The sequence below is a fragment of the Balaenoptera ricei genome, chromosome X, assembly GCF_028023285.1.
Source record: "Balaenoptera ricei isolate mBalRic1 chromosome X, mBalRic1.hap2, whole genome shotgun sequence".
Lineage (NCBI taxonomy): Eukaryota > Metazoa > Chordata > Mammalia > Artiodactyla > Balaenopteridae > Balaenoptera > Balaenoptera ricei.
The window spans coordinates 31,414,121-31,486,209 of record NC_082660.1 but is presented as its reverse complement, the minus strand read 5'-3'; positions in this window follow the sequence as shown (position 1 = coordinate 31,486,209).

The window sequence follows — 72,089 nt, the reverse complement described above, 5'->3', positions numbered from 1 at the left end:
GAGAAGAAAAAGAAATAAAAGGAATCCAAATTGGAAAAGAAGAAGTAAAATTGTCACTGTTTGCAGATGACATGATACTATACATAGAAAATCCTACAGAGGCCACTAGAAAACTACTAGAGCTTATCAATGAATTTGATAAAGTTGCAGGATACAAAATTAATACACAGAAATCTCTTGCATTCCTATACACTAACAATGAAAAATCAGAAAGAGAAATTAAGGAAACAATCCCGTTTACCATCGCAACAAAAAGAATAAAATACCTATGAATAAACCTACCTAAGGAGACAAAAGACATGTACTCAGAAAACTATAGGATACTGATATAAGAAAACAAATATGACACAAACAGATATACAGATATACCATGTTCTTGGATGGGAAGAATCAATATTGTGAAATGACTATACTACCCAAAGCAATCTACAGATTTAATGAAATCCCTATCAAATTACCAGTGGCATTTTTCACAGAATTAGAACAAAAAATTGTACAATTTTTATGGAAACACAAAACACCCCAAATAGCCAAAGCAACCTTGAAAAAGAAAAACAGAGCTGTAGGAATCAGGCTCCCTGACTTCAGACTATAATACAAAGCTACCATAATCAAGACAACATGGTCCTGGCACAAAAACAGAAATATAGATCAATGGAACAGGATAGAAAGCCCAGAGATAAACTCACACACGTATGGTCACCTAAACTATGACAAAGGAGGCAAGAATATACAATGGAGGAAAGACAGTTTCTTCAATAAGTGGTGCTGGGAAACCTGGACAGCTGCATGTCAAATAATGAAATTAGAACACTCCCTAACACCATACACAAAAATAAACTAAAAATGGATTAAAGACCCTAATGTAAGGCCAGAGACTATAAAACTCTTAGAGGAAAACTTAGGCAGAACACTCTTTGACATAAATTGCAGCAAGATCCTTTTTGACTCACCTCCTAGAATAATGAAAATAAAAACAAAAATGAACAAATGGGACCTAATTAAACTTAAAAGCTTTTGTACAGCAAAGGAAACCATAAACAAGACAAAAAGACAACCCTATCAATGGGAGAAAATATTTTCAAATGAAGCAACTGACAAAGGATTAATCTCCAGAATATACAAACAGCTCATGAAGCTCAATATCAAAAAAAAAAAATTTTTAAAAGCACCCAATGAAAAAATGAGTGGAAGAACTAAATGGACATTTCTCCAAAGAAGACATACAGATGGCCAACAAACACATGAAAATATGCTCAACATCATTAATTATTAGAGAAATGCAAATCAAAACTACAATGAGAAAAAAAAAAAAAAAAAACTACAATGAGGTATCACCTCACACTGGTCAGAATGGCCATCATCAAAAAATCTACAAACAAAAATGCTGGAGAGTATGTGGAGCAAAGGGTACCCTCCTACACTGTTGGTGGGAATGTAAATTGATACAGCCACTATGGAGAACAGTATGGAGGTTTCTCAAAAAACTAAAAATAAAACTACCATATGACCCAGCATTCCCACTCCTGTGCATATATCCAGAGAAAACCATAATTCAAAAAGATACATGCACCCCAATGTTCATTGCAGCACTATTTATAATAGCCAGGACATTGAAGCAACCTAAATGTTCATAAACAGAAGAATGGATAAAGATGTGTTACATATATACAATGGAATATTACTCGGCCCAAAAAAGGAGTGAAAGACATGGATAGACCTAGATACTGTCATAGAGAGTGAATTCAGAAAGAGAAAAACAAATATTGTAGAATATCATTTATATGTGGATTCTAGAAAACTGATACAGATGAACTGATTTGCAAATCAGAAATAGAGACACAGATGTAGAGAACAAACATTTGGACACCAAGGGGGGAGGCATGGTTGGATGAATTGGGAGATTGGGATTGACATATATGTAGTATTATGTATAAGATAGATAACTAATGGGAACCTACTGTATAGCACAGGAACCTCTTCTCAATGCTCTCTGGTGACTTGAATGGGAAGGAAATCTTAAAAAGAGGGGATATATGTATATCTATAACTGATTCACTTTGCCATACAGCAGAAACTAACAGAACATTGTAAAGGAACTATATTCCAATAAAAATTAATTAAAAGGAAAGAAAGTGTGGGAATGGAAAAAGATATTTCTTCCAAATGGAAATGATAAAAAAGCAGGAGTAGGTTTTATATCAGAGAAAATTGACTTTAAAACAAAGACCATAAAGAAAGACAAAGAAAAACACTGTAAAATGATAAAAGGATCAATACAATAAGAGGATATCACACTCATTAACATATATACACCTAATAAAGGAGCACCTAAATTTATAAAACAGATACTAACAGACATGAGGGAATAATTGCTGGGAATACAGTAATAGTAGGAGACTTTAACCCTCCACTGAAATCAATGGACAGATCTTCCAGACAGAAAATCATTAAGGCAATAGTGATCCTAAATGATAGAATAGAAAAGTTACACTTAGTTGATATCTACAGGACACTACATATAAATAAATAAACAAACAAGCAAGCAAACAAACAAACCAAAATATACACTCTTTTCAAGCACAAATGGAACATTCTCTAGGATAGACCACATACTAGGATGCAAAACAAGCCTCAACAAACTTAAAAGGGTAGACATTATTTCAATTATCTTTTTCTGACCACAAAGACATGAAACTTGGAATCAACCAGAGAAAGAAAAATGAGGAAAAACAACAACAACAAATAAACTGATTACATGGAGACTCAACAACATGCTACTGAAAAACCAATGGGTCAATGATGAAATCAAGAGGAAATAAAAAATATATATACCTGGAGACAAACGACAATGAAAACAAGACCATAAAAAAATCTATGGGATGCAGCAAAAGCAGTCATAAGATGGAAGTTCATAGCAACATAAACCTTTCTCAAAAAGCAATAAAAATCCCAAATAACCTAACATACCACCTAAAAGAATTAGAAAAAAACATATAAAACTTAAAGTCAGCAGAAGGAAGGAAATAATAAAGATCACAGAGGAAATAAATAAAATAGAGATTTAAAAAACAATTGAAAAAAATCAAGAAAACCAAGAGTTGGTTTTTTGAAAGGATAAACAAAATAGGCAAACCCCTATACAGGCTCACCAAGAAGAAAAGAGAGATGACCTAAATGAACAAAATAAAAAATGAAAGAGGAGAAATAACAACTGATACCACAGAAATACAAAAAATTATAAAATATTATGAACAGTTCTATGTCAACAAAATAGAAAACCTGCAAGAAGTAGACAAGTTCCTAGAAACTTACAGCCTGCCAAAACTGAATCAAGAAGAAAGAGATAATTTGAACAGACTGAACACTAAAAGTGAAACAGAATCTGTAATAATAATAATAACAATAACAATAATAAAACTCCCTGCAAACAAAAGTCCAGGACTTGATAGCTTCACTGGGGAATTCTACCAGACATACAAAGGAGAACTTATACCTATCCTTTTCAAACTCTTCCAAAAGATTGAAGAGGAGGGAACATTCCCAAAGTCTATGAAACCACCATCATGCTGATGCCAAAACCAGACAAAGACACTATCAAAAAAGAAAATTACAGAATCCAACAACACATAAAAAGGATCATACAGCATGATCAAGTTGGATTCATTCCAGGGTCCAAAGGATGGTTCAACACATGCAAATCAATCAATGTGCTACACCACATTAACAACAAAAAAAGACAAAAACCGCATGATCATCTCACTGGATGCAGAAAAAGCATTTGGTAAAATTCAACATCCATTCATGACAAAAACTCTTCTCAAAGTGGGTATGGAGGGAACATATCTCACCATAATAAAAGCCATTTATGACAAACCCACAGCCAACATAATACTCAATGGTGAAAAGCTGGAAGCCTTCCCACTAAATTCTGGAACAAGATAAGGATGTCCACTCTCACCATTTCTATTCAATATAGTATTGGAAGATGAACCCACAGTAATCAGACAAGAAAAATAAATAAAACATATTCAAATGGGAACAGAAGAGGTAAAGTTGTCATTATATGCAGATGATATGATACTGTATATAGAAAACCCTAAAGACTGCAAACAAAAACTATTAGAACTGATAAATTAATTCATTAAGGTAGTAGGATACAAATTTAATATACAGAAATCTATTGCATTTCTTTACATTAACAAATATCAGAAAGAGAAATTAAAACCATATTCCCATTTAAAATGACATCAAAAAATAAAATAACTTGGAATAAATCTAACCAAGGATGTGAAAGATTTATACATTGTGAACTGTAAAACATTTAAAAGCAAATTGATGATGACTCAAGGAAATGGAAAGATATCCCATGTTCTTGGATTGGAAGAATTAATATAGTTAAAATGACCATACTACCCAAAGCACTCTACAGATTTATTGCAACAACATACAGACATTGTATGACATTTTTCACAAAACTAGAACAAATAATCCTAAAATTTATATGGAACCACAAAATACCCATAATTGCCAAAGCAATCCTGAGGAAAAAGAACAAAGCTGGAGGTATAACCCTTCCAGACTTCAGAAAATACTACAAAGCTACAGTAATAAAACTAGCATGATATTTGCACAAAAAGAGATTTATGGATCAATGGAATGTAATAGAGAGCCCAGAAATAAACCCACACACCCACAGTCAATTAATCTTTGACAAAGGAGGCAAGAATACACTATGGAGAAAAGATAGTCTCTTCAGCAAGTGGCTTTGGGAAAGCTGGACAGCTGTATGTAAATCAAGAAAGTTAGAACACTCCCTAACACCATAGACAAAAATAAACTCAAAATGGCTTAAAGACTTAAACATAACATGACACCATAAAACTCCTAGAAGAGAAGAGAACATAGGCAAAACATTCTCTGACATCAATCATAGCAATGTTTTCTTTGGTCAGTCTCTAAAGGCAAAAGAGATAAAAGGAAAAATAAACAAACGGGACCTAATCAAACTTATAAGCTTTTGTACAGCAAAGGAAACCATAAGCAAAACAGAAAGATAGTCTATGGACTGGGACAAAATATTCACAAAGGATGCAACCAACAATGGCTTAATTTCTAAAATATACAAACAGCTCATACAACTCAATGTGAAAAACAAAAACAAACAAGCAAAGAACCCCCCAATAAAAAAAAATGGGCAGCTAAGACCTACATATACATTTCTCCAAAGAAGACATACAGATGGCCAACAGGCACATGAAAAGATGCTCAACATCACTACTTATTAGAGAAATGCAAAACTGCAATGAGGTATCACGTCACACTGGTCAGAATGGCCATCGTTAAAAAGTCTACAAATAACAAATGCTGCAGAGGGCATGGAGAAAAGGGAAGCCTCCTACACTGTTGGTGGGAATGTAAATTGGTGAAGCCACTGTGGACAACAGTATGGAGATTCCTTAAAAAACTAAAAATAGGGTTAACATATGATCCAGAAATCCCACTCCTGAGCATATATCCAAAAGAGACAAAAGATACATGCATCCCAAAGTTTATAGCAGCACTATTTACAATAGCCAAGACATGGAAGCAACCTAAGTGTTCATCAACAGATGAATGGATAAAGATGTAGTATGTATGTGTGTGTGTGTGTGTGTGTGTGTGTGTGTGTGTGTGTGTGTATATATATATATATATATACACACACACATATATATATGAATATTACCCATAAAAAAAGAATAATTCCATTTGCAGCAACATGGATGTTCCTAGAGATTATCATACTAAGTGAAATAAGTCAGACAGAAAGATAAATATCATGTGACATCATTTATATGTGGAATCTAAAAAATAGTATAAATGAACTTATTTACAAAGCTGAAAACAGACTCACAGACACAGGAAGCAAACTTATGGTTACAAAGGGGAAGGGGAGGAGGGATAAATTAGGAGTATGGGATTAACAGATACACACTACCATATATAAAATAAACAACAAGGATTTACTATAGAGCACAGGGAACTATATTCAATACCTTGTAATAGCCTATAATGGAAAAGAATTTTTAAAAGAATATATATATATATATCTCCAAATCACTTTGCTATACACCTGAAACTAACACAAATTGTAAATCAACTATACTTCAATAAAAAATTAAAAATAAAAGATGATCCTTGAAAACATTATGCTAAATGAAAGAAACCAGTAATAAAAAATCACATATTGTGTGATTTATTTTCTATAAACTGTCTAGAATATGCAAATCTATATAGACAGAAGGTAGATTAGCGGTCACCTAGGTCTGGGAGGGTCACTGAGAGGGAAATGGAGATTGACTGCTAATGGGGAACTGGCTTCTCTTAGAGGATGATAATGTTCTAAATTGACCACAGTGATTTTTAATTGCTGTGAACAAACTAAAAACTATCAAACTGTGCACTTTAAATGGGTGAATCAGATGTATATGGCAAACACAAAAGAAAGAAAAATAAACTTTAATTCCTTCTGGTACAAAAAGGAAAAGAAAAAAAAAAAAAGGAAAAGAGACTCTAGCCCTTCCCTTTTCTTAGAACATTTACTTAAAAAAATAAATAAATAATTGTGAATTCTCCCTCTGCCACTTAGACAGGTATGTGAATCTTTTTAAAAGCTAAATAATCTCCTCACTAGCTTTACAACCCAGAAGTATTTTTCTCAAAACTTGGCAGCCATAGCTTTGAAATGTAATCACTACAGAAGATAGCACCCATATCTCCTATTTTCCATGGGAAGATAAGAGCTTAACTTTAGCTGGTGCCTGGCTCCAAGTTAAGAATCTACCTCCTATCATAAAGATATGAGTAGTTTATTTTCCTTTTTAGTGGTAATTAATAAATACAGGTGGCTACCCCAATAACAAGGAGAGCTTAGAATAAATCGTGTGACAATTGGGGCCGCAATGTTCTTTTAATTGAGGAATAATTTATCATTTATCTGGAGAAAACGTATGCAATGGGATGTATCTGCTTGGCTATATAAAAGGATAAAAATTCTTTCTATCTTTGCAATCTTTTAGCAGATTGCCTGTAATATGCATCACATCATAGTTTAATGCTTATCCAATAATAAAACAGTTTTCTCTCTCTTCTATTTTTGTGGAGAAGTTTTTTGGGTTAACAGATTTTATTTTTAATTATATTTCCCCAACATATGGTATGTGAATCATATCTTAATAAAGCTGTTATTTTAAAAATGAAGGCTACAGTGCCTCATTTTGCTCTCTTTAATTTATAATATAATTGTCAAATATTTCCTCTACATACAGTGAGAGCCACATCAGACACTTATGATTTTTGCTTCACCCAAAACCATAATTTAGAAAACTCAATAGGAAAAAGAAAGTCTATTTAATTTTATTTAACCATATATTTTCTCTTTGTTTTTCCTTCTGATGTTCCAAGATTACTTTCACCATGTTGTTAGGCCCTATATTAGTTGTTTCAAGCTGCCATAAAAAATACTGTAGACTGGATGGCTTAAACAACAGAAATTTATTTTCTCACAGTTCTGAAGACTGGGAGTCAGTCTGAGGTTAGGGTGCCAGCATGGCCAAGTTCTTGTGAGAGATCTGTTCCTGGCTTACAAATGGCTGCCACCTTGCTATGTCTTCATGTGGCAGAGAGAGAGAGAAGGAGACAGTGATTGAGAGAGAGCAATCTTCTTCAGTCTTTTTATAAGGCCACAGTCCTATCAGATTAGAACCCCACCCTTATGACCTCATTTAACCTGAATAACCTCCTTAAAGATTTTTCACCAGATCAATTTTCATTGAGGGTTAGAGTTTAAACATACATATTTGGGAGAGACACAATTTAGTCCATAGCAGATTCCAAGGTCCCTGGCCAGTCTGCCTTCTTCTCTCAGCTATCAGTATTTTCTTATGTTTGTTTTATATGTAATGTCCAGGGATTTTAGTTGTGCTTAATGAGAATAAAAGGGAATAGTGTATCTACTGCATTTTTCCAGAAGCAGAAGTCCACCCAGGAATAATTTTGAGTTCCACACTACACTTGAACTAGTGAAATGTCAACACCAGGAGACTGAGGAAGAATATATTAATAATGTAATGACTATAGCAGTCACACACACAAAAGTCTATACAGATATATGCACTTTAAAAAAATGGATGAATAAAAATAGAATTCTAAAAAAAATGTTCAGCAAATCTGCAGGAGCCAGGAAAGAGAAAACAAACAGAAAATGAAAAATAAAATGGCAGATTTAAGCCCTACATGTCAATAATTACAGTAAATATAAATAATCTAATACACCTTTAAAAGACAGAGATTGTGAAAGTGGATTTGAAAAATGACCCAACCCTAATATGGACCTATTGTATAGCACAGGGAACTCTACTTAGTACTCTGTAATGTCCTATATGGGAAAAGAATCTAAAAAAGAGTGGATATATGTATATGTATAACTGATTCACTTTACTGTACACTTGAAACTAACACAACATTGTAAATCAACTATACTCCAATAAAAATTTTTTAAAAATGACCCAACCATTTCTTGACTTCAAGTATCTCATTATATATATATATATATATATATATATATATATATATGAATGGAATGCAAATAATCAAAAACAAGTGTGAGTGGGTATATTAATATCAGAAAAGTAGACTTAAGACAAAGAAAATATCAAAGATAGGGACGGAACATTACATAATGACAAAAAAATCAGTCCACCAAGAAGAAGATATAACAATTCTGAATGTGTATATGCCAAACAACAGAACCACAAAATATATGAATCAAAAACTAATAGAACAGAAAGGACAAATATACAAATCCAAAATTATAATTAGGGACTTCATTACCCCTGGATCAACAATCACTAGGTTGACAAAACATAAAATCAGCAATGATATAGAAGAATACAACAATACCATCAACTAAAAAGATCTAATTTATATTTATGGAGTATTTCACCCTGCAACATCAAAATACACATTCTTTTCAAGCATCCATGAAATATATACCAAAGTAGAAGATATCCTGGGTCACAGAGCGAACTTTAACAAAATTAAAGTAATTGAAATAATACAGAGTGTGTTCTCTGTCCACAATGGAATCAAACTAGATATCAAATAGAAATATAACAGGAAAAATTCCAAATACTTGGAAAATAACCAACATGCTTCTATGAGGAAGTCTTTTTTTTAATTGAAGAATAGTCGATTTACAATTTATATTAGTTTCAGTTGTAAAACATAATGATTCCATATTTTTATAAATAATACTCCATTTAAAGTTTTTATAAAACATTGGATATATTCCCTGTGCTGTAAATATATCCTTGTAGCTTATTTATTTTATACGTAGTAGTTTGTACCTCTTAATCCCCTACCAGTATCTTGTCCCTCCCCCCTTTCCTCTCCCCACTGGTAACCAGTAGGTTGTTCTCTATATCTGAGAGTCTGTTCCTGTTTTCTTATATTCATTCGTTTGTTTTATGTTTTAGATTCTACGTATAAGTAATAACATACAGTATTTGTCTTTCTCTGTCTGACTTATTTCAATAAGCATAATACCCTCCAAGTCCATCCATGTTGAGCAAATGGCAAAATTTTATTCTTTTGTAAGGGTGAGTATATATATATATATATATAATATTATAATGTTAAGATGTTATATATATATATAATATATAATATTATAATGTTAAGATGTTATATATATATAACACCTTCCTTATCCATTCATCTGTTGATGGACACTTGGGTTACTTCCATATCTTGGCTATTGTAAATAATGCTGCTATGAACATTAGGGTGTATATATCTTTTCGAATTATTATTTTTGTTTTCTTGGGATATATACCCAGGAGTGAAATTGCTGGGTCATATGGAAGTTCTATTTTTAGTTTTTTGAGGAACCTCCTCACTGTTTTCCATAGTGGCTGAACCAATTTATATTCCCACCAACAGTGTAGGAGGGTTCCCTTTTTCCACATCCTCCCCAACATTTGTTATTTGTAGGCTTTTTGATGATAGCCATTCTGACAGGTGTGAGGTGACATCTCATTGTGGTTTTAATTTGCATTTTTCTTGAGCATCTTTTCATGTGCCTGTTGTCCATCTGTATATCTTTTTTGGAAGACTGTCTCTTCAGGTCTTCTGCCCATTTTTATTTTTTTAAGTAATTTTTATTGGAGTATAGTTACTTTACAATGTTGTGTTAGTTTCTACTGTACAGCAAAGTGAATCAACTATACGTATACATGTATCCCCTTTTTTTTTGGATTTCCTTCCCATTTAGGTCACCACAGAACATAGAGCAGAGTTCCCTGAGCTATACAGTAGGTTCTCATTAGTTATCTATTTTATACATAATATCAATAGTGTATATATGTCAATCCCAATCTCCCAATTCATCCCACACCCCCTTTCCCCCCTTGGTGTCCATACGTTTGTTCTCTACATGTGTGTCTCTATTTCTGCTTTGCAAATAAGATCATCTATAACATTTTTCTAAATTCCATATATATGCGTTAATATATGATATTTGTTTTTCTCTTTCTGACTTACTTCACTGTATGACAGTCTCTAGGTCCATCCACGTCTCTACAAATGACCCAATTTCGTTCCCTTTTATGGCTGAGTAATATTCCATTGTATATATGTACCACATCTTTTTTATCCATTCCTCTGTTGATGGACATTTAGGTTGCCTCCACGTCCTGGCTATTGTAAATAGTGTTGTAATTATTAGAGAAATGCAACTACAATGAGGTATAACCTCACACTGGTCAGAATGGCCATCATTAAAAAATCTACAAACAATAAATGCTGGAGAGGGTGTGGAGAAAAGGGAACCCTCTTGCACTGTTGGTGGGAATGTAAATTGATACAGCCACTATGGAGAACAGTATGGAGGTTCCTTAAAAAACTAAAAATAGAACTACCATATGACCGAGCAATCCCACTACTGGGCATATACCCAGTGAAAACCATAATTCAAAAAGACACATGCATCCCAGTGTTCACTGCAGCACTATGTTCTGACCATTTTTAAATTAGGTTGTTTGTTTTTTGATATTGAATTGTATGAGCTGTTTATATATTTCATATATTAACCCCTTATCAATCATATCATTTTCAAATATTTTCTCCCATTCAGTAGGTTGTCATTTCATTTTGTCTATGGTTTCCTTTGCTGTGCAAAAGCTCTTAAGTTTAATTATGTCTCCATTATTTATTTCTGCTTTTGTTCCCTTTCCCTTAGGAGACAGGTCCAAAAAAACTATTGCTACAATTTATGTCAAAGAGTGTTCTGCCTTTGTTCTCTTCTAGGAGTTTTATGATTTCCACTCTTACATTTGGGTCTTTAATCCATTTTGAATTTATTTTTGTGTATGATGTGAGAAAATATTCTAATTTTATTCTTTTACATGTAGTTTTCCAGTTTGCCCAGCACCACTTATTGAAGAGACTTGTGTTTCTTTCTCTCTGTTTTTTGTGTATCTATTGTGGATTTTTTGATTAGTGTTTAACTTGGGGTTCATATATGTTGAACTAAAACTATATCTACTCATTTTAAAGTTTTAATTTATTGATTGATTGATTGCTATGTTGGGTCTTCGTTTCTGTGCTAGGGCTTTCTCTAGTTGCGGCAAGCGGGGGCCACTCTTCATCGCGGTGCGCGGGCCTCTCACTATCGTGGCCTTTCTTGTTGCGGAGCACAGGCTCCAGACACGCAGGCTCAGTAGTTGTGGCTCACAGGTCTAGTTGCTCCGTGGCATGTGGGATCTTCCCAGACCAGGGCTCGAACCCGTGTCCCCTGCATTAGCAGGCAGATTCTCAACCACTGTGCCACCAGGGAAGCCCCTATATCTACTCATTTTAAATTGATAGTCATTTAAGTTAAAACACATTCTAAAAGAGCTACATTTTTTTTACTCCTCCCCCACATTTTGTGTTTTTGATGTCATATTTTACATCTTCATGTTTATCCCTTAACTGTTTGTTGTAGTTATAATTGATTTTACAATTCTTCTCTTTGAATCTTCATACTATCTTATTTCAGTAGTTAATCCACAGCCTTTATTATATTTTGCCTTTACTAGCGGGATTTTTTCCATTCCTATAAATTCTTTTTTATTTATTTATTTATTGATTATTTATTTGTTTATTTATGGCTGCATTGGGTCTTTGTTGCTGTGAGCGGGCTTTCTCTAGTTGTGGCGAGTGAGGGCTACTCTTTGTTGTGGTGCATGGGCTTCTCATTGTGGTGGCTTCTTTTGTTGCAGAGCACAGGCTCTTGGTGCACGGACTTCAGTAGTTGTGGCATGCGGGCTCAGTAGTTGTGGCTCATGGGCTCTAGAGCTCAGGCTCAGTAGTTGTGGTGCATGGGCTTAGTTGCTCTGCGGCATGTGGGATCTTCCCAGACCAGGGCTTGAACCCATGTCCCCTGCGTTGGCAGGCAGATTCTTAACCACTGTACCACAAGAGAATCCCCATTCCTTATAAATTCTTACTTCGTGTTGTAGCTTTTACTTTTCCGCTTAGAGAAGACCTTTTAACATTTCTTTCAGGGTTGGTTTAGTATTGATGAACTCTTTTAGTTTTTGCTTATCTGAGAAGTTCTTTATCTCTCCTTCATTTCTGAATGATAATCTTGCTGGGTAGAGTGTCCTAAGTTGTAGGGTTTTTCTTTCAGCACTTCAGTTATATCATGCCACTCCCTTCTGGCCTGCAAATTTTCTGCAGAAATATCAGCTAATAACCTTATGGGGGTTGCCTTGTATGTGACTCTTTGTTATTCTCTTGCTGCCTTTAGAATTCTCTCTTTAATTTTTGCCATTTTAATTATGATATGTCTTTGTGTGGGTCTTTTTGGGTTCATCTTGTTTGGGACTCTGTGCTGTCTTTACCTGCATATCTGATTCCTTCTTCAGGTTCAGAATGTTTTCAGCCATAATTTCATCAAATACATTTTCCACCCCTTTTTCTCTCTCTTCTCCTTCTGGGACCCCTATAATGTGAATGTTAATACACTTGATATTGTTCCAGAGGTCTCTTATACTGTTCTCATTTTTTAAATTTGTTTTCCTTTTTACTGTTCTGATTGGGTGATTTCCATTATTCTATCTTCCAGAGATCACTTATGTGTTCTTCTGTATCAGCTAGTCTGCTGTTAATTCCTTCTAATGTGTTTTTCATTAAAGTTGTTTTATTCTTCAGCTGTGACTGGTTCTTTTTTATGTTTTCTAGTTCCTTGTTAAAATTTCCACTGTGTTCATCTATTCTTTTCTCTAGTTCAGTTAGCATTCTTATTACTAGTGCTTGAACTCTTTATTTGGTAAATTATTTACCTCTGTTTTATTAGTTATTTTTTTTCATGGTTTTTTTAATCGTTTTTCATTTTGAACAAATTCCTCTGTCGTCTCATTTTGCTTAAGTTTCTCTGTCTCTATGAAATTAGGTTAAACAGTTACCTATACAGGTCTTGAATGAGTGAGCTTGTGTGGGAATCTCTATATGCGGTCTGTGTGTGCCCAGTGGTTTGTTGGGAGAGATGGATCTGAAGTGAACATGGGTCATGTCTTCCCTCAGGGAGTTCTGGCAGTTATCACCTTGCTGGGAGGTGGGGCTGGAGATGGAGGGGCTAGATCCAGAGCCAGGTGTGAGCAGAGCTTCTCCTATGCTCAGTGGCTGTCACCACCCTATCAGGGGAGGGGTCATGTCCCAAGGTACTGAGGCAGAAGCCATGAGGGTCAAGTCTGAGCTGGTTTCTTTCCCTCCAAGTCTGAGCTCTTCTCCCTCCCAGCAATGGCATGTTTGCTCCAGAGAGGAGCAGCACTGGAGTAAGAGGAGCTGGAGCGAATGCCCAGTGCAGGCCAGGGAACTCGCTGATGTGAACCCCACACACCACTCAGAGCTTGAGACAGTTCCTGATCTGCAGCCTCCATGAGCACCAGTAAAGGCCTCCCTTGCCCCATTCAGATGCAGTACCAGGTCTGAGCTGGCTGTGCCCCACCCCCAGCTGTACACTCTCCTCAGCAGACACAGCCTTCACCCTAGTGGGGAGCTGCACCTGAGCTAGAGATGCCTGAGGCAGCGCTCAGTGTCAGTCAGCGTGTGTATTGGGACAGTGGTGGAAAACCAGTCAGATTCCTGGTAAGTTCCAATCTACTTCCTCCATCTTCTTCCCAGGAGTAAATAAGCATTTGCACACTCTTCACAAGCTGAGTCTAGATTTCTTATAGCCCTCCTCTGTTAGTTCCACTGGTTTTCAAACCAGCTAAAGAGATTCATCTTCCTGGTTTCGGACTCCAGAGCTGTGGTTTGAACCACTCACTCCCCAGAGAGGATCTCCAAGCCTATATAATCCCCCTTCTCCTCTGTGTCCCCTCCTAGAGGCATAGGTTCTGACCTGGTCACATCTCTTCCCTTACTACCCAACTCCGTATTGATCTTTCTTTACAGTCTTGGTTGTATAAGAGTCTTTCTGCCAGTCTCCAGTTCATTTTCAGTGAGAATTGCTCCACATGTAGATGTTTTTTTGATGTGTTGGTAGGGGGAGGTGAGCTTAGTGTTCTCCTACTCTGCCGTCTTCTAAGCACCTCCCCTATGAAGACGTCTTAAGGAAAATCAAAAAATACATTGAACTGAATAAAAGTAAAATACAACATGCCAAAATTTGTTGGACATAGTTAATGCTGTGCTGAGAGGGGAATTTATAACATTAAATGCTTACTTTGGAGAATATAAAGAGTCTCAAATCAATAATCTAAGCTCCCAGCTAAAGAAACTTTAAGCTTAAAGCAAGCAGAAAAAATTAAATGATAAAGATAATAGCAGAAATTAATGACGTGAAATACAATGCTGCTCCTTTGAATAGATCGATGGTTTTACAAACCTTTAGCTAGATTGACAAAGAAAAAAAGAAAGAAATCATAAATGACCAATATTAGGAATGAAGTGGAAATATCACTACAGACCCTCAAGACATCAAAAAGATAGGAAGGTATGAACAAATCTACAGATAAATCTGACAACATAAATGAATGGACCAGTTTTTTGAAAAGTACAGATTACCACAACCCACTCAATATGAAATAGATAATTGGAATGAATGCATGGTTATTAATAAAATTGAATTATTATTTTAAAAATCATAAATAAAAACCAAACATATTCAAACCAAGATGGTTTTACTTGAGAATTCTAAAACCATTAAAAAAAATTATCATCATTGAGGGCATTATGCTAAGTGAGATAAGTCAGAGAGATACAAATACTGTATGATATTACTTATATGTGGAATCTAAAGAAGCTAATCCCATAAAAACAGAGAGTAGAATGGCAGGTACCAAGGGCAAGGGAAAGGGGATTAGGGAATTTTTATTTAAGTGTACAAACTTGCAACTAGTAGATAAATAAGTTCTGGAGATCTAATGCCCAGCATAGTGATTATAGTCAATAATACTGTATTATAACTAAAAATTAGATCTTAATTGTTCTCACTACAAAAAGGAAATAAGTATGTGACATGATATAGTTGTTAGTTAACACTACAATATTAATCATATTGCAGTAAAGATCTCAAATCAACACACTGTATACCTTAAACTTACACAATGTTACATGTCAATTACATATCAACTATGCAATCATTAACACAAAATACAAGAGAAAAGAGCACTTCCCAACACATTTTATGACTCTGGTATTACCCTGATACCAAAACCTGATATGTATGTGTGTGTATATATATATATACACACACACACACACACACACATATATATATGTATATATCCCTCATGAATATCAATGCAAAAAAAACTAATAAAACATTATCAAATATAAATCAAAAATGTTTAAAAAAGGATAGAACATGACTAAGAGTATTTTGTTTCAGGGGTGCTGACTGGTCCAATATTTGAAAATCAATCAATGTAATTCATCATATTAACAGGCAAAAGATGAAAAATTTACATGATAATGTCAACTGATGCAGAAAAAGTATTTGACAAATTCAACTGTGTTCATAAATTTAAAAAATAGGAATACAGCGTACATTCCTCAACTTGGTAAAGAACATCTATGAAAATACTATAGCTAATATCACAGTTAATGGTGAAAGATTGAATCCATTTCCCCTGAGGCTGGGAAGAAGGCAAGTATGCTGTTCTCACCACTGCTTTTCAAATAGGACTAAAAATGTTAGGTAGTTTAATAAGGAAATAAAAGGCATACAGAATGAATAGAAAGAAAAAATATTGTCCTATTTGCAGATGACATGATCTTCTACATAGAAAATTCCAACTAATCAACACACAAAATAAACCTGTAGAACTCACTCTTAGAAGTGAATTTAGCACTGTTTCAGGATACAAGATCAACATATAAAAACCAATTTTTTTTGTATTTACTAGCAAGGAACATGTGATCACTAAAATTAAAATGACAATATAACTTATAGTCTCTAAAATAAACACTTAGATGTAAATGTCACATAACACATATAAAACTTGTATGTTGAAAACTACAAAACACTGACAAATCCAAGAACTAATTAAATGGAGAGACATACTGTGTACATGGATTGGAAGACTCAACACAGTAAAGATACTAATTCTCCTAGAAAATTTATCCATGTCTAATGCATTTCTATCAAAATCCCAGCAAGACATTTTTGACATGACAAAATTATTCTAATATTTCTATGTAAAGGCATAGGAACTAGAATGGGCAAAGAATTTTGTAAAAGAAGAATTAAAAGGGAGTAATAAGTCCACATGATTTCAAAATTTATTTTATAGCTACAGTAATCAAGACTGTGATATTGGCAGAGGGATAGACACAGAAATCAGTTGAACAGATCAGAAAACCCAAAAATAGTGCCCCCAATGTACAGCTCATTTATTTTTTGACAAAGACACAAAATCAATTCAATTGAGGATGAGTAATCTTTTCAACAAATGTTGCTGAAGCATTTGGGATATCTACAGTGGGAAAAATGTCTCATCCTAGACCTCACATCTTATACAAAAATTAACTCAAAATAGATAATAGATTTATAGGTAAAGTATAGAAGTATAGAATGTTTTGAAGATACCCTAGGAAAAAATTGGGAGATCTAGGCTTGGTGAAGAGTTCTTAAACATGACAGCAGAAGCACAATTCATTAAAAAGTAGCTAAATTGGAGTTCATTAAAATTTTAAACTTTTTCTCTGTGAAAGTCATATTTAAGAGAATGAAAAAACATATAACAGACTAGTAGAAAATACTTGCAAACCACATATCTGGTAAAGAACTCACATATAGAACATATGAAGAATCCTCAAAACTCAATAGTAAAAAATTAAATGTGATCAAAGAAAGTGAAGAGATATATCTTATTTATTGAATAAGATATGCAAGTAGCAAATAAGCTCATGTAAAGATGGCCAACATCACTCACCATTAAGGCAATGCAAATTAAGACCATAACAAGATAACACCATTCCCTACTAGAATCATTACAAAAAAAATTTTAGTAAAAAAGCCAAAGCCTTCAAGGATGTGGAGAAATTAAGTCTCTCTTTCATTGCTGGAGTGAATTTAAACTGGTAAAGCTACTCTGGAAAGTAGTTGAGTAGTTTCATTAAAAAAAAAAAAAAACTAAATGTAAAATTATGTGCACCAGCAAATGTACGCCTAGACATTTGTCCCAGAGAAGTAGAAGTAAAAGCTATGTCCACACAAATACCTATGCACAATTCAATTGTTTATGGAAGTTTTATTATAATAGCCAAAAAATGAAAGAAAATAAAACCCAAAATGTCCTTCGATTGGTTAATGGTTCAACAAACAGTGGTATGTCCATACCATGGAATACTACTAAAAAATAAAAAGTAACTACTATTGGTATATGCAACAACTTAGATGTATCGTAAGGAAATTATGAGGAGTGAAAAAGGCCAATCCCAATAGTTACATAGTGTACGATTCCATTTGAATAACATTCTTCAGAAGAAAAATATTATAGACAGCTTACTGGTTGCCCAGGGTCAATGAGAGAGAGAGGCTGTTATAAATATAAATTGAGAAACTGATTTTAAAATTTATATGAAAATTTAAAGAACTTATAATAGCCAAAACCGTATTTTAAAAGGGTAACAGTGATACAAGACTTTATAATATGTGGCATCAAAGCAACTATAATCAAGACAGTGCAATATTGTCATAAGGACATGTAAAGAGTTTAATTGCAACAGAAGAGTACAGAAATAAACCACTGTCATACTGACAATTCATTTTCAAGACAGGAAGTAAAACAATAGAATGGGGAATGCAAAGACTTGCCAATAAATATTTCTGGCAAAACTAGATAGTCATAGGGGGGCAAAAATGAAACCTCAAGTGCTACTATACAGAAAAATTAATTTGAGATGAATCATGACACCTAGATGTTAAAGTTAAAACTTTTAAAGAATTATAAGAGAATGTCTTTGTTACCTTGAGAGAGGTAAATATTTCTCAGGCAGGACAAAGAAAATAATAATCATAAAAGAAAAAAGAAATAAGCTTCATGAAATATTTTCTTATCAAAAGATATTATAGTATTAAAAGTGAGTAGGCAAGCCACATATTGAGAAAAAATACTAGCAAAACATGTATTTGACTAAGTTCTTGTAACAATAATACATAAAAATGGTTTAAACTACATAATTAAAAAACAAAGAAAGGAATAAAAATGTTCACAAAACCTATATATATGTATCACAAAGCTATTCAAATGGTAATTATGAAGCATATGAAAAAACTGCTCAAGATGCTAACATCTTTCACAAAAATTAATTGAAAATAGGTTATAGGCCTAAATATAAATGCAAAACTAGAAAGTTTCTAGAAGATAAAAGAGAAAATATAGGTGACCTTTTGTTTGGTGATGACTTTTTAGAAACAACACAAAAGCACAATCCATAAAAGAAAAGATTGATAAGTTGGACTTTATTAAAATTAGCATCTTCTGCTCTATGAAAGACACTGTCAAGGAGAAGACAGACACAGACAGGGAGAAAAGGTTTGTGAATCACATATCTGACAAAGTACCTGTATCTGGAATATACGATTAACACATAGAACTCAACAATAACAGACACTTCCCAATTTAAAAATAGGCAGAAGATCTGAACAGACACTTTAGTAATGAAGTTAAACAGATGGAGATGAAGCATATGAAAATATGCTGAACATCATATGGCATTAGGGAAATACAACTCAAGACAACAATGAAATACCACCACACATCTAAAACGGCTGAAGTTCAAAAAGCTGACAATGCAAAGTTCTGGTGAGGATGTAGAACAAGAAGAGCCCTCATTCATTGCTGGTAGGAAGGCAAAACAGTACAACCACTTTGGAATATGTTTTAGCAGTTTCTTACAAAACTAAACATATTCTTACGACATGATCCAGCAACCATGCTCCAAGGTATGTACTCATATCAGTTGAAAACTTACATCCACACAAAACTTACATCCACACAAAAACCTGCACATGAATGTTTATAGCAGCTTTATTCATAATTTCCAAAACTTGGAAGCAACTAATAGTTCCTTCAATAGGTGAATGAATAAACAAACTATTATGCATCCATACGAAGGAATATTATTCAGTGATAAAAAGAAATAAGCTCTCAAATCATGAAAAGACAAGGAGAAACCTTAAATGCATATTGCCAAGTGGAAGAAGCCAATCTCAAAAGGCTACATACTGGGTAATTACAATATTACATTCTGGAAAAGGCCAAACTCTGAAGATAGTGTAAACATCAGTGGTTTCCAGGGATGGAACCAGGGGAGGGAAAGAGGGATAAATAGTTGTATCACAGGGGAATTTTAGAGCAGGGAAATTATTCTGTATGATACTGTAATGGTGAATACATGTCATTACATTATACATTTGTCAAAACCCATAGTATGTACCTCCCGACAAAGAAAAGCTCAGGACCAGATAGCTTCACCAGAGAATTCTGCCACACATTTAAAGAATTAACACCAATCTTCCCAAGACTCTTTGAGACAATTGAAGAGGAGAGAACACTTCAAGCTCATTCTGTGAGGTCAGCACTACCGTGATACCAAAGCCAAAGACACTACTAGAAAAGAGAACTACAGAACTGCAATATTCCTGATCAATAATGATGCAAAAATCCTCAACAAAATAATAGCAAACTGATTTCAATAACATATTAAAATGATTATACAACCTTACCAAGTGGATTTATTTCTGGAATGAAAGGATGGTTCAGCATACAAAAATCAATAAATGTAATACACTATATGAAGAGAAGGAAGGACAAAAACACTATAATCTCAATGCAGAAAAAAATTTTGATAAAATTCAACAAACTTTCATAATAAAAACACTCAGCAATCTAGGAATAGAGAGAAACTTCCTCAAAATAATAATGATCATTTATGAAAAGCTCACAGCTAACAGCTTAATTTAAAAAAATAATCATACACTTAATGTTATGACTCCACAAATCTGCACCCTCGTATTTATCCAAGAGAACCCAAAATATATGTCCATAAAAAGAATTACACATAAATGTTCATAGCAACTTTATTCAAAGTGGTCAGAAACTGAAAGCAACCTATATGGCCACGAACAGGAAAATCCATAAACTAACTCTACTCAACATTTAAAGTTGAATGAACTATGTGTGTGTGTGTGTGTGTGTGTGTGTGTGTGTGTGTGTGTGTGTATATATATGTAAAACTGTACATGAAGCTAGCAGATATCATGCTGAGAAAATGAAGCTGGGCATAAAAAGTACATATTGTATTTTTCCAATTATGTGAAATTTTAGAATAATCTAAAGTAATCTATTATGACAAAAATCAGAAGACTCTTCTGGAGGTGGTCGCTGGAAGATGTATGGAGGAAGCTTTTGAGGATGGTAAATAACTGCATAAGTTTGTCAAAACTCATTAATTTGTATATTGAATATATGTGCATTGGACTGTGTAAATTTTACCTCAGAACTGTTAAAAATTATTATCATTGTCTAATTAGTAGTTGTAGGTGTACTTTTCACAGTTGTGTGAGTTACGTATTCTTTTTTTTTTTTTTGCTGTGAACATTTTAATATGTTAATGTACAACTTCGTAAACACATTCATGACTACACACTATTCCATCGTACCATTGTGATGGACACAGATTGTTTTTCATTTCTCCCCATTCTAAAACATTGTGATGATAATACATCTTTATGTGCTTTGTGATTATGGGATAAGTTCAAAAAATGAATTTAAAATTTTGATATATAATGGCTATTGCATTGATTCTGTAAAGCACTTTGGGTAGTATGAACATTTTAAGTGTTAAATCTTCTAATTCATGAACACAGGATGTATTTCCATTTATTTGTATCTAATTTCTTTCAATGTTTTGTAGGTTTCAGTGTACAAGAGTTTTACCTCATTAGTCAAGTTTATTCCTAAGAAGTTTTTTTTTTTTTTAATTATTTATTTATTTATGGCTTCGTTGAGTCTTCATTGTTGTGCACAGGTTTTCTCTAGTTGTGGCGAGCGGGGGCTACTCTTCATTGTGGTGCACGGGCTTCTCATTGCGGTGGCTTCTCTTGTTGCAGAGCATAGGCTCTAGGTGCGTGGGCTTCAGTAGTTGTGGCACGCGGGCTCAGTAGTTGTGGCTCACGGGCTCTACAGTGCAGGCTCAGTAGTTGTGGTGCATGGGCTTACTTGCTCCACAGCATGTGGGATCTTCTCGGACCAGGGATCGAAGCCATGCCCCCTGATTGTCAGGTGGATTCTTAACCACTACGCCACCAGGGAAGTCCCAAGAAGTTTATTCTTTTGATGATATGGGAAATGAAATTGTTTTCTCAATTTCCTTTTTGGATAGTTTGTTATTAGTGTATAGAAATACGACTAATTTTTATACGTTGATTTTGTACCCTGCAACTTTACTGAATTTATTAGTTCTAACAGTTTTTGTGGTGCCTTTAGCGTTTTCTACATATAAGATTGTATCATCTACAAAGAGAGAGAACTTCTCTTCCTTCCTGATTTGGATGACTTTTCTTCTTGTCTAATTGTTCTGGCTAGGACTTCCAGTAACATGTTGAATAGAAGTGGCAAGAGGGGGTCTCTTTGTCTTGTTTTTGATCTTAGAGAAAAAACTTTAGTTTTTCAACATTGAGTATGATGTTAGCTGTGAACTTTTCATGTATGACCTTTATTATGTTGAGGTAAATTCTGCCCCTCAGAAAGTATTTACTAATGTATGTTCCTTTTCATAGTGATGATGCACACCAAAGATACAAGTTCTGAAATATCTACTTCCAACTTCTTTTGTGTGAGTCAGAAATAAACTTCTGTCTTAACCCCCTGTTATTTCCAACATCTTTTACCACAATCTAAGGTAATTCCTTACTAATACACAACCTAAGCCAGCATATATGCCTTAGATCATTGCTATAACTCTTTCATCTGTTTTTTCCTTGTTAGTTTCTGATTTATAGCAAACTGAATCTGCTATACATATACATATATCCCCATATCTCCTCCCTCTTGCATCTCCCTCCGACCCACCATATCCCACCCTTCTAGGTGGTCACAAAGCACCGAACCGATCTCCCTGTCCTATGTGGCTGCTTCCCACTAGCTACCTATTTTACATTTGGTAGTGTATATATGTCCATGCCACTCTCTCACTTCGTCCCAGCTTACCATTCCCACTCCCTGTATCCTCAAGTCCGTTCTCTACATCTGTGTCTTTATTCCTGTCCTGTCCCTAGGTTCATCAAAACCATTTTTTTTTTCGTTTTAGATTCCACATATATATATTCGCATACGGCATTTGTTTTCCTCTTTCTGACTTAATTCTCTCTGTATGACAGACTCTAGGTCCATCCACCTCACTACAAATAACTCAGTTTCGCTTCTTTTTATGGCTGAGAAATATTCCATTGGATATATGTGCCACATCTTCTTTATCCATTCATCTGTCGATGGATACTTAGGTGGTTTCCATGTGCTGGCTATTGTAAATAGAGCTGCAATGAACATTGTGGTACATGACTCTTTTTGAATTATGGTTTTCACTGGGTATATGCCCAGTAGTGGGATTGCTGGGTCATATGGTAGTTCTATTTTTAGTTTTTTAAGGAACCTCCATACTGTTCTCCATAGTGGCTGTATCAATTTACATTCCCACCAACAGCGCAAGAGGGTTCCCTTTTCTCCACACCCTCTCCAGCATTTATTGTTTGTAGACTTTTTGATGCTGGCCATTCTGACTGGTGTGAGGTGATACCTCATTGTAGTTTTGATTTGCATTTCTCTAATGATTAGTGATGTTGAGCATCCTTTCATGTGTTTGTTGGCAATCTGTATATCTTCTTTGGAGAAATGTCTATTTAGGTTTTCTGCTCATTTTTGGATTAGGTTGCTTGTTTTTTTGATATTGACCTGTATGAGCTGCTTGTAAATTTTGGACATTAATCCTTTGTCAGTTGCTTCATTTGCAAATATTTTCTCCCATTCTGAGGGTTGTCATTTCGTCTTGCTTTTGGTTTCCTTTGCTGTGCAAAAGTTTTAAGTTTCATTAGGTCCCATTTGTTTTTGTTTTTATTTCCATTTCTCTAAGAGGTGGGTCAAAAAGGATCTTGCTGTGATTTATGTCATAGAGTGTTCTGCCTATGTTTTCCTCTAGGAATTTTATGATGTCTTGCCTTAAATTTAGGTCTTTAATCCATTTTGAGTTTATTTTTGTGTATAGTGTTAGGGAGTGTTCTAATTTCATTCTTTTACATGTAGCTGTCCAGTTTTCCCTGTACCACTTATTGAAGAGGTTGTATTTTCTCCCCTGTATATTCTTGCCTCCTTCATCAAAAATAAGGTGACCATATGTGGGTGGGTTTATCTCTGGGCTTTCTATCCTGTTCCATTGATCTATATTTCTGTTTTTGTGTCAGTACCATACTGTCTTGATTACTGTAGCTTTGTACTATAGTCTGAAGTCCAGGAGCCTGATTCCTCCAGCTCCATTTTTCTTTCTCAAGATTGCTTTGGCTATTCAGGGTCTTTTGTGTTTCCATACAAATTGTGAAACTTTTTGTTCTAGTTCTGTGAAAAATGCCATTGGTAGTTTGATAGGGATTGCATTGAATCTGCAGACTGCTTTGGGTAGTAGAGTCATTTTCACAATGTTGATTCTTCCAATCCAAGAACATGGTATATCTCTCAAAATGTTTGTATCATCTTTAATTTCTTCCATCAGTGTCTTATAGTTTTCTGCATACAGGTTTTTTGTCTCCTTAGGTAGGTTTATTCATAGGTATTTCATTCGTTTTGTTACAGTGGTAAATGGGAGTGTTTCCTTAATTTCTCTTTCAGATTTTTCTTCATTAGTGTATAGGAATTCAAGAGATTTCTGTGCATTAATTTTGTATCCTGCTACTTTACCCAATTCATTGATTAGTTCTAGTAGTTTCCTGGTAGCATGTTTAGGATTCTCTATGTATAGTATCATGTCATCTGCAAATAGTGACATCTTTACGTCTTCTTTTCCGATTTGGATTCCTTTTATTTCTTTTTCTTCTCTGATTGCTGTGGCTAATAGTTCCAAACTATGTTGAATAATAGTGGTGAAAGTGGACAATCTTGTCTTGTTCCTGATCTTAGAGGAAATGGTTTCAGTTTTTCACCATTGAGAATGATGTTGGCTGTGGGTTTGTCATATATGGCCTTCATTATGTTGAGGTAAGTTCCCTCTATGCCTACTTTCTGGAGGTTTTTACCATAAATGGGTGTTAAATTTTCTCGAAAGCTTTTTCTGCATCTATTGAGATGATCATATGGTTTTTCTCCTTCAATTTGTTAATATGGTTTATCACATTCATTGATTTGCATATATTGAAGAATCCTTGCATTCCTGGGATAAACCCCATTTGATCATGGGGTATGATCCTTTTAATGTGCTTTTGGATTCTGTTTGCTAGTATATAGTTGAGGATTTTTGCATCTATGTTCATCAGTGATATTGGCCTGTAGTTTTCTTTCTTTGTGACATCTTTGTCTGGTTTTGTTATCAGGGTGGTTGCGGCCTCGTAGAATGAATTTGGGAGTGCTCCTCCCTCTGCTATATTTTTGAAGAGTTTGAGAAGGATAGTTGTTAGCTCTTCTCTAAATGTTGGATAGAATTCGCCTGTGAAGGCATCTGGTCCTGGCCTTTTGTTTGTTGGAAGATTTTTAATCACCGTCTCAATTTCAGTGCTTGTGATTGGTCTGTTTATATTTTCTATTTCTTCCTGGTTCAGTCTCGGAAGGTTGTGCTTTTCTAAGAATGTGTCCATTTCTTCCAATTAGTCCATTTTATTGGCATATAGTTGCTTGCAGTAATCTCTCATGATCCTTTGTATTTCTGCAGTGTCAACTGTTACTTCTCCTATTTCATTTCTAATTCTATTGATTTGAGTCTTCTCCCTTTTTTTCTTGATGAGTCTGGCTAATGGTTTATCAATTTTGTTTATCTTCTCAAAGAACCAGCTTTTAGTTTTATTGATCTTTGCTTTCATTTCCTTCATTTCTTTTTCATTTATTTCTGATCTGATCTTTATGATTTCCTTCCTTCTGCTAATTTGGGGTTTGTGTTCTTCTTTCTCTAATTGCTTTAGGTGTAAGGTTAGGTTGTTTATTTGAGTTGTTTCTTGTTTCTTGAGGTAGGATTTTATTGCTATATACTTCCCTCTTAAAACTGTTTTTGCTGCATCCCATAGGTTTTGGGTCATCATGTTTTCATTGTCACTTGTTTCTAGGTATTTTTTGACTTCCTCTTTGATTTCTTCAGTGATCTCTTGGTTATTTAGTAGTGTATTGTTAGCCTCCATGTGTTTGTATTTTTTACAGATTTCTTCCTGTAATTGATATCTAGTCTCATAGCATTGTGGTCGGAAAAGATACTTGATATGATTTCAATTTTCTTAAATTTACCAAGGCTTGATTTGTGACCCAAGATATGATCTATCCTGGAGAATGTTCCATGAGCACTTGAGAAGAAAGTGTATTCTGTTGTTTTGGAACGGAATGTCCTATAAATATCAGTTAAGTCCATCTTGTTTAATGTATCATTTAAAGCTTTTATTTCCTTATGTATTTTCATCTTTGATGACCTGTCCATTGGTGAAAGTTGGGTGTGAACGTTCCCTACTATGATTGTGTTACTGTCCATTTCCCCTTTTATGGCTGTTAGCATTTGCCTTATTTATTGAGGTGCTCCTATGCTGGGTGCATAAATATTTATAATTGTTATATCTTCTTCTTGGATTGCTCCCTTGATCATTATGTAGTGTCCTTCTTTGTCTCTTGTAATCGTCTTTATTTTAAGTCTGTTTTGTCCCATATGAGAATTGCTACTCCAGCTTTCTTTTGATTTGCATTTGCATGGAATATCTTTTTCCATCCCCTCACTTTCAGTCTGTATGTGTCCCTAGGTCTGAAGTAGGTCTCTTGTAGACAGCATATATATGGGTCTTGTTTCTGTATCCATTCAGCCAGTCTATATCTTTTGGTTGGAGCATTTAATCTGTTTACATTTAAGGTAATTATCGATATGTATGTTCATATTACCATTTTTTAAATTGTTTTGGGTTTGTTTTTGTAGGTCTTTTCCTGCCTAGCGAAGTTCCTTTAGCATTTGTTGTAAAGCTGGTTTGGTGGTGCTGAATTCTCTTAGCTTTTGATTATCTGTATAGGTTTTAATATCTCCATCACATCTGTATGAGATCCTTGCTAGGTAAAGTAATCTTGGTTGTAGGTTTTTCCGTTTCATCACTTTACATATGTCCTGACACTCCCTTCTGGCTTGCAGAGTTTCTGCTGAAAGATCAGCTGTAAACCATATGGGGATTCCCTTGTATGTTATTTTTTGTTTTCCCTTGCTGCTTTTAATATTTTTTCTTTGTATTTAATTTTTGATAGTTTGATTATTGTGTGTCTTGGCATGTTTCTCTTTGGTTTTATCCTGTAGGGAACTCTCTGTGCTTCCTGGACTTGACTATTTCCTTTCCCATGTGAGGGAAGTTTTCAACTATAATCTCTTCAAATATTTTCTCAGTCCCTTTCTTTTCCTCTTCTTCTTCTGGGACCCCTATAATTCGAATGTTGGTGCATGTAATATTGTCCCAGAGGTCTCTGAGACTGTCCTCAATTCTTTTCATTCTTTTTTCTTTATTCTGCTCTGCGGTAGTTATTTCCACTATTTTATCTTCCAGGTCACTTATCCGTTCTTCTCCCACAGTTATTCTGCTATTGATTCCTTCTAGAGAATTTTTAGTTTCATGTATTGTGTTGTTCATCATTGTTTGTTTGCTCTTTAGTTCTTCTAGGTCCTTGTTAAATGTTTCTTGTATTTTTCCAATCTATTTCTAAGATTTTGACATCTTTACTCTCATTACTGTGAATTCTGTTTCAGGTAGACTGCCTATTTCCTCTTCATTTATTTGGTCTGGTGTGTTTTTACCTTGCTCCTTCATCTGCTGTGTGTTTCTCTGTCTTCTCATTTTGCTTATCTTACTGTGTTTGGGGTCTCCTTTTCACAGGCTACAGGTTCTTAGTTCCCGTTGTTTTTTGTATCTGCTCCCAGTGGGTAAAGTTGTTTCAGTTGCTTGTGTAGGCTTCCTGCTGGAGGGGACTGGTGCCTGTGTTCTGATGGATGAGGCTGGATCTTGTCTTTTTGGTGGGCAGGACCGTGTCCAGTCGTGTGTTTTGGGGTGCCTGTGACCTTATCATGATTTTAGGCAGCCTCTCTGCTAATGGGTGGGGTTGTGTTCCTGTCTTGCTAGTTGTTTGGCATAGGGTGTCCAGCACTGCAGCTTGCTGGTTGTTGAGTGGAGCTGGGTCTTAGCGTTGAGATGGAGATCTCTGGAAGAGCTTTTGTCATTTAATATTATGTGGAGCTGGGAGGTCTCTGGTGGACCAATGTCCTGAACTCGGCTCTCCCACCTCAGAAGCACAGGAGTTGCACCCAGCCGGAGCACCAAGACCCTGTCAGCCACATGTCTCAGAAGAAAAGGGAGAAAAAATAAATAAATAAATAAATAAAATAAAGTTATTAAAATAAAAAATTTAAAAAATATTAAAAATTAAAAAGTAATAAAAAAAAGAAGAGAGCAACCAAACCAAAAAACACATCCACCAATGAAAACAAGCACTAAAAACTATAGTTAAAAACAAAAACAAAAACAAAACGGACAGACAGAACTCTAGGACAAATGGTAAAAGCAAATGTATACAGAGAAAATCACACAAAGAAGCATACACATACACACTCACAAAAAGAGAAAAAGGAAATATATATATATATCTATATATTAAATAAAAGGAAGAGAGCAACCAAATCAGTAAACAAATCTACCAATGATAATAAACTCTAAATACTAAACTAAGTTAAATATAAAACCAGAAACAAATTAGATGCAGAAAGCAAACCCCAAGTGTGCAGTTGCTCCCAAAGTCCACTACCTCAATTTTGGGATGATTCGTTGTCTATTCAGGTATTCCAGAGATGCAGGGTACATCAAGTTGATTGGGGATATTTAACCCGCTGCTCCTGAGGCTGCTGGGAGAAATTTTCCTTTCTCTTCTTTGTTTCCACCGCTCCTTGGGTTCAGCTTTGGATTTGGCTCCACCTCTGCATGTAGGTCACCTGAGGGTGTCTGTTCCCCGCCCAGACAGGACAGGGTTAAAGGAGCAGCTGCTTCGGGGGCTCTGGCTCACTCAGGCTGGGGGGAGGATACGGGGTGCAGGTACGGAATGCAGGGCGAGCCTGCGGCGGCAGAGGCCGGCGTGATGTTGCACCAGCCTGAGGCACACCATGTGTTCTCCCGGGGAAGTTGTCCCTGGATCACGGGACCTTGGCAGTGGCGGGCTGCACAGGTTCCTAGGAGGGGAGGTGTGGATAGTGACCTGTGCTTGCACACAGGCTTCTTGGTGGCTGCAGCAGCAGCCTTAGCATTTCATGCCCGTCTCTGGTGTCTGCGCTGATAGCTGCAGCTCGCGCCCGTCTCTGGAGCTCATTTAAGCGGTGCTGTGAATCCCCTCTCCTAACACACCTCGAAACAATGGTCTCTCGCCTGTTCGGCAGGTCCAGACTTTTTCCCAGACTCCCTCCCAGCTAGCTGTGGCACACTAAGCCCCTTCAGGCTGTGTTCACGCAGCCAACCCTAGTCCCTCCCTGGGATCCGACCTCCGAAGCCCGAGCCTCAGCTCCCAGCCCCCGCCCACCCCGGCCGGTGAGTGGACAAGCCTCTCGGGCTGGTGCGTGCTGGTCAGCACCGATCCTCTGTGCGGGAATCTTTCCACTTTGCCCTCCGCACCCCTGTTGCTGTGCTCTCCTCTGTGGCTCTGAAGCTTCCCCCCTCCGCCACCCGCAGTCTCCACACGTGAAGGGGCTTCCTAGTGTGTGGAAACCTTTCCTCCTTCACAGCTCCCTCCAACTGGTGCAGGTCCCGTCCCTATTCTTTTGTCTCTGTTTTTTCTTTATACTTTTGCCCTACCCAGGTACGTGGGGAGTTTCTTGCCTTGTGGGAGGTCTGAGGTCTTCTGCCAGCGTTCAGTAGGTGTTCTGTAGGAGTTGTTCCACATGTAGATGTATTTCTGATGTATTTGTGGGGAGGAAGGTGATCTCCACGTCTTACTCCTCCACCATCTTGAAGGTCTCCTGAGTACCTATTCTTGAACTAATTTATGTATATTTTGTCCTTGAGGAATTCATCAATGTATAGAACATAATGAAAGCTAGTTTTCTCATTATTGGGAAAGTGATGTACATACATGGAAAGAGGGAAGACTTGAATATGCTCTGTGCTGTGAGATTAGATTTGGAGAGATCAGTATGTACTCATTTAATTATATAGAGTTGTGTAGATATATATACATATAGAGAGAGAGAAATATATATATATAGATTGAGAAATAGATGTAAATAACACATAGAAAGATATATAAATTTGTATTTCTTATCTGTTTACTGAGAGAGCATAGAAGCAATGACACATCATTAGCAATGAACATACTCAGCTCCCAGATCTTGATTTCTAAATTCCATGCTCCATATGTTACCAGGGTTACTTAAAGATATGCCTGATTCTATGGTTGGGACAGGAAAAGTATAAAATGAGCCCAGAATTTGTTTCTGTTTCAGAAAGTAAGAAATTGCTCAAATCTCATTGGAAACCACTTTAAGGTGATCCCAGTTCCCAAATCTGAAGCAAAACATACCTCAAAATTAATTATGATCTTAAAAGTGATAGCATGAATAAAATAAAAAATATACTGTTATATATACACATTACTGAATTAATGAATAATTAAATAAGTGAATTAATGAGTGAATAAATGAATGATAAGGGAAGTTCTTTACTAAATATAGCTCTTCAATTCTAAATATAGGAAAAAATATGAAGTTAGAAAATCATTAATGAATGCTGAAACTCATAGGTAAAATGATGATAAGCAAGAGGATATTTATGTAGTCTTAAAGTAACTCCACATAAATTTCTTATTAATTATAAGAGGCAATAGCAAATTTTCAGGGAGAAATCCCAGCAGTCATCACCTTAACCATATGTTTTAGACTACCATTATCAATTTTTTTCTAGGCTACCATTATCCTCATGTGTATCTTATAAATGATGTCCTGAAAAAGATAAAACAGCACATTTGTGGTATTCTTCCAAAAAGTGCACAGCCTAACCTAATCATGAGGAGACATTCGACAAACCCTAACTGAGTATATTCTACAAAATAACTACACTTTCCAAAATGTCAAGGTCAAAAACATAAAGAAAGGTTGAGGAAGTGTTCCAGAGTAAAACAGAGTAAAGAGGTATGGCAATAAATGCAATGTGTGATCCTGAATCAAACTTAAGACAGAGAAAAATAAATAGCTCCAAAGGACAATATGGGGAAAATTGACAAAATTTGAATATGGTCTCTGGGGTATTAGCAGTATGCTATTAAATGGAAACTCCGAAATAGAAGCCCTAAATCTTAGTGTTTGTCAATTTCCATGGACTATATATTGCCACCATGGCTGATTTCAAGCTACAAAGAGTTTAACAAAGAGCTTGAAAAATTCCTAAAAATGTAACAATCATCCAGCTCCATCACACCATTAGAATACTATTTTCTCAATTTAAAATTTATTGACTTTCATAACCATACTATCATTGTCTAAAAGAATGTCTTTTTTTCCTTAGAAAAACCTATTAACGTACTTATGAATAAAGGGAAAATGTCCCAAAGTTACTTTCAGGTGGCACAGAAAAAAAATAAGGTGTCTCTATGTGTGTTTTTACAGCAATAACAATAAAACAAATGGAGAAAATATAAATGATTTGTGACTCTGGGTATAGAATATCTGGAGGTTTCTTGTATTATTCTTATAATTTTTGTAAGTTTGAATATATATTTAACATATGTATACAAAATATATATACACATAACTGTGTATTATATAAATCATATACATTATATAATTGATAATTAAATATGTGTTTTAAAGTAGGTGATGTAAAAGAAACTGTCTGTAGATGGGGTGCTTCTTTAGAAAATATGGTCAAGGAAGAACTTTCTGATATAATGACATTTTAGTCAAAGTATGAACCATGAGAAAGCCAGTCACACCTAAATCTATGCTATATGCAAATTATATCTCAATAAAGCTGGGGAAAATTAATTTTAAAAATGAAAAAAATCTAGTGCAAGATTTTAGGCCAATAAAGCAAGTAAGAAAAAGGCATTGGAACTGTACAAAATGGAGAACACTGGAGGAAGCATGGGTTTGTGTATTGGGAAGAGAATCTCTTTATATGGTAGCTCAGGTAAAAATTAATAAGGAGATAGACGTTTTATATGTTTTCATGCATTTTAGATTTTTTTCGTTTTATGTATAGATTGTAAGCACATTGACAACATGGATTGAAAGCAAATATGTTTATCCTTTATCACCTATCTCAGTACCATGATGAGAAAAATAGATTTAATAAACAGCTGTTGGCTCATTGCTTGTTATTTTTAATTTCAGCTTAAATCGGGTCACCTGTCCATGAAAATGTTACATCTTTTGGAATATGGATAAAATAGGTCAAATTTCAGTTGGACTAATACTGTTTTTCAGCATTTCTTAATTCTGGTTAGTGTAAACAGTGTCTTCTGAGGTAAGTATGACATGTGAGTAAACTTAATTGCATTACTATATCATCTGATACTAGTTTATAGCTGAGTAGTCATTAGGTCAGAATAACAATGGCATTATGTGCCATCATGGGAAGTTTGCTCTTTATTTATAGTGAGAGGGAAAGAGAGTAGCCTTTGAAGCATCATCTTTGGATTGCGTAAACAACTTGCTTGAACTTTACTTGTGCTACATTTTAGTTATTTCGTAAAACAATTTTTCTGTTTGTAGTTATTGGTAGATGTTTCTTGTCTTTAAAATATTCATTACATTTGCTTTGACAAGAAAGAGTGAGTGAGAAATATAGTCTAATATTTCTAACAAGCTCACCTTAAGAATTAATAAGCCAATAAGCTTGAGCTCTCATTTTGGGGTCACAATCTTGGTGAAATGGACCAGTGTAGAACACGTTCCTGCTAGTCATGAAAGAAGCAGTGGAAAAAAAATCTGTAAGAAGGTTGGACACTGGCCACTGACTAGGGCAGCAGAAGTGGGCACCTCATTTTTCCTATGATATTTTGAAACATGGCTGCTCTCCAGAATGTCTTTTTAAATTAAATTCTTAAATCAGGATTCTTATAGTCAAGCCATGCTCTGGGGGCATTCAAAACTGCTGCAATCAACTGTAACTATTCTAAGGAAGGAATCCTAGACTTTGCAAAGAATGCCTGGAGACCAATTTGAAATACTCTGAGGAATGGGCAATTTCTGACACTACATTTTTTTGTCACTCACTGCACCCTAAAAAATACATCTTTCTTTTGAGCATTATATTAAGATTTTTTAAGCCGGTATCTCTACTGGAGTGTGGTGTGAAGAAATCCTACCCCTTAGTCTATGAACATACCCACTGGCTATTTGGAACAAATGTTGTAATACTCTTTCACATGTAAACTAACAGACAGAGGCCATATAAATGATTTTATTTGTAGAATTTCTCTTTCATTCTGTCAGTATATCACTACCAAATAAAGTGGTTGATTTTCAATTCACAAATATAATTATTCAAATCATGTTTTATTAAAATCCTAGATAAATGAAGCAAACATATTTTCCCCTTACTAAAGTGAGGCTCAATAAGTTGAAAATTTTCATAAGATTTCATAGTTGCTAACTTCAGAGTTAAAACTGCCTCAAATCTTTTGATATCTAGTCTTGTGTGCTTTTCAATAATTTAAAAATTGAGTTTTTCCTCTTTAAGTCATTAATACTTCTGGAATTTATTCTTGTGTGTAGTAGGAAGTAAAACCCTATTATTCCTTAACAGTCATGTTTACCATCATCATTGTTTGAAATATCCATAGTTTTCCAGTGATTTCCATGTGACTTTTGCCATATTTTGAATTCCCATGTTGCTATTGGATATGGCTTCCAGGCTATTTTTATTCTGTTCTTTTGACTAAGTGTTACAACCCCTGTGCTAATGGCACACGGTTTTAATTACTATAGCTTTATAGCAATACTTACTAATAGTAGGATAGTCTTAGTCCTTATTCATCAACAAGTTGACTGTGGCTACTCTTAGATATTTATTTTACCCTTATGCAGTTTAGAATCCATTAGGCAAGTTCCATAAACCTCTTGTTGAGTTTTTTTTAATGAAATTACATTAAACTTAGAGATTAACTTAGAAAGAGTTGGCTCTTACATTGGTGTCACAATGAACATGACATAGCATTTTCATTTAATAAGCACCTTCATTTTCCAAGTAAGTTTTCCATGATATGTAACAGACTGATCTCTCATTTCTACTTCAGTAATGGTAATGGTAGTAACAAATGCATAGGGGTTTTCTTGAAATAAACCCAACAGCTGTAATTTGGCTTTCTTAGAGAATAAACAGCTTACTTTCTCAAATTAATGAGAATCAATTGCTGTTCTTGGTTATTTGAACTTAGTTCCCCAATCTTTCTAAAACTTAGTAATAATTATTAAAATGGGACACACTTTTCCCTGAATATCTGGACTTTATCTTTTCCAAATTAAAATATATTTTATGGTATTGATATTTTAACTTCAAAATAGCCCACAGTTTTTATACACAAATGTGGGTGTAAATATGTACATACATATACACTTGCCATTACACATTTAAGAGCACTTATTACTTAGGAAAACACAAATTATTGAAAAAATGCAATCTATACTTCCAGAGAGTCCTTTGACATTAAAGTGATTGTCTGTTGTGCTCTATACCATCTTTTCTATAGATTTGTCACATAGATTGTATCATTATGATATTACCAACTTGAGACTCCTGTAGATAATTCTAGTTCCAAGCATTGCAAAAGGAAGCAAACCATCCTTCAATTACACTACACTCTTTTCTTTAAGGGATACTCTTAATTGTTTTTGAATTTTTTGTGTGTGTGCTTTTGATGTTTAGATTACTGTTATATTTATTATCTTCTTTAATCAATAAAAAATGATATGAGGCATTATTCCAATTGCACAAATAAAAAATTAGGGGCTTAAAGATTGAGTAATTAGCCCAAGGCAATACAGCTAATAAGTGGAAGAGACTAGAAAACTCTGTTATGCTTGACACCAAAATCAATATTATGAAGTTCTTTTGTATACCATTCCAAGAATAATGAGGGAAAAATAATCTGAAAAAACTAATGGTTGTATGCTGATTATGCACTTACTGATTTGAGAGACTATTTGAAGTTGAAATTGACATTTTTGTTGCTTGCATGAGCACATGTTCATTGACACTGAAAGACCTTGACAAAACTTGAGGCTCTCAGGGCCATCCATCACTATTCATGCATTTCTTAAGCCAAAGTTCACATGTGTGGGAGAGAGCAACTATCCCAGCAGACAAGTAAAAACTTATTAAACCAGAAATATTTAAAACTAATAACCTCAATATGAGTAATATACTTGAATGTTTGAGTTAAGTGTGCTTTGGAGCATTTTGATTATTATGTTTTTCTATAGAGAAGGAAGACTTGAAAAAGTATATTTCATTAGTTATGGAACATACTGTGAGTAGGTAGACTTAAAGGTCACAAGTTCTCACATAAGAAGAATCAATCAATTTAATTCTAGAGTGAAGTAAAGATGGAATAATTTCAATTATTCCTGAAGAACTAGAAGTAATTACCAAAACTAATTACATTGGTCTGGCCTGAGGTTAACAGCTGGCAAAGAGTGACACTTGGCTCTCTGCAAAAGACAAGCAATTATAAATGTTTGCTTGAACTCATTGTGAATGGATTTTATAAAAATCAAATTTAAGTTAATATGCACAGAGTTCTGAGTAAACACTTCAATGGATAATATGTGAAATTTTAGGATCAGGGTATTGGGTGTGTTATGGATCGGTAGCAAACAAAATCATACACTCACAGAGTAAAAGATTAACTTTCCAATTTAATTTTCTCAAGGTACAAGTTCTTATCAGATGTGAAGTGGCAGCTTAGGGTAGAAGCAGATGCAGCAATTTTCAGCACAACTTATCTTGGTCCCCAGAGTCCCTAACAGAAGGAACACGGATGCTGGTGACATGGATTGTGCAAGGTAAGATCAATTCTTGCTATCAAACTGCCCCTTTTGATTCAGGTCTTGAGTCACCAACAGAAATAACTTACACCAACAAGTGAAACGCTTCTGTTTAAGGAAATTTTTATTAACCTTGTGCTCTCTCTGTTCTCGGGTCAAATTCAGCATCAGAAAGGGAATGCACTTTCCTAAAGGAAGACCGTAGGCTTTCCTTGAGCAATATTTCTAATCCCAGCCTTCTGGTGTTTTGAAGAAGTCCATTCCCGCCCCCCCACTGGCTGATTTAATGGTCTTTTATCTTTTATCTGGAGATTGTCTGAAAGACAACTGGGTGACACATGGCACTGTTAGCTAAACAAAGCAGAAAAATTAAACATTTTTTAATTTCAAAAAGGCCTACTGATGTTTTAAATTGATATCTATGTTTACTTAGAATTTTTGTTGTGTTCTAATACGAATGCTTTTTAGTCTAATTGTTTGAGTGCCAGTTCTCTCTTTATCTACTAACTTTGATGGACCACATAGTTTCTGTGATAGATCTTAATGAAAAGTTCAAAGAATACAGGTACAGTGTTGAGACTGGCTGCTTCTAACTGTAATGAAGACCATAAAGAAAGAAAATTATAAGTTCACTGTTTTTTAAATTCCCAGCTCATGGCACCATTATCATTAGTCCTCAAAAGATTTTAACTCAAAGATTTCAGATTAGCACAAGCAAAAATCATGTACAAAGTCTATTTCTGTGGGTTATTGAATTACAATACAGATTGATTGCATAGCCTCACCATGTTTCTTAAGTGAAAGATATAGGGATAAAAATAGGACTCTGAAAAATAAGATGGTGCTATTTGGGAGGATTTGGAGGTACTCTGCCTTGCTTAGCCTCCCTTGCTAATGTTCCAGTTTTTTTAGCAGCTTTATTCAGATTTACTTCACACACTATACAGTCTACCTAATCAAAATATACAATTTGATGTGAATATTCAACAATGATATGTGCAAAATCACCACAGTCAGTGTTAGAACATTTCCATTTCCTCAAAAAGAAACCATGTATGAGATATCTGGAGTAGTCAAGCTATTAGAAAATAGACTTGTTTTGCCTGGGGCAGAGGAAGGGGGAAGAGACAGTTGTTTTCTAATGGATATCAATGGATATAGAATTTCAGTTTTACAAGATGAAAAAGTTTTAGAGATCTGTTGCACAACATTGTGCATATAGTTAACACCACTGTGCTATACATTTAAAATGGTTAAAGTGGTAAATTTTTGTGTTATATGTTTCTTACCACAGTAAAAAAAGAAACCATGTACCCTTTAGCTATTACCCCTCTATTCACCCATCTCCCCAAGCCTTAAGCAACCACTAGTCTACTTTCTGTGTCTATAGGTTTGTCTATTGTGGACATTTACTATAGAAGGAATCATATAATATGTGATATTTTGTAACTGGATTCTTTCAATTAGCATAATGTTTTGAAGGTTCATCTATGTGGTAGCATGTATCAATACTTAATTCCTTTTAATGACCGAGTAATATTTCATTGTATGGATATACCACTTTTGTTTATCCATTTATGAGTTTATGGATATTTGAGTTGTTTCCACCTTTTCACCAAGATAAATAATACTGCCATGAATGTTAATTTCTCTTGGATCTATAGCTAGGAGTGGAATTGCTGGGTCATATGGTAACTCTATATTTGACTGTTTGAGAAACTGTCAGATTTGTTACATTCTCACCTGCAGTGGATGATGGTTCCCATTTTTCCACATCCTAACCAACACATATTATTTTCCCCTTTTTGGATTATACCCATCATAGTGGGTGTGAAGTGGTATCACATTGTGATTTTGATTTGCGTTTCCCTGGTAACTAATAATGTTGAGCACCTTTCTGTATGTTTATTGGCCTCTCTTATGTCTTCTTTGGATAAATATTCATTCAGATTCTTTGCAATTATTTATTTATTTATATTTATTTTTTAACTATTTTTATTGAATGTAAGATTCTTTAAATTCTATAGTGCTTTAAAATTTTCAGAAGTTTCTGGGGTTGACATATATACATTAATATGTATAAAATGGATAACTTAATAAGAACCTGCTGTATAAAAAAATAAACAAAATAAAATTCAAAAATTCAAAAAAAAAATTCAAAAGTTTCATACACATCACTTCATATAATCCCATAAAAACCCTTTTTTCCCCCACCCTTGTATTGCCCCTCCCCACTTCCCTCTCCCCACTGGTAATGACTAGTTTGCTCTCTGTATCTGTGAGTCTGCTTCTTTTTTGTTTTATTCACAAGTTTGTTGCATTCTTTAGATTCCACATATAGGTGATATCATACAATATTTGTCTTTGTCTGACTTACTTCACTTAGCATAATGTCCCCCAAGACCATCCATATTGCTGCAAGTGGCAAAATTTCATTCTTTTTATGGTTGAGTAGTATTCTATTGTATATATATACCACATCTTCTTTATCCATTCCTCTACTGGTGGACACTTAGTTTGCTTCCATACCCTTGGCAATTGTAAATAATACTGCTATGAACATTAGGATGCATGTATCTTTTCAAATTAATGTTTTTGGTTTTGTTTTTTTGAGTTTTTTTGGATATAAACCTAAGAGTGGAATTGCTGAGTCATACGATAGTTCTATTTTTAGTTTTTTGAGAATCCTCCATACTGCTTTCCACAGTGGTTGCATCAATTTACGTTCCCACCAACAGTGTATGAGGGCTCCCTTTTCTCCACATCCTTGCCAACATTTGTTATTTGTGTTCTTTTGATGATAACCATTCTGACAGGTATAAGGTGATAACTCATTGTGGTTTTGATTTGCATTTCCCTGATGATTAGTGATATTGAGCATCTTTTCATGTGCCTGTAGGCCATCTGCATTTCCTCTTCGGAAAAATTTTTATTTAGTTCTTCTGCCCATTTTTTAATCTAGTTTGTTTTTCTTTTTTTGTATGTTGAGTTGTATGAGCTGTTTATATATGTTGGATATCAATCCTTTATCAGTCATATCATTTACAAATATCTTCTCCTATTTGGTTGGTTGTATTTTCATTTTGTGGATGGTTTCCTTTGTTGTGCAAAAGCTTTTATGTTTAATTAGATCCCATTTGTTTAGTTTTGCTTTTGTTTCCCTAATAGATTAAAGACCTTAATGTAAGACTGGATACTATAAAACTCCTAGAGGAAAACATAGGCAGAACACTCTTTGACATAAATAACAGTAATATTTTTTTGGATCTGTCTCTTTGCAATTTTTAAATTGTACAGTTTTTCTTTATTATTAATGAGCTGTATGAGGCTTTTATATATACTAGATAACTTGCTTATCAGATATGTGATTTGCAAATATATTTTTTTCCATTCTGTGGGTTGCCTTTTCGCTTTTTGATGGTGTTCTTTGAAGCACAAAAGTTTTTAACTTTGATGAAGCTCATTTTATTTATTTATACATATATATATGTATTTAATTTACTGTTTGTGCTTTTGGTGACATATCTAAGAATCCATTGCCAAATCCAAGGTCATGAGGGTTTACCCCTATGCTTTCTCCTAAGTGTTTTGTAGTTTTAGCTCTTACTTATATGTCTTTGACCTATTTTGAGTTAATTTTTGTATATGGTAGGAGGTAAGTGTTCAACTTCATTCATTTGTATGTGGCTGTCCAGTTGCCCCAGTACCATTTGTTGAAAACACTATTCTTTCTCCATTGAATGGTCTTGGTAAACTTGTTGAAAATCAGTTGAATATAGACATGTGAGTTTATCTCTGGACTATTAATTACATTCCATTGATCTACCTATATATCCTAATCCAGTACAACACTATCTTGATTACTGTTACTTTGTAATAAGCTTTGAAGTTTACAAGTGTGAGTGAACCTTTGTTATTCTTTTTCAAGTTTATTTTGGCTATTTTGGGTCCTGTGCAATTTGGTATAAACTTTAGAATCAATTTATTAATTTCTACAAAGAAGTCAGCTGGATTTTGATAGGGATTGCCTTGAAATCATATATAAATGTGGGGAGTATTGAAAATTAACAATATTAAGTCTTCTAATCTATGATCATGTTATACCATTTATTTAAATCTTTTAAAATTTCTACTCCCAATATTTTGTAGTTTAGAGGGTACAAGTTTTGCACTTCTTTTGTTAAAGTTATTCCTAAGCATTTTATTACTTTTGGTGCTATTATAAATGGAATTTTTTGTTAATTTCATTTTAAATTTTTCATTACAAATGTATAGAAATGTTATTGATTTTCATATATTGATATTTTATTCTGTAGCTTTAACTTGTTTATTAGTTCTGAAAGCCTTTTATTGTATTCCTTGGAATTTTTCTGTATACAAGATCATGTCATTTGCAAATAGAGATAGTTATATGTCTTTCTTTCCAATCTGGATATCTTTGTATTTATTTTTCTTGTCTAATTGCCCTGGCTTATACCTCTCATACAAGGTTAACTAGAAGTGGCAACTGTAGGTATCATTGTCTTGTTCTTATTTTCAGTGGGAAAGCTTTAACTGCTATATCATCAAGTATGATGCTAGCTGTGGATATTTTATAGGTACCCTTAAACAGGTTGAAGAAGTACCCTTCTATTCCTGACTTGTTGAGTTTCTGTTTTTAATCATGAAAGGGTTTTGGATTTTGTCAAATGCTTTTACTGCAGTAATTAAGCTGATAAGGTGTTTTTTTTGTTTATTCTATTGATAAAGTGTATTACTTTAGTTGATTTTTGTATGTTGAACCATCATTGCGTTTTGGGATAAATCCCATTATTTGTTAGGTATATTTGGATTATAGTGTTGTCCAAGTCTTTTATTTTATTGTTTATCTTCTATATAGTTGTTCCATCCATTATGGAACATGGGGTACTGAAGTTTCAACTATTGTTGCTGAATTGTCCATTTCTCCTTTCATTTCTGCCAGTTTTTTCTTCATCTATTTGGTATTGGGTTAGCAGATGCAGATGCATATATGTTTACAATGACTATATCTTTGTGATGGATTGACCCTTTTATCATTATAAAACAAGCCACTTTACCTTAAGTTATATTTTTTAATGCTATTTTATTTATTATTTGTATTACTACTACAGTTTTCTTGTGGTTGCTATTTGCATGTTATATGTTGGTTCCAGAACCCAAAGTAGCCTACGGGGCACTGTGCTACTTTGTTAGTAGTGGAATGTGTAAGATGAAAGCATTTGTTCTTCACGTTGGAGAAGAAGCCTCAACATGCCCCAAACGAATGGACCCTTTCAAACTTTACTGATATGCCAGGAACTTGAATACTCATGGAGTTTATCTTCTACCCTGTGGAGGGCATATGCCTTATAAGCACCTCCAAAGTACTTGCCACTTTTTTATAATCTAGTCCAATTAACATGATATTATTGATATAGGGGACCAATATGGTGTTTTGCAGCATGTCCAAATGGTCCAGTCCTACTTTGACCATTTTATAACAGCGGGTAGGAGAGCTTCGATTCCAAATAAAAGTGAACTCTTTCTGATAGGGATGAAAGAGAATGCATTCTCCAGATTAATGGCCACATGTACTGTGACTGTGTTAATCTGGTTTAGCAAGTATACCTGTATGAACAACTGCAATTAGGGCTGATACTTGGTTGAATTTGTTATAGTTCACTAACACATCATCTAGAATCTGTCTGGGTGTTGAGGATCCAGACTGTTGAATAAATTGAAATATGATGGGAACCACAACAACTGAAACCTTTATGTGTGTATATATATATATATATAGTATATATATGGTGCTTATCACTTGCATTCCCCCTGGATGTTTTATATATGCACTTATATGAGCATATATCTGTGTGTCTATATCTACGTATTTTACTATCTCAGCTGGCTGGTTGGGGGAGGTGGTGGAGGAAGTTTTATAGGCCCCTCAGTCTAATAGGTCCTACTCCTGAGGGAGGAAAAAAAAAAACTAATATGGGATTTATGCCAATGCCCAAGTACGTCCATTTATATCATACATTTGGGGAGTAAGAAAATGACTGTTAGGTGGGTCCTTGAACTTAGTGAACATTCTAAGCCTGAATGGGACAGAACTCCATTTATTACCTGGTCCCTATATACTCCTTCTTCAACAGAGGTTGTATGATGAAATATCAGGTCTCCAAGTATCAATAAAGACTCAGTCCTCATGTCCAAGAGTACGTGAATTATTTGAATGTTTCTTTTCCCAGTGCACAATTACCTAAGTAAAAGGACATAGGTCTTTTGGGGGCTGGACTAGGAGAATAATTACTGTATTCCCTTGTTACAGAAGCCTTTATTCTGGCAACCAGATTCTCCTTCAGTCAAGGGGTTTCTGTTCTAAAAACTGGTTCTGCTTCAGGAACTAGGCAAAGAATCATGACCTGTAGTGTGTCTGTCTCTTGATTATCCATCTTTTATTTATTGTAGTTTTATAAATTGGTCAATGACCTTATTTGCTGTTCATCTTTCTTGCCTCTAAGGATGTCACACTCCAATAACTATCTCTATAAATCTCTGTAGATCAGGCCACCCTTGCTGTCACTCTGACTTTGCTGTTTATTCAAATAATTGTCCCAACCTTGCCTCTGATGTTTAAGCACCATCACGTGGTCTCTTATTTTGGAAGCTGTCATCCTCATTGTTTCAGGTAGGTCATTTCAGTAACAGAATCTCCTGGCATCAGCCTTGGCTGATGAGGATAGCTACCACTGAGCTTCACAGTGATACAGTTGCCTATCTTACTAGAGCATTCCTTGCTGCTCTGATAAACAGAATATTATCTGAGCTCCTCATATAACAAGATTATCTGGTGACATTCCCATCCTTATATAGCACACCACTCTAGCATGTCCTCTTCTCAGAGACTTTGATACCTTCTTCCTCTCTCTGTCATGGCAGTTCTGGCGTTTCTACTTCACTTCTGTGACCCAAGTGAACTTTCCCAAACTTCTAAGAGTCATGTTAGCAGCAAGTTAGTATCTTTTCCAGGGTCCTCCATAGGATGTTAAATTATATACTCTGGGAAATATACTCTTTCTTATTCAAGTTTATGTCCAGCCCTCCTATACCCTTCATCTAGCACAATCAGGATATAGTTCAAGAAGTACCTTTCTGGCTCTTTCTGGTATATATTGCCTAGACCATGCAGCCATGCAGCTCCTTTGGGATATGTTCTTTCTTCTGCAGGAGACCCAGCATTTCTCTGGCCAGCTCGTAATAAAACTTAACTCCAGTTTTTGGTTTAGTGGCCAGCCTGAGTGGTAGAGATAAATTCTGAAGGGGACAACTGTTGCTTGCAAGGCAGAGGCCTCTGTATAATCATCAAGGAAAGTAGGAGTGATAGGCTTTAACAGGAAAGAGTGGGCCTCTTCTGCATGCCCAAAGGATTCAAGGGAATGTGGAGATTCAAGATTTTCAAGTGCATCAATTTAGATGTCTCCCATATCATACTTAGGGTCCAGCTCTTTTCAGTGAGGGGCTTGACCCTGGCACAGCAGACTTGTTTGGGTTGAGAAGTCAAATATACCTCAAGCTCTGCTACTCTTGGCTGTAGGTTCAGTGCTAAACTTGTTCTCCCCTCTTCTAGCAGGAAATGAAATACTTTTTTAATGCTGCCAGTAAGGCTCTTTTAGTTTCACACTTACCCTTCAATTGTGTTAATTACTCTCAGCCTTTTGTTGCATCTCTTTCAAGAATTCATTGCCCCCAGAAACAGCCATCTACTTCCACTATTCTTATAACTATTATTTCGTCTATACTTATCATATGCCTGATACATTACCCTAGTTAGGGCATGTCCTTCTATGGTACACCATTCCAGTTCACCATGAGTGCAAGTTGTAAACACTGGCATGCCTCCATGTGCTAGGTGCTATCGGTGTTCCATCTTCCACCAGTGATGTGCTCCTTGCTAGATGAGCTGCAGGTGATCCGTTCCAAAATACCACCTTAGTATCTGCTTTCTGGCAATAATCCAGGCACCAGGTGTTGCAATTCAGGTCCCCTAGAAAGGAGACTGTGAGATGGAGATTACCACTCAGGAATTACTCTTACTATTATTGTCTGTGGAGGGCTGAACTAAGTAGTATTTAGCAGAGGAAGAAGGTAGGCTGTGATGCGGTCACAACAAAGAACAAAGTCAATCCCAAAAGGAGCTCTGAGGGATGAGCCCTCCAGGGTAGACACAAACTGGGAAAGGAAACCAGGCCTTTATATTCTTGCCTTGACCAGTCATTGTATGTGAGCATGACTTCAGACAAGGCAACACTCCTCAGTTGAGGGTAATAATAAGATGATGGACTCACCTGAAAGCTGTTAGCTACTGATATTCCCAAGAGCTGGGTAATAAGTGTTTTGGTATGGAAGATGAAGGATCTGGTGGCATCATCTGGTATCTGCTGCAGTACGTATTCAGAATTGTTATAGTTTTTGACAATTTTATTATTAAATGTGATTGTATCTGTATACCTACACCAGCTTTTGGAGTTAGTAATATTTAATTATAGCTTTATTCTATCTTTATACATTCAAACATTCCATTTTCTTTGAGTTTGTTTCTCTTTAAACAACAAACCTTAAAAAATGATCTATATAATGGTTAAAAGCTGAGAATTTTCTCATTCTCTCGTGTCCTGGGGTCTCACCTACCTCTCATATTGCTACTATGTTAATATTTTATAAATTTTAAGGCTCGTTTATTATGCATATGCTGTCTTTCCTCTTAGGTATGTATGTATATTTTTATTTCTTTATTCTTAAATAGCCAATTTAATAAAGATATTTGTTCAAAATTACTGCCATCTGTCTTGCAGTAATAACTGGAGATTTTTTTCTCTTCTTATTTAAATAATTTACTGAAAATTTGTTTTATGTGGATTTTATGTGGCAAATTTTCTGTGGTCTTGTGATACCTAAAACTATTTTAATTATGATCTCACATTTTAATGATAATTTCATTGAGAATGACAAATTTCCTGTTTAAATTTTCTATTCTTTGAATCATTAAAAATCATCCATTATTTCATCTTGAAAATAGTTAAGGCCTCTAATGCTATCTATGGATCTATTCCTTCTCACTAAAAGATCTTTACAAATTTTTCTTTGTCTTGGGTATTCAGTTTTACTAAATTTTAGTAAAATTTTGTTTTTCTTTATTAATCTCTGTCACTCAATGGATTTTTCAATCTGGCATTGTTTATTGCTCCTTTTAAATCTATAGATATATTTCAGAATTATATTTCATGAAATATATGTGCAATATTTCTTCAAATATTTCTAACTTTTATTTGTCTTTATCCATGATTCCTATTATTTGGATTTTGGAATTTCTACATCTTTCTTTCATATGTTTTTACCTTTCCTTTTATAATTTTAATTCTTTTCTGTTTCCTGTCAGGAGAGTTTCTCAACCTGGTTTTTAAATTCACAAATGTTTTTTTAGTTGTGTACATCCTACTATTTATCTTGGGTCATCTACTGTTACATTTTTGTATTAATATTTCCCCTTTGTTCTTTTATTACTAGTTATTTTTCTCTTGTATTCCTAATATATTCCCTTATGTCTTTTACTACATTTATCTTGCTTATTTAGAAAGTTTAGTCCATCTGTACCCATTTTGCAGTTAATTTTTTTTTCTTTCATATAATTTTACTCCTCAAGTGTTTCATTGTTTGGATTGTGAACTAATATTTCTATGGGGTACAACAGCTACTGTTTCTGATAAATGATATAGGTGAAATGCTTAAGGACCTACAGCTGCAGAGAATTCAAGGGGAAGAGAAGGATGGAGAAGTCTGAGGCACCAGAAAATTCCACTTAATCACTCCTCACACTGTCAAGAAATTCATCATATCTGAACTTCAAACCCTTAAGGAGAAGTAGTATTGGGAGGATGCTGTTTCCCTATAGTACTGTATAATCCACTGAACCCTTAGAATAGAGAATTGTAGGTTAACATGAAAATTACAGATACTTACTTACTCTAAACATTAGCATAAATTTCTGGTTTATTTTACCAAAGATTCCAAATTTTTCTGGAAATACGATGGCCGCAGATGCAGGATATTTAGCAAAGCCACTTTTGGCTTCCAGGGGACTTTGAAAGGACACGCAGTTTCCAGTGACACAGTTGTGCAAAATATCTTCACACCAGATCTGTAAGTTGAATTATTATTTTTGTATTGCCATTTTATATTCAGCATGTGGATCTCCATTCAGGGAATATTCACATGAATAATACAGAATGTATGCTGATAATATTAAGTGCTGGGTTCCTTCAGTTTTGGATGAAAATCAACAAGGGAACATCCTTACGTGGGAAAACTATTGGTGTCTGTACTCACATGTCCCTGAGCGACATTTTGCATTCAGAATGCCATCACCTTTGAACAGTGTTTGCCCCTCAGTAGCAGTTACTAAAAATTTAAGGTGTTTCAGATATTCTTAAAGAAATAAGGTGTTTTTAAATTGATTTTTCAGAGTTTGTATTTAAAAATGGTAAATTGAATGCCATTATTGTTAGTAAAATATTTAAACAGTCTGATTCTCTTATTTATTGAAAAACATTTAAAAATCTTCTTTAAAAGCTACTCTTAATTGTAAGAAATCATGTTTCTCATGTGGAATGATAATCACTTACTGATGGAAATGGAAATGTTTACTCTTCAGCATTAAAATATGAAGTGTGGTTCATTTTAAAAATAATCAACTTCAAATATTAGAATAACTTTTTAGTATAGTAGGTATTGTTTTGTTAGTTTCTTTGTTAGCTTTTTTCTTTTAAATGAGTCTGTGAAAACTTTACATTTAAAGGCTTTAAAATGATCACATTGCAGAACTTTCCAGTTTGTCGAACAAAGATTCTAGTCTCAAAGTAATTTGTGAAATTTCTCTTTTGGACATATGGGGGGTGCACTGCAGGGGGAGTCAGTGATACATTCTTTGTAAGGTGCTCAGTGGTCTCCAACTCTCATTTTTTGAAATGAATCTGATTCACAGAAATAACCTAAGGTTGTGCAGAACTTTGCTTCCTGAAAATGTGAATGACAAAACTACACACATCACTGATTTAGAGGTTATTTCCAAGGAACTAAAAAAATATTTTGAACAAAGGAATTTTCTTTAGAAGGGGTACAGAGCCTTCAAAGATGGCCTCTTTTAAGTACAGAACTTATTTTATATATAAACATGGTATATATTTAAATATGTCTCATGTCTTTATGATTATATTTTGTATACAGTCAGAATGAAAAAAAGAGTTAAGGAAAAGTGTGAGCATGTCATACATTTCATTGAAGAGAAATCAGTTACTTTCAAAAATTTAAAATTTATTCAAGTATTTAAATTACTTGACATCCAGGAAGAGACTATTTATTTAAGTAAAAAAAAGTGACCTTTTTAAAAAATATTCTCAATAACATTGATTATTTAGGAAATAATACATGCCTTTTACAGAGTTTTTTAAAAATAAAGTGCTGAAAATATTTTTTTGCTTGTACAAAAAAGGATATATTATTTATCTTTTATTACAAAAAATATGTGATACTTCCAAGGCAATAAGGAAAACAACTCTTCAATGAACGAATTAAATCACTTTATATGCTGGAGATTGAGACCAGATGCCTTTTATGACCTTAAATTACACAATCATGATCCTGTGTTGCTATATATTGTGAGCAACAGACCTAAGGATTTCCTGAATTGAATGAATCTATTACCATATTAACATGGTAAAATCTCATTTTCAATTAGATGTTGTTGACTATATTATTCAGACTGCTTATACTGCTGTTTGATAAGGTATTAAAGTGTGGTTCAAAACAAAAAAAAGTTAAAGGCAATCCCAAAGAAATAGAAAATACATTGTTTTTCCTTAGTTTAAGATTCAGAAATATATGCTCTATTTTATCACTGTCTTTCACAAACAAGATCCCACACAACAGTGTTTGTTGCACCCTACCCTAAAATTTATGATGTAAATGTTGTTTTCAGTGTTCTGAATTTTGCTTTTATTTTCTTCTTTTTTCTTTCTAATTCAGTGTACTGACTTTTCAAGTTCCTTAGTTGTTCTAGCCCTCCTACTGTGTCATACTATAGGCCCTGAAGAATTGGAAGTGTTTTGCATAGCAATTGCTCTAAGGAATCACACCATAATGCCAATAAAAAAAAATCAACTGTCAAATAAATGCAGAAGTATTACTTTAATTCTGAATGACTTGCAGAATCTCCATGCAGGTAAAAATTATCTTACAATAGAAATTTCAATAAGAAATTTTATTGGAATAGAGTACATGATAGAAACAGTATTATTTTAAAAGTACAATTTTTTTAACAAAATAAATCAGCTCCCAAACCGTTTATTTTAATACACTAAAAGAAACTTAATAACTTTGTTATTGTTAGTTAAGATCAACAGAAGCAACAAAGATATTAGATCAATAAGTAAGGTGTTTTTTTTAAAAAACTGATGTTATCATCAAAGCAAACTTCACTTTTGTTCAAATCAACCACATGTCACATTTAGTTCTGTTTTAGATACACTTGTAGAAACAGAATAAACTGCTTTCCTGTGGCTTTCACATATGCCAGGACCCCACAAATATAGTGCTCTTCACAGGATGCTGAGCTTACTACTCAAAGCCATGTGTCAGTTGATGAAATATGCTAAAAAAATTTAAGAACTGAGCATCCCCTTGAAACATCCACTAGAGTAGTCACATTTCAGTATATAAAAATGAATAAACAAGCAAATAAATAAATAAAAAACATTAAGCTTATTCTATTTAGCAACAAACTAAATATATATGCTAATAAAATAGTAGTCTATTACAGAATCATTCTTGCTTTTGAACCCTGACAGAAGATAAATCTCAGCAATTTGAATAAATATTTACATTTACAGTAAGATGGATTAATCATTCCTTAAACTTCTTAACTTATTATCAAAGAAATGCAATAGGACATTTAACACAGAATTCCTCTTAATAATTAAATTGTTGAGTTACCAAAGCTTTATTTTTAAATGTTTTTTTTTTTGTAGAATACCAACAACCTTGGTAAAAAGGTAGGGAAAAATAAGTTAAGATAAATAGGTAGATCATAAAGGCCCCTTGTCTATTATCGCTGGGGTAAGTAACAAGAGGCAAGGTGTCCTCCAATTGTCCTGGTTGGAGGTATTAACTTATTTTGTCACGTTCAGAAGTTGAGAGGCACAGTCTTCAGGGGAAATCCTTCCAAGCAAGCCTTAAAGTCCAGGAAAAGTTTTATATTCAGAAAGTTGCACATTCAGGATGAATTATAAAGACTTGAGCTTTATACAGAGGCTACACCAATACTAGCTTTGCTACCTAGCAGAGAAGACACTGACAAGGTTTAAGTTATCAAGTAAGTCAGTCCCTCTTGTCTGGCATAAATGAGATTCCAAGTTGACAGTGATTTTCCCAGGCTATGGTAGATATAATACATAATACATATAATACATAAAGAACAAATTTTTAAAATTGAAGTATAGTTGATATACAGTATTACATGAGTTTCAGGTGTGCAATATAGTGATTCACAATTTTTAGAGGTTATACTTCATTTATAGTTATTATAAAATACTGGCTATATTCCCTGTGTTATACAATATATCCTTGTAGCTTATTTTATACATAGTAGTTTGTATCTATTAATCCCCTACCCCTATATTGCCCTTCCCCCTCCCTCTACCCACTAGTTTGAAGAACAAAATTTTTAAAGGTTCCAAATTGGTCTTGGTGATAGACAGCTCTTGGGTAGCTTAGTGTGGGAACAGATTGGAATATATGGCCCAAATATAGCAGTTGTCAACTCAGTCAAACAGGGTAGGGTGACCTACAGAGCCATACTGAAAACATTAATTTCAATATTGTAGAGACATGTGGAGTTTGAATAGGCTTGGATCAAAATTGACCCTTACAGTCACTGGTTCAAGTTTTCTAAGTACAATGTGGTCATGGGTTTTCAACCAGAAGAGTCTATGAATTACAGTAAATATTAATAATATTCAAAACAGTTTTTTTCACATATACGTGTTTATAGAGATTGATAGGCTTTGTTTTATAGATCAGTGGTCCTTCCAGTAGTGAGTGTCACTTGGCAATACCCATCCACACTGGAGAAGCCTTAAGCTAAGGAAGAATCCAGTTCTTCTAGACTAGGTCTGTCCACAAAGTGTCCTGATACCCAATTTCTCCATCTGAAGTCAGGACTCTGCTCCCAGGAGTGTCACTGGGACGTTGGAATACTCCTTCTATTATCCTTGGAATAGAAGGGATACTGCTTCCAAGGAAAGGCATTTAATGACTAAATTATCTGCCCTGTGGCAGAAGAGGCCAAGCATACCACCCTAGCAATATGACAGCTTCAGAGCCAGCAGATTAAGTTTACCCTGTTCACTGATAGTGCTTAGAAGATGAGAAGCAAACAGCAGCTGTAAAGAAGTATGGTTAAATACTACCTTCATAGAAATCTCTACTAAACCACAAAGATTGGCAGTATAATAGGTTGAGGACAGTTCCACAGAGTCAACCAGAAATGTATTTGAAATGCTAGATAATTTTATATTGAGTCTGGAGATTATGCATATACATGGTAGGTCAAGGGCTAAACCCAATCCCTACTGAAGTTTATGAATGACTTTTTTGTCCATTATTTTGCTGGACCACCAAAGATGTTTCCTAGGAGTGAAATGAATATTGTTGGTCATACGATTTATTATTAACAAGTAAGACACTTTTGAAAATGAATGGAGGCAATAAATTATCAACCAGAAAATCAGTTTTATTATGTCAATGGACACATTAAAAATTTATTCAAACAAATTTTCAAAGGTAAAATTATTTATAAAAATATGTGCTACTTATATAAACATTTTTTTAATTTTTTAATTTATTTTTTATTGAAGTATAGTTGATTTACAAGGTTGTATTAGTTTCAGGTGTACAGCAAAGTGATTCAGTTATATATATATATATATATATATATATATATATATATATATATATTCTTTTTCAGTTTCTTTTCCCTATAGATTATTACAAAATATTGAGTATAGTTCACTGTGCTATACAGTAGGTCCTTATTGGTTATCTATTTTATATATAGTAGTGTGTACATGTTAATCCCAAACACCTAATTTATCCCTCCCCTCTTATCCCCTTCAGTAACCATAAGTTTGTTTTCTGTCTGTGGGTCTATTTGTCTTTTGTATATAAGTTCATTTGTATCATTTTTTTAAGAGTCCACATATAAGCAGTATCATAGGATATTTGTCTTTGTCTGACTTAATTTACTTAGTATGATAATCTCTAGGTCCATCCATGTTGCTGCAAATGGAATTATTTCATTCTTTTTTTATGGTTGAGTAATATTCCATTGTGTGTGTGTGTGTGTTTGTGTGTGTGTGTGTGTTTGTGTGTGTGTGTGTGTGTGTGTGTGTGTGTGTATACACCACATTTTCTTTATCCATTCATCTGTCAATGGACATTTATTATTTGTAGTCTTTTTGATGACGGCCATTCTGACCAGTGTGAGGTGATACCTCATTGTAGTTTTGATTTGCTTTTCTCTGATAATTAGTGAAGTTGAGCACCTTTTCATCTGCCTTTTGACTATTAGTATATCTTCTTTGGAGAAATGTCCATTTAGATAGTCTGCCCATTTTTTGATTGGATTGTTTGTTTTTTTGATATTGAGCAGCATGAGCTGTTTGTAAAATATATTTTGGAGATCAATCCCTTGTTGGTTGCATCATTTGCAAATATTTTCTTCCATTCTGTAAGTTGTCTTTTTGTTTTGTTTATGGTTTCCTTTGTTGTGCAAAAGATTTTAATTTTAATTAGGTTCCATTTGTTTATTTTTGTTTTTATTTCCATTACTCTAGTAGATGGATGGAAAAAGATATTGCTGTGATTTATGTCAAAGAGTATTTTGCCTATATTTTCCTCTAAGAGTTTTATAGTATCCAGTTTTACATTTAGGCCTTTAATCCATTTTGAGTTTATTTTTGTGTATGGTGTTAGAGAATGTTCTAATTTCATTCTTTTACATGTAGCTGCCCAGTTTTCCCAGCACCACTTATGAAAAAAACACTGTCTTTTCTCCATTGTATATTCTGGCCTCCTTTACCGTAGATTAATTGAACACAGGTACATGGGTTTATTTCTGGGCTTTCTGTCCTGTTCCATTGACCTATATTTCTGTTTTTGTGCCATTGTACCTTAAGTGAAAATATTTTAAAAGTGTTTATATTGATTATTTAAATGTTACAATAATGCAATTAAATATATTAAAATAAAATATTATACCACTTTCTATTTCTGAAAACATTATTTATATGTGGTCTTATATTTTGATTTTTTCATATCATTTATTGTCATGTTCTTTAAAATTGTATTTATGGTTAGCAATTTAAAACATTTGATACTTTTAATAGAGTATTCTCTGTAGTCCACAATATTCACATCAAGTAAATATTCTTTTTTTTTTAAACATTTTTATTGGAGTAGAATTGCTTTACAATGGTGTGTTAGTTTCTGCTGTATAACAAAGTGAATCAGCTATATGTATACATATATCCCCATATCCCCTCCCTCTTGCATCTCCCTCCCACCCTCCCTATCCCACCCCTCTAGGTGGTCACAAAACACCGAGCTGATCTCCCCATGCGATGTGGCTGCTTCCACTAGCTATCTGTTTTACAGTTGGGAGTGTATATATGTCCACGCCACTCTCTCACTTCGTCCCAGCTTACCCTTCCCCCTCCCCGTGTCCTCAAGTCTATTCTCTAGGTCTGCATCTTTATTCCTGCCCTACCCCTAGGTTCGTCAGAACCATTTTTTTTTTTTTTAGATTCCATATATATGTGTTAGCATACTGTATTTGTTTTTCTCTTTCTGACTTACTTCACTCTGTATGACAGACTCTAGGTCCATCCATCACACTACAAATAACTCAATTTCCTTTCCTTATATGGCTGAGTAATATTCCATTGTATATATTTGCCACATCTTCTTTATCCATTCATCTGTCGATGGACACTTAGGTTGCTTCCATGTCCTGGCTATTGTAAATAGGGCTGCAATGAACATTGTGGTACATGACCCTTTTTGAACTATGGTTTTCTCAGGGTATATGCCCAGTAGTGGGATTGCTGGGTCATATGGTAGTTCTATTTTTAGTTTTTTAAGGAACCTCCATACTGTTCTCCATAGTGGCTGTCAATTTACATTCCCACCAACAGTGTAGGAGGGTTCCCTTCCATTTTCTCCACACCCTCTCCAGTATTTATTGTTTGTAGATGTTTTGATGATGGCCATTCTTACTGGTGTGAGGTGATACCTCATTGTAGTTTTGATTTGCATTTCTCTAATGATTAGTGATGTTGAGCATCCTTTCATGTGTTTGTTGACAATCTGTATATGTTCTTTGGAGAAATGTCTATTTAGATCTTCTGCCCATTTTTTGATTGGGTTGTTTGTTTTTTGATATTGAGCTGCATGAGCTGCTTGTATATTTTGGAGATTAATCCTTTGTCAGTTGCTTCATTTGCAAATATTTTCTGCCATTTGAGGGTTCTCTTTTCACCTTGTTTATGGTTTCCTTTGCTGTGCAAAAGCTTTTAAGTTTCATTAGGTCCCATTTGTTTATTTTTGTTTTTATTTTCATTGTTCTAGGAGATGGGTCAAAAAAGATCTTGCTGCAATTTATGTCAAAGAGTGTTCTTCCTCTGTTTTCCTCTAAGAGTTTTATAGTGTCTGGCCTTACATTTAGGTCTTTAATCCATTTTGAGTTTATTTTTGTGTATGGTGTTAGGGAGTGTTCTAATTTCATTCTTTTACATGCTGCTGTCCTATTTTCCCAGTACCTCTTATTGAAGAGATTATCTTTTCTCCATTATGTATTCTTGCCTCCTTTGTCATAGATTAGTTGACCATAGGCACATGGGTTTATCTCTGGGCTTTCTAATCTGTACCATTGATCTATATTTCTGTTTTTGTGCCAGTACAATGCTGTCTTGATTACTTTAGCTTTGTAGTATAGTCTGTAGCCAGGGAGCCTGATTTCTCCAGCTCCGTTTTTCTTTCTCATGATTGCTTTGGCTCTTTGTGGTCTTTTGTGTTTGCATAAAAATTGTAAAACTTTTTGTTGTAGTTCTGTGAAAACTGTCAGTGGTAATTTGATAGGGATTGCATTGAATCTGTAGATTGCTTTGGGTAGTATAGTATTTTTGACAATATTGGTTCTTCCAATCCAAGAACATGGTATATCTCTCCATCTGTTTGTGTCACTTTTGATTTCTTTCATCAGTACCTCATAGTTTTCTGCATATAGGTCTGTTGCCTCCTTAGGGAGGTTTATTCCTAGATATTTTATTCTTTTCTGTTGCAGTGGTAAATGGTATTGTTTCCTTAATTTCTCTTTCAGATTTTTCATTATTAGTGTATAGGAATGCTAGATATTTCTGTGTATTAATTTTGTACCCTGCAACTTTACAAAATTCATTGATTAGCTCTAGGAATTTTCTGGTGGCAACTTTAGGATTTTCTATGTATAGTACCATGCCATCTGCAACCAGTGACAGTTTTACTTCTTCTTTTCTAATTTGGATTCCTTTTATTTCTTTTTCTTCTCTGATTGCCTTGGCTAGGACTTCCAAAACTATGTTGAATAAAAGTGGTGGAGTGGACGCCCTTGTCTTGTTCCTGATCTTAGAGGAAATGCTTTCAGTATTTCACCATTGAGAATATCATTTGCTGTGTGTTTGTCATATGTGGCCTTTATTATGTTGAGGTAGGTTAACTGTATGCCCATGCTCTGGAGCATTTTTATTATAAATGGTTGTTGAATTTTGTTGAAAGCTTTTTCTGCATCTATTGAGATGATCATAGGATTTTTATTCTTCAGTTTGTTAATATGGTGTATCACATTGATTGATTTGCATATATTGAAGAATCCTTGTATCACTGGGATAAATCCCACGTGATCATGTTGTATGATCCTTTTAATGTGTTCTTGGATTCTGTTTGCTAGTATTTTGTTGAGGATTTTTGGGTCTGTGTACACCAGTGATATTGACATGTAATTTGCTTTTTTTGTGATATCTTTTTTGGTTTTGGTATCAGGGTGATGGTAGCCCTGTAGAATGAGTTTGGGAGTATTCCACCCTCTGGAAATTTTGGAAGAGTTTGAAGGGAATGGGTGTTAGCTCTTCTCTAAATGTTTGGTAGAATTTGCCAGTGAAGCCATTTGTCCTGGACTTTTGTTTATTGGAAGTTCACCATTTCAATTTAATTGCTTGTGATTGGTCTGTTCATATATTCTATTTCTTCCTGGTTCAGTGTTGGAAGGTTGTACTTTTCTAAGAATTTGTCCATTTCTTCCAGGTTGTCCATTTTATTGGCATACAGTTGCTTGTAGTACTCTCTTATGATCCTTTGTATTTCTGTGGTATCAGTTGTAACTTCTCCTTTTTCATTTCTATTTTTATTGATTTGAATCCTCTCCCTCTTTTTCTTGATGAGTCTGGCTAAAGGTTTATCAATTTTGTTTATCTTCTCAAGGAACCAGCTTTTAGTTTTATTGATCTTTGCTATTGTTTTCTTTGTTTCTATTTCGTTTATTTCTGCTCTGGTCTTTATGACTTCTTTCCTTCTACCAACTTTGGGTTTTCTTTGTTCTTCTTTCTCTAGTTGCTTTAGGTTTAAGGTTAGGTTGTTTGAGATTTTTCTTGTTTCCTGAGGTAGGATTGTTTTGCTATAACCTTCCCTCTTAGAACTGCTTTTGCTGCATCCCGTAGGTTTTGGGTCATCATGTTTTCATTGTCATTTGTTTCTAGGTATTTTTTGATTTCCTCTTTGACTTCTTCAGTGATCTCTTGGTTATTTAGTAGCATATTGTTTAGCCACTGTGTGTTTGTGTTTTTTACAGGTTTTTTTTTTTTTCCTGTAATTGATTTCTTATCTCATAGCGTTGTGGTCAGAAAAGACGCTTGATACAATTTCAGTTTTCTTTAATTTACCAAGGCTTGATTTGTGACCCAGGATGTGATCTATCCTGGAGAATGTTCCATGTGCACTTGAGAAGAAAGTGTATTCTGCTGCTTTCGGATGGAATGTTCTATAAATATCAAGTAAGTCTATCTGGTCTAATGTGTCATTTAACTTGTGTTTTCTTACTAATTTTCTGTTTGGATCATCTGTCCATTGGTGTAAGTGGGGTGTTAAAGTCCACCGCTATTATTGTGTTATTGTCAATTTCTGCTTTTATGGCTGTTAGCATTTGCCTCATGTATTGAGGTGCTCCTATGTTGGGTGCATAAATATTTACAATTGTTATAACTTCTTCTTGGATTGATCCCTTGATCATTATAAGTGTCCTTCTTTGTCTCTTGTAGTAGTCTTCATTTTATAGTCTATCATGTCTGATATGAATATTGCTACCCCAGCTTTCTTTTGACTTCCATTTGCATGGAATATCTTTTTCCATTCTCTCACTTTCAGTCTGTACGTGTCCCTAGGTCTGAAGTGCGTCTCTTGTAGACAGCATATGTACAGGTCTTATTTTTGTATCCATTCAGCCAGTCTATGTCTTTTGGTTGGAGCATTTAATCCTTTTACATTTAAGGTAATTATCGATATGTATGTTCCTATTACCATTTTCTTAATTGTTTTGGGTTTGTTATTGTAGGTCTTTTCCTTCTCTTGTGTTTCCTGCCTAGAGAAGTTCCTTTAGCATTTGTTGTAAAGCTGGTTTGGTGGCACTGAATTCTCTTAGCTTTTGCTTGTCTGTAAAGCTTTTGATTTCTCTGTTGAATCTGAATGAGATCCTTGCTGGGTAGAGTAATCTTGGTTGTAGGTTTTCCCTTTCATCACTTTAAATATTTCCTGGCATTCCCTTCTGGCCAGAAATGCTGGCCTGCAGTGTTTCTGCTGAAAAATCAGCTAATAACTTTATGGGGATTCCCTTGTAGGTTATTTGTTGTTTTCCCTTGCTGCCTTTAATATTTTTTCTTTGTATTATTTGTTGTTAGTTTGACTAATATGTGTCTCAGCATGTTTCTCTTTGGATTTATCCTGTATGGGACTCTCTGCACTTCCTGGACTTGATTGACTATTTCCTTTCCCATGTTAGGGAAGTTTTTGACTATAATCTCTTTAATATTTTCTCAGACCCTTTCCCTTTCTCTTCTTCTTCTGGGACCCCTATAATTCGAATGTTGGTGTGTTTAATGTTGTCCCAGAGGTCTCTGAGACTGTCCTCAATTATTTTCATTCTTTTTTCTTTATTCTGCTCTGCGGTAGTTATTTCCAATATTTTATCTTCCAGGTCACTTATCCGTTCTTCTGCCTCAGTTGTTCTGCTATTGATTCCTTATAGTGTATTTTTCATTTCAGTTATTGTGTTGTTCATAACTGACTGTTTGTTCTTTAGTTCTTCTAGGTCCTTGTTAAACATTTCTTGTACCTTCTTGATCCCTGCCTCCATTCTATTTCTGAGATCTTGGATCATCTTTACTATCATTACTCTGAATTCTTTTTCAGGTAGACTGCCTATTTCCTCTTCATTTATTTGCTCCTGTGGGATTTTACCTTGCTCCTTCGTCTGCAACATATTTCTCTGTCTTCTCATTTTGTGTAACCTACTGTGGTTATGGTCTCCTTTCCTCAGACTGCAGGGTCGTAATTTCTCTTGCTTCTGTTGTCTGCCCCCTGGTGAGTGAGGTTGGTCCAGGGGCTTTGTTTAGGCTTCCTGCTGGGAGGGACTGGTGCCTGCGCTCTGGTGGTTGGAGCTGAGTCTTTTCCCTCTGAAAGGCAGGGCCATGTCAGATGGTGTGTTTTGGGGTGTCTGTGAGCATAATACAATTTTAGGTAGCCTGTGTGTTGATGGGTGGGGCTTTGTTCCTGTCTTGCTGATTGTTTGGCATGGGGTATCCAGCACTGGAGCCTGCAGGCAGTTAGGTGGAGCCGGGTCTTTGTGTTGATATGGATACCTCCAGGAGCACAGTCACCAATTAATGTTCCCTGGGCCTGGGAGTTCTCTGTAGGTCTGGTGTCCTGGACTCGGCGCTCCCACCCCAGAAGCCTAGGCCTGACCCCTGACCAGGGAACCAAGAGCCTGCAAGCCACACAGTGTGGCCAGAGAAAAAAGAAAGAAAAGAGAAGAAACAGACAAACAAAACCCAAGACAAATAGCAAAAACAACAGCAAACAGAAGCAACAACAGGGGAAAAAAACACAGGGGAAAAAAACCACAAGAGAACAAACAAACAAGAATTCAAAAATGAGAACAGTCAATAAGGACTAAAGTAACAAAAACAAAAACTGAAAAATAAAACAAAAACAAAGAGCAAACAACAAGAAAAAGTGAAGATAAAATATGCACATAAAAACAATCAAAAAAAAATAAAATAAAAAACAAAGAACAAAAACAAGAAAAAAATATAAAACAACAACAAAGGAAAGTAAAAATAGAAAAATAAAAATATATAAAATTTTTTTTTAAATAAAAATAAAAGATAAAAAATAATAAAAGCAAAAATACCAACAAGTGAAAAAAACAAAGAAAGAATAATAATAAGAAGAATATTTTCCTGAGGCCTACTCTGTCAGTGTCCTTGCTCCCACAGTGAGCCAGAGCCAATCCCCTCCTCCCCAGGAGGCCTTCCAGTACCTCTGGGTAGTTCTCTGGACCTGCTGTGAGCACTCAGCTCAGACTCTGACCTGGCCCGACTCCTGTGTGTACTTGCCCCCAACGTCCACTGCTGTGAAAGCTAGACTGGTCTCCATTGAGGGAACACTTGTTGCCTATTCAGGTATTCCACAGATACAGAATTTACCAAGCTGTGGGGATTTAATCCACAGCTTGTGCAGCTGCATGGATAGATTTTCATTCCTCTTCCTTAGTCACACCGTCCCTGGGGCTCAGCTTTGGTTTTAACCCCACCTCTGCCTGTGAGCCACCCTCAGTTGTCTGTTCCTTACCCAGGCGAGAGGGAGTGAAAGCAGCAGCTGATTGGGGCACACTTACTCAGGCTGGGGACTAGTATGGCAGCCACAACTGGGGTGTGTGTGAGTTGCCTGCAGTGGCGGGGGCTGGCAGGCAGTTGCAACAGACTGTGGCATGCTTGCTCTGATGGGAGTCCCTCCCAGTGTCCACGGAGGCAGGAGCTTGCATGTGGGGGCAATGGCGGCCCCACCCCCACGCCCCTCTCAACAGTGGTGCCCCCCTTTCCAGGCAGACCACACTTCCTCTTGGCGCATTCCCGACCACACATCCCCTCACTCCTGTTCCCTCTGCTGTATCCATGCAGCCAACAGCTCTCCTCTCCCTGGATCCATTCTCTCAACCCCACATTTTAGCACTCAGCCCCTGCCAGCATCGGAGGACTCCTGTCCCCAGCTGATCCTCTAGGAGGCTTTGGGATTGGTGGCACTCAGGCCTCCAGAGCCCATGCAGGTGGAGGAGACCCCACCCCGAGGGGCAGCCAGGCCTGCTCAGATTGGAGCCCCTCCCAGTGCCTGTGGAGGCTGAAGAGGCCGGCAGGTGGGGAAAGGCGTTGTAATGGTGGCTCTGCCCCTTGTGCATCTCTCAACAATGACGCCTTGCTTCTATGGTGTCCTGGGCTTTTTCTGCAAAATTTCCCAGTTATGGAGCTCCTTACTCCTGTCCCTTCAGGCTGTCCTTTAACAGCCAATAGCTGTCCCTTTCCTGGGTCCGTGCTCCAAACCCCACGTTCCAGCACCGAGTTCCCCTCCGCAACAGGTGACTCATGACTCAATCTGGAGTGCCAGAGCTGCGGTGTAGATGATGCATGCAGTTCTTACTTTGTGCTTCCTTCCACAGACCATCTGCTGTGTTCTCCTTTGATCCCCCAAAGGTCCTTTTCTGTCCCAGCTGACTTCCCCACCGTGAGGGAGTTTTTCTGAGTGCGGGGACCTCCCCTCACCTTCAGCTTCCTGCCAGGGTTGCTAGTCCCTTTTTTGATTCCTCTTTTCTCTTTTTCTTCTTTCTTGCATCCTTTTAGGTGTCGGAAGTCTTCCACTAATGTTCAGCAGGTGCTCTATGAGAATTGTTCCATTTGTAGATGTATTCTTGGTGTACTTGCGAGGAGCTACAAATTCTGCATCCTCCTATTCTGCCATCTTAACTGCTTCCCTCTAGGAGTTTTATGGTGTCATATTATATTTAAGTCTTTAAGCCATTTTGAGTTTATTTTTGTGTATGGTGTTAGGGAGTGTTCTAACTCCATTGAGTTACATGCGGCCCTCCAACTTTCCCAGCAACTTTTGCTAAAGAGACTGCCATTTCTCCATTGTATATTCTTGCCTCCTTTGTCAAAGATTAATTTACCATAGGGGTATGGGTTTATTTCTGGGCTCTCTGTTCTGTTCCATTGATCCATAGGTCTATTTCTGTGCCAATATCATGCTGTTTTGATTACTGTAGCTTTGTAGTATTGTTTGAAGTCTGGGTGGTTTATGCCTCCAGCTTTGTTCTTATTCCTCAGGATTGCTTTGGCAATTCTGGGTCTTTTGTGGTTCCTTATAAATTTTAGGATTATTTGTTCTAGTTCTGTGAAAAATGTCATGGATAATTTGATAGGGATCACATTAAATCTGTAGATTGGGTAGTATGACCATTTTAACAATATTAATTCTTCCAGTCTAAGAGCATGGGATATTTTTCCATTTCTTTGAACCATCTTCAATTTCCTTTATCAATGTTTTATAGTTCTCAGTGTATAAATCTTTCACCTCCTTGGTCAGGTTTATTCCTAAGTTTTTTTTTTTTTTGGATGAGATTTTACAATGGATTGTTTTTGTTTCTGTTTTATTTTTCTGATATTTCATTATTAGTGTAAAGAAATGCAACCAGTTTCTGTATGTTAATCTTGTATCCTGCTACCTTGCTGAATTCAGTTATCAGTTCTAGTAGTTTTTGTGTGGAGTCCTTAGGGTTTTCTTTATATAGTATAATGTCATCCTCATGTAATGACAATTTTATCTCTTCCCTTCCAATTGGATACCTATTATTTCGTTTTCTTATCTGATTGCTGTGGCTAGGAGTTCCAATACTATGTTGAGTAGAAGCAGTGAAAGTGGGCATCCTTGTCTTATTCCAGATTTTAGCAGGAAGGCTTTTAGCTTTTCACCATTGAGTATTATGTTGGCTGTGGGTTTGTCATAAATAGCTTTTATTACCTTGAGATATATGTGTTTATATTTTATGCCAGTACCATACTGTTTTGATTACTATAGCTTTCTATTATAGTTTAAAATCAGGACGCATTCTGCCTCTGACTTTGTTCTTTCTCAGAATTGGTTTGACAATTAAGGCCTTTTGTGGCTCCACATAAATTTTAGGATTTTTTTTAAAATTTCTGTGAAGAAATGCCATTGAAATTTTGATAGTGATCACATTCAATCTATAGATGGCTTTGGGGAGTATGGACATTTTAACTATATTCATTCTTCTGATCCCTGAACACTGGGTATCTTTCCATTTGTTTGTGTCTTCTTTAATTTCTTTCATCAAAGTCTTGTAGTTTTCAGTGTACAGATCTTTTTCACCTCTTTGGTTAAATTTATTCCTAAGTATCTTATTGTTTTTGATGCTATTGTGAATGGAATTGTTTTATATATTTTTCAGATATTTTGTTCTTAGTGTATAGAAATACAACTGACTTCTGTATGTTCAATTTGTATCCTGAAACTTTACTAAATTTGTTTATTAGTTCTAACAGTTTTTTGGAGGAGTATTGTAGCACATTTCCTTTTATCCCTGAATACTATTCTATTGTCTGGATGTATCAAATATTACTTATCCATTCACCTACTGAAGCACATTTTGGTTGCTTCCAAGTTTTGGCATTTATGAATCAAGCTCCAGTAAACATTCATGTGTAGGTTTTTGTGTAGTTGTATATCTTCAAATTTTGGGGTACCAAAGAGTGTGATTGCTGGATGGTATGGTAAAAGTATGTTTAGTTTTTTGAAAATCCACTGAACTGTCTCCCAAAGTAACTGTACCATTTTGCATTCCCAACAGCAGTGAATAAGAGTTCCTCTTGCTCACATCCTGGACAGCATTTGTTTTTTTTTTTTTTTTTTCAGTGTTCTGGATTTTGGCCATTCTCTTAGGTATATAATGATAATTCATTGTTGTTTAAATTTGCATTTCCCTGATAACATATGATATGGAAAATCTTTTCATATGCTTATTTGCTATCTCTGTATCTTCTTTGAGGAGGTGCCTGTTAAGGTCTTTGTACCATTTTTTGACTGAATTGTTTCTTTTCTTACTGTTAAGTTTGAAGAGTTCTGTGTTTATTTTGAATAGCATCCTTTGTCAGATGTGTCTTTTGAAAATGTTTTCTCCCATTCTATGCCTCGTCTTCTACTTCTCTTGATAATATCTTAATCAGAACAGAAGTTTTTAATTTTAATGAAGTCCAGCTTATCTATTTTTATTTTGTTGGTGGTGTTTTTTTTTTGTTTCTTTTTTTAATGAATTGAGTCTTAGGTGTCATTTCTAAAAACATCATCAGACTCAAAGTCATCTGGATTTTTTCCGGTGTTATTTTCTAGGACTCTTATAATTTTGCATTTTACATTTAGGTCTATGAACCACTTTGAGTTAATTTTTGTGAAAGGTGTAAAATCTGTGTCTAGCCACTTTTTTTAAAAAATGTATGTATGTCCAGTTTTTCCAGCACCATTTGTTGAAAAGAGTCTTCATTGTATTGCCTGACCTCTTTGTCAAAGATAGATTGACTATGTATATGTTGGTCTATTTCTGAGCTCTCTCTTCTATTCCATTCATCTATATGTCTGTTCTTTGCTGAGAACACAGTATTTTGATTACTATAGCTATATAGTAAGTCTTGAAGTCAATTAGTGTCAGTCCTCCAACTTTGTTTTCCATCAATATTGTGTTGGCTAATCTGGGTCTTTTGACTCTCCATATGAAATTTAGAATCTGTTTGTAGATATCTACAACACAACTGGCTGGGATTTTTATTGGAATTGCATTTAATTTATAGATTAAGCTCAAAACAACAGATATTTGACAATATTGAGTCTTTCTATCCATAAACATGGACCATCTCTCCATTTATTTAATTCTTCTTTGATTTAATTCATTAAAGTTTTGTGGTTTTCCTCATATAGATCCTATACATATTTTGTTACATTTAAACCTAAGTATTTCTCTTTTTTTGCAGGGAGGGCTAGAATGGCATTGTGTTTTAAATTTCAAATTCTACTGGGCCATTTCTGGTATAAAGGAAATGAATTAATTTGTGTATTAACTTTGTATCCTACAACCGTGCTATAATCACTTATTAGTTCCAGGAGTTTTTGGTTGACTATTTCAGATTTTTGACACAGATGATATTGTATTTGAACAAAGACACTTTTATTTCTTCCTTCCCAATCTGTATACCTTTTATTTTCTTTTCTTACTGTATTAGCTAGAACTTCCAGTATGATGTTGAAAAGGAATGGTAAGAGGGAACATCCCACTCTAATCTTAATGGGAAAACTTTGAGTTTTTCACCATTAACTATGATGTTATCCATTTATTTTTATTTTTTAAATGCTTAATACTTTACAAATCTTGAACACTTAAAAAAATCTTTATTCACAGTTATAGAATTTACGTATGCCATTGTAAATGGTAACTGCCAATAAAATCACTAAACTATCTATATTAACCTTGCTATAAGCAATGATGCTTGAAGTTTATTTAATAAATATCTGACGTTGATTCTGTAACAGATGAGTACCAAAGCAACTGACTCAGGCTTGGATCCTTAGAGCTATTTAGCTATTTTTATATTTAATATCCTCATTAGAAATGCAGTTTTCTGAGATCACAGTTTTAAAGTAAATTATGAAAGAAATCTAAAAAACATTACTAACTACGTTATTTTTTACTATGCTAGCCTCCCATCAGCTAAATGCACTTAGAATAAAATCCAAAATCCGTAACATGACCTACAAATCACTACATGATCTGAACTACTTTGTAATTCTTCAGCCTCATCTTTTTCTGTTATCTCCCTCCCTCCCTATGCTTCATACACATTACCAATTTTTAGTTTCTCCAACAGGTTTGTGCCTACCAAGGCTTTCTAATATGTTACTTCCTTTGTCTGGATTTTTCCCCTTTCCTTATTTCCTACCTGTGGTTAATTCCTACTACTTATAATTGTATTTGCCTAACTATCATTTTTATAGTAAAGATTTTTCTTCCCTTGTATATTTTGATTATTACCCCAACATTATAATCTCAGTTTTCTCTGCTGTTTTCCTTCATAGCACACATTACCACTTTAATTAATTATGTTTGTGAAATGATTTTTTTTTTTTGCTGAAGTGTCATAAAACTAATGATTATTTCTGCCCTGTTCATTGATGTTAGTGTCTTCTTCATTTGTACTGTATCTGATACATCATAGAAATCAATAAATATATGTCAATTGAATGAAAAGAATAATGGATCCTGAAAGAATGTATGAATGAATGCAAAAACAGTATCAGGACAAAACTATAATGGAAATTCAGGCAGAAAGTCCACTTGAGGCATCAACATGAAGAATCAAACCCAATATATAGAAAACAGACTAAACAATAAATTGGAAATGGGAATGATATTAGAATATGTAAGTCTGAGTTTGGAAATATTTCCTCATCCCCTAAAAGAGAGCCGCAAATACCTTTTATAAGATACCTGCAGCCCTAATGGTAAGAGGGTAAGTAACTGAAAGCCACGTATAGGACAGAAAGAACATTCAAGGAAATTAACCATTAAAGAATGACTAGAAAGTGAAAAAAGTACTCTAAAGAGAGAGTTTCTCATGTTCATGAACTTCCACACACTTAAGTTAATTATTGTGTCTTGCAGTCAAATAAAATTACAATATATCAAAGAGGAAAAACATAATATATAGGTACATATACTGCTAAAATTCTCCTTCTTCTAAATTTGCTAAATCTTTGTTGTAATTCTCTATAGTCACTAGTACTGGTTCCATGCTTCAATTCGTTATCATTAGCACATGTAATTAATGTGCTTTTTACTAGGGATTCTAGCTGATTAATAGAAATGTGCTGAACTCTTAATGACATGACAGACCATAAAGTCTATTTTGGGACAATTAGTGTCCATCACATTTATGGTTTGCCAAATAAAGAGTATTAACCAATTGAAACAATGAGCCATAATGATAACAATTGAGTTTCTCTTTGTGGAATTTCAAATAAAGATTACCTGTTTATTATCTCCTTAATTGTATTTTTAGTAAAAATTTGAAATAACTTAGGAAGTGATAGGATATATTAATGTATATTTAATCCTTGAAAACCTTATATTTTACTCATCACCATAGACTTTAATGAAGAGAAAAGCCTTTACACAATGTCAAGGTGCTAAAAGGAGCCCAAAATCCTGTTAATGAACCAGAGGACTTCTATTTTGTAATGCATTACTGTGACAGTATTAAACCTTGTATCTGCAAATTATATTACTCTTACTTATCTGCAATAGCAGTTTTGGAATCGTTTGGTACAAACAAGAGTGTTTGGAGATATATATCTCCAAATATATATCTATATTAGGAGCTTTTACATCTGCTATGTATAATGAATATGACAATAATTTAAAAATCAGCAGGCCACAAAAGTTTCCAAGATTTTTTTTTTTTTTACAAGGGAGTTGAAATCCACAGTAATTCAGACTCAAAACATAAATTTAAATGTAATAGTATCCCTGGGTTTTTGTCTTTCTGTTCATCAGTAGGAACCCTTGAGACGTCTGCATAAGGTAGAGCTGCAAAAGCAGAGAAACAACACATGAAACTGTATAAACATTGAAGAGTAAGGAAATAGTAACAGTTTGACCTTTTTTATGTTTGTTTTTCAATTATAACTTTACTGAAATTTACACACTTACATAATCAGGCTTATTCTGATGAAATTGTAGTAAATGTGTTTCAGGTGATTCTTATTCTATCTAGACAAAATACTGGTATTTATATTACAAAATAAATCTAGCTTTGTTAAAAATATAAGATACTAACTGGCAAGTATCTTTGGTGAATCTTATATTCAAGATATTTGTAAGTATTTGTTTAATATGGAAATATTCTTGATTTCTATTCACAGATTAATATAAAAATAGTCTAAAAGTGTGTTTTGAGCAAACTTAAGATAGGTGTTACCTAGTCCAAATTTAGGCAAACAGTGAATTTCTTAGAGTGGAAACCATCAATGCTTTTTAATATCTTCTTAATTTAATATCTTCTGGCTCTTGGTCTCTTACAAGGTTGTAGTCAAGTTGTTGGCCAGGCTATAGCTATCTCAAGGTTTGATGAAAGCTGGGGAATCCACTTTCAAGCTCACTTACGTGGTTGCTGGCAGGTCTGAGTTCCTCACTGGCAGTTGGCCTGAGGGCTCAGTTCCTTGTCATGTGGCCTTTCCATAGGACTGCTCATAAATAGAAGTTTGCTTTTTGTGGGGCAAATGATGAGAAATAGAGTGAGTGAGAGTGAGTGAATGTGTGTGTGTGTGTGTGTGTGTGTGTGTGTGTGAGAGAGAGAGAGAGAGAGAGAAAACTTAAAATGGAATCTATTTTCTTTTAATAACCTAAACTTGGAAGTCATCAACAATCACTTGTAAGGTTTTCCTGTCATTAGGACAGAGTTTCTAAATGACCCACATTCAAGAAAAGGGGAATTATATGCTCCACCTTTTCAACAGAGAAGTATCAAAAAATTGTGAATATATTTTTAAAACCACCACAATATATAATTTAAAGAGAGATTATTTAACTCTTACTACTTCCACTTAGAAAATTATTCAAAGAGGGAACAACAAATGAAGCTTTTCTAAATGAAAATATTCTCTGTTTTCTGTTATTTGAATGCTTTCTTTCACTGAGCATAGTGCATGGTACAAATATTAGTTCTGAGATCTCAATAAAGATTTTCCTGCTCCCATAAAATAATATGATATTTTCCCAGATTATTCATGTTTTGATGTTACCCTAAAATTCAAGGATGAAATATGCTATTAAATAGCTTACTAGAAACATTAAAATTGTTTTAACACATCTATTAATAAAATCTAATTGAAAATCATCTCATAAATGGTGATGTTGGGGAAGGAAAACAAGAAATAGACCCTTAAACTTTTTCATTGCTTCTCAGTTCTCACTGCTAAAAAAATAAACAATCAGCCTTTCCAACTGTAAAGCAAAAATACAGAGTTATGACAATCTCATCTAGATCCAAGTGTTTAAAACTCATTGATATCCGGATTACTAGAAAATAAGTGAGTTAATTATGTTGGCAACTAGATATATTGAGTGAAATTCATGACCAAAAAAAAATGAGTTCACCTCTAACTCCACTTAAATTGCTGAAAATTTTAAAGCTCATTGTTTATGATATATTTGCTTGACGTTTTAACAGTTCTAAGACATGGGTGGAACTTAAGTTCCTGTGAAATCCTGCTATTAACATGTCATAGATAACATGAGTGTTCATTCCTGTTTTCATTGTGTTTCCATAAAATCAGTGTTATCATTTAACTACTACAGTCTCATGCACTATTTCCCAAATATTCTACAATATTGTTTTTAACTTTGCTCTCCTTAAACACAGTAGGTTGGAAACCAAAATAAATTAACTGATACTGTAAAGCACAGAAGAACCAGGCTGAACTGACATAAAAAGAACATATAACTAAATAGTGATTAAACAGAAGAATTAAGATGTGAAAGAGAAAATGTCGACAGAAAAAAATAAATGAATAGACTTCCTATTAAGAAGAAAGATGTCCCATTTAGAACAATGGTTTTGCTGGATGATTAATTTTTAAAAGTAAGGATAGACTTTACAATAGAATTAGAAGAAAAAGGCAGAGAATAAAACAGAAATGAAATTAACAGTGAGATAGCCATTCTCAATAATGTCAGAAGTGACACCTGTGAAATTTGGCATTAATTATAATAAATAAAAGCACCAATTTTTCCTCTTAGGTCTTTTTCTTTTTTTTGAACAAGAGAAATGTATTGCCTCACAGTCTGGAGGCTTTAAGTGTGAAATCCTGGTGTCAGCAGGGCCACACTGTCTCTGAAAGCTCTAATGGATAATCCTTTCTTGCCTCTTCAAGTCTCTGGTGTTTACTGGCAATCCTTGGTGTTCCTAGGCTTGTAGATGCATGATTCCAGGCACATGGCCTTCTTCTCCCTCTTTGTCTCCACATCATCTTCTCCCTGTGTATGCCTGTGTTCACAAGATGTTCTCCTCTCTTATAAGGACCCTGGTCATATTGGATTAGGGGCCCATCATACTAGAGTATGACCTCATCTTAACTATAAGGACCCTATTTCCATATAAGGTCACAGTCTGAGGTACTGGGGGTTAGAGCTCCAACATATCTTCTGGGGGGGAAACAATTCAACTCATAACAATGGCTTTCTCTTTTTTGCTATTACAGACATTAAAATGATGAAGGTACTTGTGTGTACATATTTGTGTACACATATGGGTAATTCTTTAAATAAGGTTTCAAAAGAGGGACTGTTGGGTCAAATGATATGTACCTTAACATTTTAATAACATGCTGTTAAATTGTCTTCCCAAAAGGATTAATTCATTTACTATCCCTCAATAGTGCATCAGAGAGACTGTTTCCCTACATCCCTATGAACACTTACTATTAACATTTTAAAAATGTGTTCTTCCACAGGGCAAAACATTTTCTTAATAAACAGGCAGGTAGAATATTTTCCTTTTTTGGCCCTAAAGTAGCTTTGATTGTGCCCTAAATCTTTCAAAATAAATTCTGTTAATTTCTTCCTGTAATCCCTTTCCCCAAAGGGGCAAAAATCCTATCCCTTGGGTCTCAGTGTGAGACAAACTCATCCCTTCCTTTTTGTCCTCTCATTTGTCATCTGGGCTACTGTCCCAATCCCAAACTCTTTATTTCCTTTCCCAACTATAAAACAAATAATTAAAAGACAACAACAAGAACAAACCTCCTGGGGTCTTCCCTGGTGGTGCAGTGGTTGAGAATCCGCCTGCCAATGCAGGGGACACGGGTTCGAGCCCGGGTCTGGGAGGATCCCACATGCCACAGAGCAACTAAGCCCGTGCGCCACAACTACTGAACTTGCGCTCTAGAGCCCGTGAGCCACAACTACTGAGCCTGCGTGCCACAGCTGCTGAGGCCCGCGTGCCTAGAGCCCGTGCTCTGCAACAAGAGAAGCCACCCAATGAGGGGCCCGCACACTGCAATGAAGAGCGGCCCCCACTCTCCTCAACTAGAGAAAAGCCCCCGCGCAGCAACAAAAGACCCAGCACATCCAAAAAAAAAAAAAATTAAAAAAATAAAAGAGAAATAATTTAAAAAAAAATACAAACCTCCTGGACACATCAGTGGATGCTTTTCTCAGATCTTTAGTTTTCATGATTTAAATATGGTTTATAAAGAGTTAATTTAAAAAAAAATCTTTAAAATGTTAATTACTGTCTTAAATACTTTTAATAAATAGTTTTGAATAATGGAGTTTAAAATTTGAAAACTTACAACAGTATACAAAGTAATTGTAAAAAATATTTGCAGAATTTATACTACTTGATTTCAAAACATATTGTAAACTGCAGTAATCAAAGTGTAGTACTGATACTAGGTTAGAACTATAATAATGCAACAGAATAGAGAGCCTAGAAAAAGACCCACATGCGTATGGTTACTTGATTTTTTTGACAAAACACCGAAGCAATCTAGTGAAATAAATAGTGAAACAAATCTTCCTGGAACAGCCAGACATCAATATGTTAAAAAATTCCACCTTGGCCCCTCCTTCACATCATACCCCAAAATTAATTTCAGATGGCTCACATACCTAAATGTAAATGTTGAAATTATAAATTTTTTATGAGAAAACATAGGAAAACATTTTCATGACTTGTGTATTGACAATGGTTTCTTAGAACACAGAAAGGGATAAACATAAAATTTTAAAAAATAATAAAGTAGAAACTTTGATTTTTTTAATTAGAAAATTAAGAAGTTCTGCTCATCAAAAGATCCTGTTAATGAAATGAATACACAATCCACAGACTGGGTGAAGATAGTCAAGAAGCAGATATCTGTTAAATCACTGGTAGCCAGAATATATGAAGAATATCTATAAGTCAGTAATAAAGGCACAATTCAATTATAACATAAACAAAAGATTTGACACTGATACTGACAAGGTATATGAATTCCCTTGAAAAGGTGCTCAGCATCACTAGTCACTATAGATTATTTTAGAAATTATTATTAGGGAAATACAAATTAAAACTAAAGGAGATACCACCACAAACATACCAAAGTGGCTAAAATTAAAAAGACTGAAAAAAAAAAAAAAAAAAGACTGGATGTCACCAAATGCTGATGAGAATGTGGAGCAACCAGAACTTTCTTACACTAATATTGGGATTATAAAATGGTACAACCACTTTGGGCAAAGTTCTGGCAGTTTTTTTTAATAAAACAATAGACACCTACATATGACCCATCAGCACACTTCTATGTATTCACCCAAGAAAATCAAAGAGTACGATTATAAAGGTCTAGTTCTAGAATAGTCATAGCAGCTTTATTCATATTAGCCTCAAAACTGGGAACAGTCAAGTTGCCCATCAACAGGAGCGTGGATAAACCAGTTATAGTATATTTGTACAATGAAATACTACTCTGCATTAAAAAGAAACAAACCATTGATGAAATAACATGGATGAATCTCAAAAACACTGTGGTAAATGAAGGTAGATAGACAAAATGGTACATACTGTATGATTCCATTTGTATAAACATGTAGAAAATGAAAAATAATCTATAGTGACAAAAACAGGTTAGTGTTTGTCTAGGGAGTACAGAGAGGAATGGATTTCAAAGTAGTATTAGGAAATCTTTGTGGATGAAGAGAATTTTCACTATCTTGACTGCAGTGATGGGTTATGATATATGCATATACGTATGTATCAAATCTTATCAAATGTGCTTTAAATATGTACAGATTATTGTACATAAATTACATCGGAATAAAGTAAGAAAAAGGGCCTAAACAAATATTAATCTCAAGTTAATAATATGCATGCTGAAGAGTTTAGGGGTGATGTGTATGAATGTATGCAATATCCTTGGAATTGCATCATTTAAATAAGATGAATTGACAGGTTGATGGGGGATGGATAGATATGTGGTAAAGTGTGCAGAGAAAAATAGTAATTATAGGATGTAGATGGAGGCTATGTGGTGTTCATTGTAAGATTATTTCAGGTTTTTCGATGTGATTGAAAACTTTCATTTTAAAACTTCAAAAAAACAGAATGGCTCGTTTTAAAACAAAAATGTTGAAAGAAATGGTAAAATTTTGGCAACCCCTAAGTGTGCTATTTCATTAGCTTAGAAAATTGGGTTTCTTTCATGATACCATCTTAGGTAGGCATTGAAACATTGCTTCTTGATTGATTTGGTAATTAATTTGGTCCAAAGAAGTATTCAAGGAAACTACTCTAAGAATACATCACAGTATACTAACAGAGAACTGGAAAACATTGACATTTCAAAACCTTAGACTTCACCCACCTCTATATCCATCCTCTCTCTGTAAGAACATAGTCATTAAAGGAAATGTCTTGTTATGCCACCAAGATCTGTCAACTCTAGTTTCTAGGAAACCGGTGTACTTTGGCATATGTCCTTAAGAACTACATCTCATTCTCACCTAAAAGACTCCATTCTCATATGCTAAATGTTCCTACCCATTCTTCTTAGCAAACACCAACTCTCATGCACAGGATCCAGCCTTCATTTCATCATGATCTCCAGGACAGTCTTTTAAACTGAACCTGGTATATAATGGGCACTAAATATATATTTGTTGAATGCAGAACTGAAATAATTTTCTCTCACTTTTATCCTTATGTATCCCTTTCACACACCAATACCACTTTCAGTTCAGTGAGGAGTTTAAGAGAACATTGACATTCATTGCAGCTCTCTTTACAATAGCCAGGACATGGAAGCAACCTAAGTGTCCATCAACAGATGAATGGATAAGGAAGATGTGGCACATATATACAATGGAATATTACTCAGCCATAAAAAGAAACAAAATTGAGTCATTTGTAGTGAGGTGGATGGACCTAGAGTCTGTCATACAGAGTGAAGGAAGTCAGAAAGAGAAAAACAAATAC